Source organism: Dermacentor andersoni, chromosome 6 (assembly GCF_023375885.2).
Source record: "Dermacentor andersoni chromosome 6, qqDerAnde1_hic_scaffold, whole genome shotgun sequence".
Taxonomy (NCBI): Eukaryota; Metazoa; Arthropoda; class Arachnida; order Ixodida; family Ixodidae; genus Dermacentor; species Dermacentor andersoni.
In genome coordinates this window covers 98,082,616-98,154,704 of record NC_092819.1, presented here as the reverse complement: position 1 = coordinate 98,154,704, position 72,089 = coordinate 98,082,616, and the positions used below count along the sequence as shown (strand labels likewise).

General features: G+C 44.9%; 2 long non-coding RNA genes across 2 annotated transcripts; both read left to right on the top strand.

Annotated features, from left to right (window-relative positions):
• Positions 1-36,862: 36,862 nt before the first annotated feature.
• Positions 36,863-44,429, top strand: LOC126522622 (uncharacterized). The gene is made up of 4 exons (XR_007597478.3): positions 36,863-37,049; positions 37,592-37,668; positions 41,753-41,807; positions 44,338-44,429. It is a non-coding gene; the product is annotated as an uncharacterized lncRNA (long non-coding RNA).
• Positions 44,430-62,176: 17,747 nt separating this feature from the next.
• On the top strand, positions 62,177-69,602 carry LOC129382484 (uncharacterized). The gene is made up of 4 exons (XR_008610561.2): positions 62,177-62,474; positions 63,024-63,100; positions 67,188-67,242; positions 69,514-69,602. It is a non-coding gene; the product is annotated as an uncharacterized lncRNA (long non-coding RNA).
• Positions 69,603-72,089: the final 2,487 nt, after the last annotated feature.

Genomic DNA, 72,089 nt, shown 5'->3' with positions numbered 1-72,089 from the left:
CAAGGATTGTATCCAGCAAAACAATTATTCTTCACCGATGTCCACGTTTCATTTAAGGGGGCCCTGAACCACCCCTCGGGCTTGGTGAAATAATAGTCAGTGGGAGGCATACGCTGCCGTGAGCATCTGAGCCAAGCTTTCCTGTCCTACACGGTGCTTGGCGCTCGGAAGCGAATCGCGAAATCACGTTTCTCTGAAAAACTCTTTTCAACAGAAGGCCCCGTCCTTACTCTCTTCCAAAAAGCCGAAATAAAAGCCACCGGAAGCTTTATTTCGTCATTCCCTTAGACTGCTGTTATTGGTCGATAACTGACATCAAGTTGTAGTCGCCTACATGGCGTAGATACCACGGCCGCCGCGGGGTGCCGTCACTAGTCCACACTGGCTAAGCGCACAGCTGCTCACTCTGGACAACCGCGCATGGCTTATGTTCAGCGCGTCGTAGGAATCAAGGGCGGAAGTCATGGCGTATACGTTAAAGTTCAAGACAAACTCGAACTGCGCGCCACGGTGACATTTAGAAGGCGGAGCCTTTTGGACATGCCCCGTTGCGCCGCAGCCTTCACAGTGCAAGGTATTAAAGAAGGAATGGAGCACAGAGGACGCCATGTTTGATTGCCAATGCCTAAGTTCCTGCTTAACGTATTGAAGTGCTCTTTGCGGCAAGGTATTTCTGAAACAGCCTATTTTCGCCTCAATTGGCTTTCTCCATTTCGATAAAAAGTGTTTCAGGGCCCCGTAAACGACTTCACCGCTGTTCAATTCCCTGTTCAAAAAAATCGTTCTCGTGAGCTTGACAGAAGTGGAGCGAACATTTTCAAAACGGACTGCAATGGCGGTGCACGAGCAGTGACTGTGCGATTTTTGTAGAGCGACTGTCGACTGTTGACTGCCCAGCCGAGCGCTTCCCTCATTTCCCCCACACCGCACATGCAAACACAGCGCCCGAAGCCGGAGGCTTGAAACGCCCTGGCAATTCAAGGCATACTTTAGCAACCCAGTCGATGATCGCCGTGCAATTCCCAGCCCACTAAAGACGTGGCACGGCATGCGCTTCGGTTTGGAGCGTGTATTTGACATAGTAATGTAGTTCGTGTCGATTCCCGCATGTCTCTAGCGCCAGAGCATCTATTCTCGCATGCTGCTTATAGGACCATTAAAAGAGGGCATTGGTTTCACCCAAACATCTGAGCCAATTGGCCTTCCTGGGCGCTGTAGAAAAGAGCATCATCATCATCATCAGCAGTAGCAGCATCGTTATCGTCAGCTTACTTATATTTCACCATCCTTATTTATATCAGCATCATCAACACAGGAATACGAAGTGATTCTTTGATAGAACGCTTGTACTTTTATCTCCGCTTTTTCGCTTTGTTTCCCTGCATTTCTGGGAGCTGCCGCTCCCTCCTTGCGCCAATGGATGAAGATATCTCCGAGGACTTTCCTGATGTGCAGCCGTCAGGTCGGCTAGCGTCCAAGAAACGTGGAAGTGCGTCAAGCGATACAGACAGCGAGGCCACTGAGATATGTTCGGACAGCTACGACTCGTCGGACGATGACTTCCAGGTCGTGATGAGTAGATCAGCGAAAAGAAGACTACTGCAGGCATCTTCGTCGCCAAGTGCTTCTACCGTGAAGAACGCACCGCTGCGCTGGCCGCACACTGTGCTCTTTATGCCCGTGAACCCGGCGACCAATTTACGGCTTCTCAACAGGCAGGTCCTCTCTTCCTTACTCGAGAGAATCGCACCAAATGAGATTAAAGACGTGCGAATAAACTCGCGGAAAAATGTGCTGGCATTTGATGACTTACATCGCAGCGCACTACAACACCTACGTAATATAACTGATATCATCAATGTAAAGGTGCGATCAATGATCCCTACAGGCGGCGATGGTACTGCGGGCGTCATTTATGACGTCGACATTGCCATTCCTAATGATGACTTGCCAACGCTGATAAAGCCAACGACAGAAGGCAATTTCATTAAAGGATTTCCAGATAGGGAAACACGCTGTGTGAAGATTTTGTTTGAAGGACACAGCCTTCCTTCCCATGTCAAAGTAGGACGTGTCCGCCATCCAGTACGACCATTCTACCAAAGCCCCTCCAGTGTTTCAAGTGTTGCAAGATTGGCCACGTGAAGGGTGTTTGTGTGAACAAGGTTGTGTGCCCGCGGTGCTCTGAGTCCCATTCAGAAGACGCCTGCAGCGCACATGTTCTAAAGTGCCCTAACTGCAGTAGACCTCACAAGGCCTCATCAAAGGATTGCCCGCGGATGCGGAAGGAATTTACGATTCTAAAACGAATGGCGCGAGACAATTCAACGCATCGAGAGGCTGCTACCGCTGTTCGGCGACGTCGGAATCGACACCGAAAACGTTCACGAAATTCCGCAACTGCAGATAGGTATGCGCCAGCTACCGTCAGAAGGACTGCCGCATCACCACACTGTGCCACCAAGACAGATACAAGGAAAGCAAACAAAGCGGAGAGGCTCGCCCGTCCTGAAGAATGGCCTGAGCTACCGAGGGCACAACTCCCTGCTGCTAAGTAACCTCAAAACGCACCGACTTCGACGGCTTCTGCAACTGTTGAAGCGACGCTGGCTGATGATCTCCAGGTCATCGACATTCTGCGGTCGCTCATGAATGCCATTCGCGTTATACTTACCAACATGAAGTCTTCGTCTGCGCAAAGCGCACTACAGGTGCTGGACACTTTGAGTCCAGTACTTGCAGCTCTTGCTTAAAATCATGGCTCTCCAGAAGCCGTCGTTTCGTGACGAAGTCCGAAACGCATCGATATTTCAGTGGAACGCCAGAGGACTGAAGTCACGCATGTCGGACTTTCGACAGTTTGTGTTCACGAATAAGTTCCCAGTCATCGTTATCTGCGAGCCCCTATCAGATAACATGAGACTGTCCGGGTATGAGTGTCTCATGTCCGCCACCCACGGCGAATGCAGCAAGATTATCGTATTCATGCGACGTGATCTTACGTATGTCCATCACCGAGTGTCTCCTGACCAAGAAAACCAATACGTATGTCTGACAGTGAAGAAAGGCAAGCTCACTTTCACATTAATTGGAGCCTACATATCGCCCTCAAGTCGGTTGGACTGCGAGACATTACGGAAAATCACGACAGCGACTCCGCAGCCATTGTTGATTACTGGAGATTTTAATGCCCACCACCATCTCTGGGGAAGTTCTAAGGTGAGCTCGAGGGGCAGAAGATTAGTGTCATTTGCCTCTGAACAAAAACTGTGCTTGTTGAATGACGGAAACCTCACCTTTCTGCGTGGAACTACCTACTGCAGCTGCCTGGACCTCACCGTTGTTTCATGCTGCTTCACTAGAAAGGTCAGGTGGTTTCCGGATATTGAAACGCGGGGAAGTGACCACCTACCCACTTATCTTATAGGGTTGAAGACCTGATGGACTCCAGGTTAGCCGGCGTCACACAATATATCGACTGGCCAATGTTCAAGTCAATTGTCGAAGACGGCTGTCGGGATGACTTGTCCTCTAGCCTAGAGGACATCATAAAAGGTGCCCTAGAGGCTGCGAAACATTCGCTTCTGAGAACGTATACAGGCACAGAATACGACATTGAGCTAGAGAAGCTTCGTGCAACTCGTCGTCGTGCAGAGCGAAGATACAGGCGCAGGAGGTCTGTGCATGACTTGAGGTTGGCCAGAAGAACTCAAAAGAAAATTCCGAGTGGCATGGACAAACTTGCATCGCAAAGATGGAAATAATTCTGCGAATCTTTGGATCCACGAAAACCTTTGTCTCACATATGGAGAACTGTTCGTGGTCTCCGTGGAACCCCTCAGCAGCGCCACCCTTTTAAGTCTTTGGCCCTTTACCAACAATGCAGCGAAATTGACGTAGCGGAAGCTTTCTGCAGGAGGATTGCTGGCGAAACTAGTTCCGCTTGAACATCGACGCTCTACCTCTCACCGATTTCACGCGACCCCCGCATGGATAATCCTTTCTCCATGGACGAGCTCGAAGCTGCACTGGCCTTGTGCAAGTGTTCATCTTCACCAGGATCCTACGGTATAACCTACCGTGCCCTAAGTGATTTTGGCGAAGAGGCTCGAAAAGTGCTCCTGCTCTTGTTCAACAGCTCCTGGCAGACAGGTACGGTTCCCGAGGAATGGAAGACCAGTCGCCTAATTCCACTGCTCAAGCCTAACAAGTCGCCTGTAGACATTGCATCATAACGACCAATTGCGCTTGCCAGTTGCATCGGAAAACTAATGGAGAGGATGCTTCTAGCACGGCTAGAATGGTACCTCGAACATTACCAGGTATATCCAGATGCAGTGGCCGGTTTCAGGCGTGGCCGTTCTTCCATAGCCAACGTTATCGACTTGGTGACGTACGTCGAGCACCAGAAGTCCTGCAAAAGATTATCTGCTGCCCTGTTTCTGGATTTAACATCCAGAAACGAGCGTACGATAACGTTAGAGCGTACGACAACGAGCGTACGACAACGCGTTAGAGGCAGTAGGACTTGGCGGCGAAGTCAATTTATGTATAAGTAGCTATCTACATAAGAGATCATTTTTCGTACTTACCGAGGATGGCCCGACCTCCCAGTATTACAGTAACCGTGGGGTGCCTCAGGGCGGAGTACTCAGCCCAACGCTCTTCAGTCTAGTTCCAGTTCAAGTTCAAGTTTTATTCTTCTTCTAGTACAGACTAGAAACGTCCTCCCGGGCTCATTGGACTCACCGACATCCTGCCAGGCACTGTTAGGCTCTCCCTCTGTGCCGACGATATTTGCATTTGGACGTCGGCTGTGACTCGACTGCAGCTTCGCGCGCGGCTTCAAAAGTCAGCCACTTTAACATCATCCTACCTTCGAGAACAAGGACTTCGTATATCATACGAAAAGCACGCAGCGATGGCATTTACGAGGAAATCAATGTCTCCATACATGATATCCGTCAACAGCCACATGATCTCGTACAGCACGAGTCGCAGATTTCTGGAGGTGGTCCTTGACAAAAATTTCTCCTGGACTACTCATGTGAATTATGTGAAAAAACTCCTGACAGGAATTTGCCATATGTTTAAGTTCCTTGCAGGAAAGACCTGGGGAGTGCCAATATACCCTATGCTGCAACTGTACAGGGTCCTCTTTATTGGATTCCTGCGGTACAGCCTACCGGTCATGTCCAACACCTGCAGAACTAGCCTGAATATAATCCAAAGCATCGAAGCCCAAGCCCTCAAGATATGCCTCGGTCTACCGCGGAGTGCGTCAACGACTGAAGTTATTGCAGTCGCTCAAGGTTTCACTATTGGAACGCACATTAGCATTGAAACAATGCGTGTGCACATAAGACACTTCGCCCGGACCCCTACCCACCACCTAGCAAGTCTCCCAGTAGATAGGCCCCACACGACATTCAATGCAAATGTCTTCGCGCACCGTGCCTCTTCCAGGTCAGGTTACACACCTGCGGCAACGCCTTCCATTGCTCCATGGTGTATGCGCCGTATTCAAGTGAACCTTACAATCCCAGGACTTCAGAAAAAGTCGGACTTGCCATCGTCAGCGCTGAAGCAACTAACTTTACTTCTCTTGTACGAGAAATACAGTGACTGCACACACGTCTACACTGATGGATCAACTACATCAACCAGTTCCGGCGGCGCTGTAGTCATACCAGCAATGAGAATAACCAAGCGGTTCAAAAATTCCCATGTCACTACGTCTACAGCTGCAGAGCTCGCGGCTCTCCGCGACACGCTTCAAGTGATAAATGCTGAAAGTCCTAGAAAATGGGCAGTCTTCTGCGATTCAAGGCCGGCCTTGCAATGTGTGCAGTCGTTTTTCCGACATGGAACTCACGATCAGCTCACGTGCTAAATCGCGGAACTTGTCCATCACTTAAGAGAAAAAGGCCATGATATCTCTTTTCAGTGGATACCTGGTCATTGCGGTATCATTGGAAATGATGACGCCGATAAGGCAGCTCGGACGTGAAACCAAGAAGACCGCTGCGTGCCCATTCCTCTCTCAAGGACCGACGCCGCGAGACAACTTGGCATTCTAGCACGCACGATCTCCTTAGGAGAGTGGAATACTGTATATACAAGGCGCACCAGACTGCACAGACTAAGCCCGTCACTTCAACTCAGACCTCCAGCCGGTCTGCACCGGTGAGAAGTGTCTCTTCTACGTCGGTTATAACTTGGAGTTGCCTTCACGAATGCCTAATCAGCACTAATTGGAATGGCTGATAGTCCTGCATGTGATGTTTGCGGATGCGAGGAGAATATTGATCACTTATTGTGCCATTGTCCTCAATTTCAAGCACAAAAACAGTCTTTGTCTAACACATTGAGGAAACTAGATGATCGTCCTCTGAGTGAACAGACAATATTAGAGCACCGTCCCTACCGATCATCGGCTCAGAAGGCAGTGAAGACACTTTTGTGTTTTCTCAGAAATTCTGGTTTGCTCGAGCGACTTTAACTCAAGTGCTCTCCGTACACGTATCTACACCTTCTCTCACCCTTCTTTCTCTTCCCCTTCTCCCATCCCCCAGTGTAGGGTAGCCAAGCAGACTATTGACTGGGTAACATCCCTGCTTCGCGAAATGCGAAGGTTGTGGGTTCGGCTCCCACCTGCGGCAAGTTGTTTTTTCATCCACTTTAATTTCCACTAATTCATCGTTTCTTTATTTCATTTATTCAGCACAAGTAATTTCCCCTATGTTGTCCTTGGTGTCAGTGTTTGTTGGCTTCTCATGATATGACTAATAAAAATCGGACCCCTCGGTTAACGCCCTTTCTTCCCACCTTGACTAACTCGTTGATCTCGCTGACTAACTTTGAGGTTAGTCAGCGTAGGCGTAGTATATCTTTCTTTGTCCTCGTGTTACGCGCTCTTTTCCCTTTGAAATGGGTAACTGTTTCAGCCTGTTTTTAAATGTCCCTGGCAAAAATTTCGATTAAAGAATTAGTCGATGAAATACCCTGTATCGAAAGCGAATAACCGATGAAAGGATATGGTGGAGAGGAGACAAAGGAGAGGAAAGACAGGGAGGTTAGCCAGTGTAAGTACCGGCTGGCTACCCTGTGCTGGGGAAAGGGGTAAAGGGAATAAAAGGAGAAAGAAGAAGAAGAGGAAAAAAATGGAAAAAAAAAGAAAATTCACACAGTAACGCGAAACTACGCGCTACAACGTTCAGAGGCGGTCGCACAATTCGCATGTCCTTAAAAACTTCAACAAAGCCCTTAAGGCCTTGAGTGCCGACGCCCGTCTGGACCAGTGTCCTAGAGCTTTTTCCTCTGTAAAGGGGCGATTGTCCAGTTTTGCGAGAGCGGTCACGAGCACTTTTCTTCGCACTGCGTAACGGGGACAGTCACAAAGGAGGTGCTCAATCGTCTCCTCGCAGCCGCAGGTGTCACAAGTAGGGCTGTCGGCCATTCCAATGCGGAATGAATAGGAGTTTGTGAATGCCACGCCGAGCCACAGGCGGCACAGAAGTGTCGCTTCCGCTCGTGGCAACCCTGGTGGTAGGCGGAGTTGCAGACGTGGATCCAATTTGTGGAGACGTGCGTTCGTGAATTCACTGGTGTTCCACAGATTCTGTGTAAGCTCGCGGGCGAGGGAGCGAAGACTTGTGGCTGCATCTGTTCTTGACAGCGGTATGGGTGTAATCTGGGCACCATCATGAGCCGACCGGGCAGCGTCATCCGCACTGTCATTTCCTGAAATTCCACAGTGACCCGGTATCCACTGGTAGATGATGTTGTGTCCCTTGTTGATTGCGTGATGGTGGAGTAGTCGGATGTCTGCGACTAGTTGCTCATTTGGTCCATGGTTGAAAGGGGACATCAGACACTGAAGAGCCGCCTTTGAGTCACATAAGATGGACCACGAATGTGATGATTTGTGAACAATAAACTCCAGAGCAGCACGGATAGCTGCGAGTTCTGCAGCCGTCGATGATGTAATGTGAGATGTCTTGAACTTGAGGGTGACGCACTCTGCGGGAATCACCACTGCTCCAGCTGAACTATTAGAGGATACAGAACCGTCTGTGTAAACGTGGATGCGTCCTCTGTGCTGTTCATGTAGCACTGAAAGCACGGTTTGTTTGAGGGCGAAAGTTGACATCTCCGTTTTCCTTTTGATACCGGGAATAACAAGAAGAGCCTGGAGTGGATGGAGGCGCCACAGCGGTTGAGATGGTCGTGCTGCAGGCGTGGAGTTTGACGGTAAAGTTCCATGGTTGGCGGCAATAATCTTGCTAAACGCTGAACGAGGTCGAGCGGCAGGAAGGGAGGCGAGATGATGCGATGGAAGTCGGGCGAAGTGCCTGATATGCATCCTTAAGGTGTCGACTTGAAGATACGTGTTGATGGGGTGGTCATGCGCGATGGCTATTGTTGCTGCCATGGACGCACATCTGGGAAGACCAAGGCAAATTCGCAGAGCTTGAGCTAGTACAGATTGGAGGGCACGGAGGTTGGTCTTGCCGGTCCCACCCAGTACAGGTAAGCTATAGCGCAGGAGACCAAGGAACAGTGCGTTATAGAGTTGGAGCATCGCACTCACAGACGCACCCCATGACTTTCCCGCAAGAAATCTGAGCACGTGGGTTATCATGACTAATTTCCTTTTTAGGTAGGAGATATGAGTACTCCAGGAAAGGTCTCGATCGATTATCACTCCTAGAAAGCGGTGCGTCTTCTCGTAGGCAATTGGCTGTCCATTAATTCTGATAACGTACGGTTTCATTGCTTTACGCGTGAAAGCGACTATAGAGCACTTCTCGCAGGACAGCTCCAGACCTCGTGCTCGAAGATAACCTGATGTTAGTGTGGCCGCTTTTTGAAGTCTGGCGCGCACCTGAGGACGCGTCGCTCCTGATGACCAAATGCATATATCGTCTGCATAGATCGACACATGGACGGATTCCGGAAGGGTATGAACCAGGTCGATGAGCACCAGGTTAAATAGAGTGGGGCTGAAGACTCCGCCTTGTGGTACGCCTCGGTAGGTGTTGCGTTGTGATGACGCACCTTCCTCTGTTTGCACAAAGAATGACCTGTCCTTCAAGAAGCTGGATATCCACCGAAATACAAGGCCGCCGAGGCCGACTTCACCCAAGGTGTCCAGGATGGCTTGATGGGTTACGTTGTCATATGCGCCTTTAACATCCAGGAACATCGCCGCTGACAGTCTCCTGTGGCTTTTTTCGTGCTGAACAGACGAGACAAGATCTATGACGTTGTCTATAGAAGACATCCGCGTCGAAAGCCTGCCATAGCGTCAGGATATAACTTGTAATGTTCTAGATACCACTCTAGACGCGTCAGCACCATCCTCTCCATCACCTTTCCTAGACAACTGGCCAGAGCAATGGGACGATAAGACGCCACGTCTAGGGGTGATTTACCTGGCTTGAGCAAAGGCACAAGGCGGCTAGACTTCCATGCAGCTGGAACTTCTCCTTCACGTCATGAATTATTGTACACGTCTAGAAGTACATGCCGGGCTGTGTGACCGAGGTTTCCAAGAGCTGCGTATGTCACCCCGTCAGGCCCAGGCGATGAGGAACGTCTGCACGCTGCCAACGCCGCCTGCAACTCCTCGATGGAAAACAAATTGTCCATACGAGAATCTCACGAGATTGGAACATCACGGGGATCACGTGTAGCGAACGATGGCGGTAGACCAGCAACCTTGAAACATATGGTGATGAATGATTACTGGTTATTTGAATAAGAAACTAAACCTAGAATACTTCGTAAGCATTGTTAAAAATCGTGAAATGTTTGAAAACTATGTAAAGCATATTCCTACTTTCCAATAAGAACTTCTCATTTCGAAGAATGCATCGAGCCGTAGAATATTGGATTCGTTATTCGAATGCACAAACCTTGTTAACTGTTGGTGGAGAAAGGAATGCACACAAGAGGAGACTGATAGCGGGCCACAAGTACTGAGATATCAACTGCTGCTTTCTGTTAAGTAGCGAAAGAGACAAAGAGAGAAAAAGCAAAGAAGTCAACTAGACGCCATTAATTTTTCTACTCTGCGCATGGAAAGGGACGAACCGACGAAGACAAAGAGAGAGAATAGAGAAAGCAGCACTACTTTCGTTCACACGTTAATATGCACGAAAAGTATATGAATTGTTGCAGATACAAGTCAGCCTGAGATGGTGTGGGCATTTTCTAGTAGCTTTTTGAACAAATGACGCCATTGCTATGGTGTGATTTGCATATACAAAAAGCCATGCTGCCTGTTGAAGACTTAGAAGCACTCCATGCAGGTCGTCCAGCCCTGCAAATGCGCTTCGAGCTGAACGTGTCTACAGCTTAGTAAAAAGCATACGAAGCCCATCAACCAGCCAGTGCAGCATGACGATGACCTGCCGGTCCTGCTCTGGCAATTTCTCAGGGGCTGATTGGGAGTTTGGTGCTGTCGCTGTGCCTTTTAAAAATGTTAGAATAATAATCAAACTGACGTATATCAATAAGAGCTAGAGGATTTTACGATGACTCATCTCGACTACATTCATCGGCATTACGACCACAATGGCAATCTCTAGTAAACGTTCCAGGAGGCAGAAAATTGTTGTTGAAGGCTAAAGGTTAAGCTGGTGCGTCGTCTATCTTTCCAAGTTACTTCCGCCGCAAAGCTTTCATTTCACTTTACTTATTTATTTATTTATTTCTGTAAGTGCCCAAGAACAGCTATACGCGTTAGTATTGCCGCGCTTATGTTATACAAAAACAGAAACCGGAACGAAAAGTGCTACAAGAAGAAGCGAAAAATTGAATTACAAATCTTAAAACATTTTGTAATAATTTAACGAATGTAGGTAACGGTAAAGGTTTTCTTTTGTAATTCTTTTTTATATTGACATGGTCTCTTATTTATCTTCATCCGTTTACCGCTTTTCACCAGCTAACACATGGTAAAGGCTATTGCTGAGCGCAAGTCGCCGTCTTGTATGGGAAGTTTCTGGCATGTTATCCATTGTATTATCTGTTTTCACGAAACCCCATGTAACCAAGTTCTGTGTTCGAGGAGAATACTGCTGTAGATGCTATAACCTACGCGATCACCGGTGATTACTCTGGAAGGTTCATTGACCCACGTATACATACCAAACGCGTCTGATAGGCGCATCAGATTTTGACGTCCACCGACTGTGCTCGCCCCTATAGTTGTGATATGAGTGTAACGTGTATTAGAGCGCCAATCTGGGGTGCCCGTCCCTGCGGCGAGCGTCAGCACAACCGAGCGAACAAGGAAAGCGAAGGGTGAAAGATGGAACGCGAAGCATAGCTAAGGTTGAAAGACGCGAGCAGGAGAGCGGAGGAGGAGGGCGCAATCAAACAATGAAGCGTAGAAGGAAGGATGAGGGTATGGAGAAAGCGTGAGAAAAAAAGCGAAGCGTGGCGACGATGACCGCGAGATGGCACCAAAGTAGCGCGGGTCATCTAGGAGGCCTGTTTGCGGTGGCTGCAGTGGTTCGCGCCCAAGCGTCACCCACGCGCTGGCTTTCGCGATCTCCAAATTAGCGAGGCATGCAGTCTCGCCAGACCTCCCTCCGTTTGCATCGCGCCGCACAAGAGAGATTGTCGGCGCCAGTCGGTATATATCGCGAAATGAAAACGCGTGCACAGCTGCGCTCAAATTTCAGTTTAGGGTGTATAGGAATTATCAGCGAACTTTTTCGTCCAGCCACAGGTTCGCTCAATAAGGAGCTAGTTCCGTGATTCACACTTTTTGCTTCTATGTTCATCAGCGCCAATAGAGCGCACGTACATCTTCTACCAATGCCCAGTGCCCTGAGGTGATTTTCGCGGCATCTTTCTTGGCCAGGGCACACTGAATGCTTCTCCCCCTTCAGGCGAAGCGTGTTTTTGTTTTTAGTTCTCACTGAACGAGCGCAAATATCTTAAAGTAAGTGAAGTAGTATTAGCACTGATATACACAAAACGTGGTGTTGTATCTGTGGAATGAGTAGCATGCAGCGCATTGTTTCTTCGGTAGCAGAGGCAGATTTTCGGCTTTGGACAACGTTTTGCTTACGGAAGAGTGGCGTGCATCAGAGACGTTGCTCAACGATTCCAACGTGAGGGCCGAAGGTACTTCCCAAGGACTGCGGTATGTTGGACAAAGCTTTGTTATCCGCTGATCGTAAGGCAGCTTTAGACACTTACTGAATTGCTCAAAACACAAAGGGATATTGAAATGCAGTGATAACAAAGTGTATTTCGAAGTAAGAATATCGTAACGAAAATCGTAATGAGATGAAGGCAGCAAACCTGCCTCCTTTGTAAAGAAAGTTCCATTTTGATGAAACTATTGTAATGTAAAAAGGTCTTATAAAGCATAGCAACTATAGGATTGCCACAGTAACACCAGGCGAGTCTACGTGGAGTGGTAATGCTGATTTACTAATATCACGTCTACTGTACTACAATATTATTCTATCTATACTCTATTTCGGCACTCCTGTCAGAGAAAACAACATGAAAAATATTTATTCCTAAAATTTGCTAAAAACATTTAGCTGTGGCAACTGTTTAAAACGACTAATAGGGCAGGAAAACTGAGTAGAGAATAAATTGAAGACCCCAGTTAAGCTCGATCAAACCATGTGAGTAATGCATATAAAAGCAATCAATTCAAAATGGGTTGAGATTTAGGCACCACCTCACGTGAAATAAATATGTAGTGCACGCAGAAGTACATGGCTCAGCTAGTTTCTCTTCGAAGTGAGCTACAGAACAATAGAATGTAGCTTAGCACTAATTCAAGTACTATATTAGTAACTACTCAAGGGTGTATTCTCTTTGCTGATGTGGACTATACTGTTTATACTTTACAGCAGGCATACATTTAACTAGCATCACATCTAAATATTTAGAAAAAAATTGTGTCTCGTGTGTGTCACTAGAAACCCTCCTTTCGATAAAGTTATACCTACAAGTTAATTTCCTGATGCAATGTATTCTCTTCGCTCTTGATGTAAAATCGCGATATTTACTTCACCGTGCTTACTACCATCTCGATAAGCAATTCTTATTGCTATACAAAGTCCAGTGCTTATAATTATCAGCACTCTAAAGCCTGCAGCAATCACAAACAGCGGCTACAAGTGTTTCTTGTTTTTATCATGCTTACGCTATACACTACATACACTATTAAATTTGTTATTTTGTCCTATGAGTAATTTCACACCCCTTACCGTTTAAATTTTCGTTCTGCACGACATCGATCTTAGAACTTCAGCTTGGATGAGAAGCGATAGTTGGGAACTTTGATAACGCTGACCACCCGGTGCGCGCCAAAACATCTGACAGAAGAACTTGACATCGACAGCTGTTAAAGGGTATTTCAGGCAGCCTTGGTATTATGTGCCCCGACCACCACCACGAATAAATGCCATAAAAAGCTTTCTGGAAATGAAGTTCCACCTCCCACTTTAGGGGTGACGATGTTAGTCCTACGGCCTAAACATTGCGCCCTTAATGCACCTATATGAGGGCGGTAAACGAGAAGGCTTTAACAGCAAAACCACACGGCGCAGAATGCATGGCGACAAGGAGGAAATAATCATCGCAAAATAAATATTGAAGATTAGTGTTTGCCTCCATCTTCCGAATTTATAGATGCAACCTACAAGAATAATCAGAAAGAAAATAATTAATCTTCCAGCGATAGTTACGAGAGGGGCGAGACTCATCACTTGTTAATCGTCTGTTTAGACACTCAGGACTACGTCCGCGAGAAGTTCACCTATCTGGAGAAAGTAAGGGTAGTGGCCCAAGTACACTTCTGAAATATTAAAGAAAAAGAAGAAAACCTTATACCGAACTGCCAATGACTTTATAAAAAATTCTACTTGAATATGAGAGATCATGAGACTGTCTCATTAAAATACTTTTTTTTTTGTATGGAGGCAAACGTGCATTTCGGCATGAGAAGTATTTTGGAAGCGTAAGTTGTTGTCTGCAGCCAGAATGAACTTGAGCAGACGTACGAAATCTGTTAACAGCGGTCCTGAGAACCTCATAGGCAGCAGGAGGGCAATACTTCTTGACGCCTCAGCACGTGCCCGTTTCCGAAACACAGATATTACACTGTGAGTGAGCCCGCGCCTGTTTTTCTTATCTTACAGAAAGCTCAATCGGTAAAAAAAAAAGAATTTCTTTTGGTTTGAATCTCTGGAAAAGAGTTGTGAATTGTTTAAGGGCAATTACCAAGAGCAACAAAACAGCCGTTGAGAACTTCTGCTGCATTAGACAATCGGTTTGGATTATGAAGCAAGCAGAAGCATTAGGATTATTTCTGTTCGCAATTTTAAACACGGAAGCAGCGTCCTAATAGTATGGGCGACATTAGCACAATATAGGAAATACCAGCGGACAATAAGTGTCGGCGTGGTTCCAACGCAGAGTAAGCGTAGATATTTATGTAGAGTGATCGCATAGAAAGTAGCCGTGATTACGATGCAAAGCAGAGAGCTGCTGTTCTGATAAAATTAACAAGAAATACGCAGTTGCTTTATTCATTAATTTATTACTTCTTTCTCCAAATAATAATTATTTCATTATGAAAATTATTAATTAATATTTGTAACATCATTTCTTCTCCGAATCAACGTAATTTGATACGCTCATTGTATTCATACAAATAATGCTTTAATACGTTTAAATGAATCACTCATAAAACATAAACAATTTCATAAAGCTAAGCATACACACTTTTAATTTACATATTTTCTTATTTTTCCTACTTGTATTCCGAATTATTTTTCTTTTTCGATGCTATCATTTGATTCAATAATTTCCCGCTAGAATTCTAGCATTATTGTCGAAACCAGCCTCAGCACTCAAAACGTTGAACGCTATGCGCTTCTTGAGGACAAGCGGACTAATTTTTTTCCAAATTTTATTTGTTTCATTATGAAAATCATTATTAAATGCTTGTAACACTATTTCTTCTCCCAATCAGCATAACATCATACACTCATTGCATTCACTTCATTGAATGCTTTCATAGGTTTTAATTATTCACTTATTAAATATAGGACACTTTTCAATACACCAAACAATATAAAGCTTTCAGTAACAAATTTTCTTACTTTCTCAACTTTTGTTTGAAATTAATTTTCTTTTTCGATGCTTTCAATTCATTTATTACTTTACTTTGGTTGGAAGCCACACTTCTAGGATGATGGTCGAGACCAGCCTCAGTACTCAGATGCCTTGAACGCTAGGCGTTTCTTGAGGACAAGCGGACTGAGTGACACACTTCGAGAAGGGACGCCCGTACATCGCACACCTGTCCAGCTTTCCTCTTTTTCTGCCGTTTATATTTTATCTGGTCTCCTGTTATCATTGATACCCTGTGCCTCCTTACAAGAGTACAGGGTAGGTAGCTGGTTTATGCGGTGGCTAACTTTTCTATCTTTTATACACTCCTCCTCCTATTTATTTAACATGCAAGAAGATTCTCCGTTCCTCGCAAAAAAAAAAAAGAAAAAAAAGAAAGGAAAGGTGCTCTTTCAGGATAGCATATCACGAGACGTTTGAAATTGCTCTAAAAAAAAAGGGGCGGCCTCGTTGGTGCGATAATGCATGCAGTGTTCTAGGAGTAATACAAGAAAATGTGGTATTATGTACCTAAGTCACGAATCAGCAGTGTTCAGTGGCCCGGCATAACGCAGACCGAACGTGTTCAGGAAACACTAGGGAAAAGTGTAAACCAAATAGTGCTGCTGGTGGCGTGGCTGGGCCTTCACATAGCTTACTTATTCATCTCACAACAAAATGGCGGCCAACCCTACAAGCGCCAACTGTGGCAACTGCGCCAACTGGAGATTCTGCATCTCCTTTTTCAATGTCCTCGGTTCAGTGCACCTTGTAAATGACTCTCAGGCGCATTAGGTTGATTGAGCAACCGCCACTTTTTTCGCTAGCGAGAATTCTCGGACGCCGCGTGAGACCATTCTCAGCGCAAACGGTGTTCAACGCGTTTTAGTGCTTCTGGAGGGCCCGTGGACTGAGTGCCACGCCTTTCGCAGTATCGCGCGCCACGGCGCGCTCATGCAGAATTTTTTCCTTTAAGCGTCTTTTTTGCTCGTGTCTCTTTTTGTTTTCATGAATATCTTTTACTCCCACACCCCAGCACCTGGTAGCCAGCCGACCTATGCTCATGCTGGACTTCATGTCCTCGCTTCTCTTCCTCTTCCTTATCTTCCTCATAATTCTTTCACTTACAAGGAGAAGACTGTCCGCTTTTCGGTAAAAGGATGGTGCTGTTCGAGGAGAGTTATAAATTCATCGTAATCAAAACAGTCTCGTAGTAGAATACGACACGCGATACCTAGACCGAGACCTTTCGCAAATAAAGTTGCTTTTCCGGCAAAAGCTTCCAGCTGACGTTAAATCATGCGAATTTCAATAATTAAACGACAAGGACACCAGCACGCCACACCTTGGCACCGTGAAGGCATTCTCGAAGTTTAGAGTGGCAAGAAGGGGCTTATCCAGCGAATTGCATATATAGTTTGCGCCAGTTTTTTCTTTGTTCCATGATTTCTGCAACCGTTCCGCGCCATGTGTGGTATATTCGTTTTCTGTACATTGGAGCGTTTTCTTCCAGCGCTAGTTGACTTTCAACTTTATACTCTGTTGAAAATTATCGCAAATGTGTCAGTACTGTAACTGTACACTTCACATCGCTTTAACCACACCGATTATTAAAACTGATGCCTCTGTTCCTCCGCGTCTTATGTTTTACTAGTCATTTATTGTCACGTAAGGCCAGCAGACAATGACAACAAAGAGATCATACGGCCGATTACTTGTTTGAATAAGTGAAACGTGTAAATTAAAAATTAATAAATATGAATATGGACGCAAAAGTAGTTTGCCGCAGGCGGAATACGCACCCACGTGTTCTCATTACGCCTCATTCGCATTCGGCGTGCGATGCTCTTAGCGATTCAGCTACCGTGGCGCTGCTTTCACGTCCACTTTATTGCATGCTTATGTATGTGTACTAGGGTTAATGCTGGGAGTGTTAATCAGCAAAATCACTCGTGGCCTTCGCACCGGATATAGAATATCCTTTCAGAAACCGCTTAATGCCTTGCGGCAGAACGAGTGTGCCACGTCAGACACTAAGGTTGTCAGTTGTGGCACTGACTTTACACTCCCTCTGTCCACTTTAATCTTCTCGTAGCTATAATTTCAATAATTCTGTTAAATAAACAAGTTATCCCTACTACGCTCTGCTCCTTGTGAATGTGTGTTGGCTTTATGAGGATGCGACATAGGAAAACCTCGGTTCCCTTACTTCTAGTGCGATATAATCTCTTTCTTTCCTGCTCTGATATGGCGCTCAATTATTATGGAAAACTGGCGAGAAAGGTTTGGAACGTTTGGCATATGATTAAAGAAACCAGTAATGTAATACTTTCTTTTGAGGTAAGTCGGCACACAAGCGTTTATATCTAGCATGGTTAATTACACTCTGCTATGCCGACATTGAGCATGTTACTAAGTTGTGTTTGCAGTAAAATTAAAGGCTTTCTTCAATCTATGCAAGTACCTCTAAACTTAAATTCAAGTAAAAGCCCCAGCGAATGAACACCAACAAGATCAACCTGCTTGGCTGCTGAATAAAGTTGCTTACGCTCACCAACCACTGCCTCCGTGCTGATTTCAAATATCTTGGTGTTACTTTTATGAAATACATGCACCAGGAGTTTCAAGACCTCCAACAAATGAACTTCATAACACAGCGAAATAAAGAGAGCATGAGAGCTATTAGAAATGAGCTTTCCGAAGTAGCTTTTACGGGTGTGCCAAAGTTAATCCTTAAACCAAAGCAGATACGAATAATAGAGCCAAAGGGAAATGCAAGCTAGTCCAAATACTTGTTGAATATCTTTGGAATATCAAACAGCTGTTGTTACCGTTAGTACAAAAGAATGTTCACAGCCTACCATTATTGGCGTTGGAAAGTCTTGCCACCACATTACATGTTATCAGGCCTTACGTATTAAATATACAACTGCAGCAATATGAACAAATATGTGGTTTGTTCGCATACACCTGGATGTTAATAGTTTGTAAATGAATGTGCTCCACTTGCTGACGTCCAACTTTTTAAGCGAGTGGTTTTGGTTCATTGTTTAACTTGTCACACTTTATGTTTGTATGACCGCGAAGATTAAATTTACCGCACTTTTGCAGCAACATTCGGCTTTCTTACAGGTTGGTTATTATCGATAAATATTATCGATAATTCGATTAATTGTATCCCGCAAAGTGAATATAGTTCATCTATGTGCACCTTTCGTTTAATTGAGTTCATCGATTAGACCTGCTCGATTATCCGTTTTCGTGAGTTTGATAGGAGAGGCGCGAAAATTTTGAAATCGTGCTGGAATTGTGACGCACGAGCAGGGACTATGCGGTTTCGGTAGAGCGACTGTGAAGTGGCCAACCAAGCGCTTACCCTCTCTCATCCTCCTCGCCCCATATGCCACCACGCCGCTCGAAGCCGGAGACTTGAAATGCCCTCGAAATTCAAGGCATACTATGGCCACACTTGTCGTTGATCGCCGTGTCACTCCCAGTCCGCTAAAGACCTGCCGCAGCATACTCGCGGATATGGGGCATGTATTTGGCATTGCGATGGAGTTCATGTCAGGGGGTCAAGACCTCGTCAGGCTTTTTCGCCTTTAGTCTTTGCTTCCCGCAAGAAAATTGTGTATATCTCATGCAAAATAAAAGTTAATGAAATAAAACAAACAAACAAAAATAATGCCAGCAAATCTATAGCGTCTGAGCATCTATTCTAATATGGTGTTTGTGTCGCCATCCAAAGAAGGCATCGGTTTTATCCAAACATCCGAGATAATTGGCATTATTTCGCTCTGTAGAAAAGAGCGTGTAGCTTATGCTCCTAAACCAGTAATATCTTTTCCCATTTCCATATTACAATTTCTTGCATATTTCAGTGGACCTTCACCTTTTACTTTTGCCATTCTTGTTATTCCTTGTTTAGCTGTACTGCACAGGGACAGTGCCATGCATTTCATTTAATTTTGCGCTAAGTGCCAATTAATATTCAGTCTTTAACAAATTAAAGATTATCCTTTATGAAACGTTTATACATTTGTATTTCAAGCATTGGTGCCAACTATCAAACATTAAAATAGGGTCCTACCAAAGCAGATAGCTGCATAAGGGATCGACGTAGGGCCAGTTAAGGACTTGGGTGTTCCGTCTAAGGAGAGAAACACCGCGTAAGACGAGGACCAAGAAAGATTGACAACACATGCGCTGACTAACTTTTTGGGTGAATCAGCGCAGAAGTCGATATTCCTTTGTCCTCGTGTTACGCTCTGTTTCCCCTTTCAAACAGGTAAATGTTTTGACCTTTTTAGTAGTGCCCGGCAAAAATTTTTTAAAATCAGTTGATCGATGAAAAACCCTGTATCGAGAGGAGGAGCAAAGAAAGAGAGAAAGTAGGGATGTTAACCCGAAGTGCGTCTTGTTGGCTACCCTACTCGGGAGCATGAGCAAGAGGGAATATAAAGATGAGATAGAGCGACAGAGGAAGGGAAGAAAGATGCAGTGAGCTCGCGCAGGCACACGGAGGGCCCGAGCATGTCAAAGGCCTTCACATAGGCCTGTCGCCTTCAAAAAAGTCAAAAGTGCGTTCACGGCTTTGTGGGCCGATGAGCGATGGGGACGGTCTTCAAAAAACTTAAAGGACGCTTAAGCTTCGCTTTTAAAAGTGGAAAGTGATAGCATTCTAAGATCCATGAGTGCTTTTCACCCTTACCGGCAACTGCAGCTTTTGCAACCGCATAGTTTACCTGGAAACGGTGGCGGTCAACGCTATGCATGAAGGCGAGCTTTGTGTCTTTTCTCTTTTTTTTTTTTTTTTGTTGATGGCGTGTGAGGAACCGAGGTGGCAGCGCCGCTACTGCTAAGACAGGCCTCAAATGGCAGCTGGAAAACGTTATGGCGTTAAAAGGGGTTTGTGTTTGAGTTTCCGCGTAAAAGAAATATGTTTTCTGGTACATTTAAATTACAGTCCGACGCCATCATGCCTGTTGGGTGGGTGCAAGTCGTATTCTAGGTTTTTGCTAACGCCTTTTACTTCGAGAAAATCGATTAGTTGAGTAACTTCTTTGCGTAACACGGAGGGCCTGCGTGGTTGGGTATCCGCGGCTCGGAATGATTATTCCCGAAACGACGTTCGACCGTAGACGCGGGACGGCGGACGGTCGCGCACAATTTCGTGCGATACGTGGCCCCAAACGCTGTCGTCTTAGTAGCACTTACACGGACAGCTCACACTCTTCCAGTCGTCGGAAGCGATTATTCCGTTAAACGCTATTGTGATGAATGATTAATCTACAACAGAATAAAGAAATGAACGAACATCCCTATTATTTAAGTTCAATTGACAATTGTGAAATATTTGAAAAATATTTAAAACATATTTCTCCTTTCGAATAGTGTCTTGATTTCGAAGACAACTTCAAACCAGAGAATATTCTATTCGTTATTCGAATTCACAAGCCCTGTGAACTGTTGGCGCAAGATAACAATGCACAAATTAGAAGACGATTAGCTGGGCATAAGTACACAGATCCCAGCCACTGCTTTCTGTGAAGCAGAGCGAAAAAGAAAGAGAAAGAATAGGCAGGAAGGTCAACCAGACGCTGTGAGTTTTGCTACTCTGCGCACGGAGCGGCGATGTGGGGGGAAAGACAGAGAGAGTTAATATAGAAAGCAGCACGACTGCGCGCACACTTTAATATGCACGAAAAGTAGATAAATTGTTGCAGATACAAGTTGTCTTGACAACTAGTGGCCCTGTTCTGGTAGCTTTTTTTTTTGCGTCAGGAACGCCTGTGGCTATGGTTGAAGGATTTCCGTATACGAAAAGCCATGCTGCCTGTCGAAAACATAGAAGCACTTTATGCAGGCCGTCCAGCAATAGAAACGCGCTTCAAGCTGAGCCTGTCTATGGCTTAGCAAAAGGCACACGAAGCGCATCAACCAGTCAGTGCAGCATAGCCACAACCTGCTGGTCTCGCTCTCACAATTTGTCAGGAGCTGAGGGGGAGTTTGATGCTATCAGTTTGCCTTGTAACATGTTCGAATACTAATCAAGACGAAGTATATCCCTAAGACCTTGGGGACTCTACGATGCCGTTTATCTCGGCTTCGTTGATCGGCATTAAGACCTCGGCAATGTGTAGTAAACGTGCCAGAAGGCCGCAAAATTATTTTTGAAAGTTGTATGTTAAGATGCACGTTGCCTATTCTTCCGAGTTACTTCCACAGCAAAGCTTCAATTTCGTTTTATTTATCTATTTCTGGATGGGCCCTAGAACAGCTTTACGCGTTAGTATTGGTGCACCTGTGTTACACGAAAAAAAAAACCGGAAGAATAAGTGATACACGATGTGCGAAAAGATGCCTCAGTGTGCCTTCGGTATCGCTCCTCACGAAGAAACTTGCGTGTCTTCCATGTGGATGATGACCACCATTTAGCTGTGCAGTTTTTCCCATTATCCATCGTCGCTATCTTCCTGAAAATGTATTCCTAGGATGATATGAATCTCTTCTCTCTCATGATCATTGGAGCCCTTGTGTATACTATTGAGTTCGCAATAAAATATTGGTTGAAAGTCAGCGCTTCGTCTGTCTGTCACCTACCGCTGTCCAGCGCTTTTACTCATTTTCTTCAAACAGGTACCAACGAACCGAAGTTAGCACGTTATTGTATTTTATTCATGTGTGCCACTACTTGCAGGTGAAGGCATTTTCTACTTATTTGTAGGAGCGTGACTTGATATCGACATGAAAGAAACAACCTTTTCGCGAATGCTATACGTGCAAGTCACTTTTAATCAGTGAACTTCAATTCCAGTGATTATATTTGTTAATACTCCAAAGCCTGCAGCAATCTGAAACAGCGGCCTTCAAGTGCTTCTTGTTCTTATCATGCTTACACAGTTACATGGTATAATCTTTAAACTATTAATGTTGTTATTTTGTCCTTCGACTAACCTCCTTTCCTTTAGCGTGTAAATTTTAATTCTGCATGACATCGAGCTCAGAAATGCACCTTGGATGACAAGCGATAGTTGAGAACTTTGATAACGCTGACCACCCGGTGCGCGCCAAAATGTCTAACATGGTAGTTTGACATCAATAGCTCTTAAAGGTCATTTCAGGCAGTTTTGGTGTCATCTGTCCCGACTGCCGTCACGAATAGACGCCATAAGAAGTTTTCTGAAAAGAAGGCTTCATTTTTTCCCCGTCGATGGTCCCATCACCCACTTAAGGGGTGGGGATGGTATCCAAAAGGAATAAACATTGCGCGCTTCATGTATATATATAAGGACGATAAACGCGAAGGCTTTACCAGCAAGACCACACTGCACCGAATGCCTGCCAACAATGAGGAACACTCGCAATATATATTGATGGTCACTGTTTGCTGCCATTCTTCTTAAATTTTACATACAACATAAAAATACAGGAATAATCAGTTAGAAAATAATTAATCTTCCAATGATTACCGGGGAGCGGGTGAGGCACAGCAATTTTTAATCGCCTGACCAGACCATCAGGACCACGTTCGCGAAAAAGTCACGCACGAGGAAAAAGTAAGCGGTGTGGCCCAAGTACGCGGAATAGTATTTAAAACAAACTAATACCGTATTGCCACCGACATTATCAAAATGCGACGTTAATAGAAATGTTCATGAAACTGCCTCGTGAAATTCACTTTTTTATGTATATGGGGGCAGAACGTTCCATTTCGGAATTTCAAGTCCATTCGAAGCGTAAGTTGTTTCCTGCAGTCACAATGAACTTGAGCAGGCGCACTAAATCTTTTAAGAGTGGTCCCGAGAACCACAAAGGCAGTAGAAGGACTATACTCATTGACCCATTAGCATGTGTCAGTGAGCAAACACAGATATTCTACTGTGAGTTGAACTGCTTCTGTTTTTCTTCTGTAACAGGATGCTCGCTCGGTAAACGAGCATTTCTTTTGGTTTAAATATTTTGAAAAGCGTTGTGAATTGTTATATAGTAATTACTAAGAGAAATTGAATAGCCTTTGAAAACTTCTGCTGAGGAAGGTCGTCGGCGAGCGCTTAAGGTACTTCAAGGAATTATGGCACTAGCAGAAAGCACCCGGAGTATTTATGTTCGCGTTTTTAAATAAAGGAGCAGCGTCCTGATAGTGTTGGCAACATTAGTGCAATGCAAGACATACTGGCGGAGAATAAGCGTCGACGTGGTCCTGACACCTAGTAAATGTACATAGTTATGCAGCCCAATCGCATAGTGAGGTATCCGTGATTCCGAAACAAAGCACAAAGCTCCAATCTTGATTAAAATTCACAAAAGATGTGTGAAGTTTCAACGCACATTCTAGGATCAATTCGAAGCGTTCCTTTCAAGTCAAGCGGTGACTAGTAAACGCTACACAACTTGCGACGATGGGAACAATCGTGCTTACTTTCATTACACGCAACATGCAGTCTAATGCAACGTTTATACATCGCAAAGGTCACACGTAGACCTCTTGTAAGTTTTTTATGTTTATCCTCGGCGCCACTAACAAACTAAGTACAAATGCCACCACCTTGTAGCGCCTATCGATGGTCCTACGCGCCGACGCTAAAGGCCACTCTATAGTTCGACGTAGCGTTGACGCGCGTGCGCGCTGTGCACGGCGACGCCACGCCAGCGAAAGCGCAGCACTAAGTACCGTGCGCTACGTCGCACTCACGTACAGTTTTTCTCTCAGCTTCTTTTTTACTCGTATCTCGTTTTGTAATCGCGGATTGCCTTTACTTCCGTGCCCCAGCATACGGTAGCCAGCCGGTCTATGCTCTGGTTTAGCTACCTGTATTTCCTACTCTTCCTCTCCTCCTCTGCCTACCTCGTACTTCTTTCACTTACAAAGAGCAGAGTATCCGCTTTGCGTCAAAAATATGGTGCTGTTCGAGGAAAGCTATAAATTCATCGCAATCAGACCGTTTTAGTAGTAGAATACGACGCGCGATACCTAGACGGAAACCTTTCGCAAATAAACTTACCTTTATTGCAAAGGCTTCCAGATGACGTTAAGTCATGCGAATTTAAATAGTTAAACGGCAAGGACACCCACACGCCAATACCTTGCCACCATACAGATATGTCTTAAGTTTACATTCGTAGGAAGCGGCTCGTCAAGTTACTTCTATATATAAGTTGCTGAACTAAAGGTGGCTTTCTTGCAGCTCTGACAGGCATAATCTTACTTTTTGCCGTTCTGCACAGGGACTGAGAACTATAGATTACGAGAAGTTTTCGAGATAATAAATATTCAAACATGAGAAAGGTACAGACTTCATTCCCAGAAGCGAAACCAAAAGGGCTGCGAACGTCCGGAGGTCGGTCCTCTAGTGAAAAAACTAGATGTTGCGCGATGCGGAAAGAAAAAGAACAATATTACGTTTTCAGATTCCAACTAGGGCAGCACTGATTTCATGCGAAAAGGCTACGCGCAGGATTGCGCAACGTGGCGACGTAGTGCACATTACCCGCGTCTAGGGACGGTGGGCTTTATCAAGATACTAGAGGCAAAGGCGCGACTGCGCTGTAGAAAAATTTGCAATGAAGCGGTTTTTTTTTCTATGTGCTAGGTCATTATGATAGGATAAAATTAATCTATTAGTCCGTGCTACGGGACTCTCAGGGCGAAATAGAGGTTTCCATGTAGTTTTTTTTTTTTTTAATGGACGGTTTTGTCCTCAATATTATTCATAATGTCTGTAGCTATCAGAGGGCCCAATTGTTTAAACATTACGCAGCGTAAGAACAGAATTTCAAGCCTCAATGGTAACACTGCTGTAGTTTTCATGTGTGGTAGAACTCCTACAAAGTACATTCCTGCGGAATTTCTCAAATTTGGGATCAAAAATTTTTTTATTATTAAGAAATGAGCCCACTGCCCTGAAAACGGGGGAACTTTGAGCAGCAGCCGATAGGGGTGCAAATTATAGAGTGTCGCGCAGAAGTGCCTCAAAGAGAGAACAAGTAGTGGTAGAGAGACGATTACACGACCATAAAGCAGCGGGCAGAGGCAACGACAAAGTATTTCCTCTCAAAAACAGTGATGTATTCAGAAAGATAAAAATGATTAAGAATACTTGTACAAGAATGTTAGGATGAAAAGCATTTATATACCCGACCTGATTACCTCAAACAGGCAAGGTGACGATTTCTCACAGCTGCGTTTCAAAGAGGATGCCAATAAATTATCATAATCATCATCGCCAGAAATCTTGATATGACCCCTTTGAGTGCCAGAAACAGCGCTGCTGTAAATCGTTTGGGGCGTTTCTGGTTCCGTACCGACCGCATCTGATCAATAACATTCTCTGTTGATCACTTACCAAGCAGAAAGCCAGCCACAGCGTGGGTGTAAACCTCATATATCTAGAAATATTGATGGAAGGTCATGTGTATTTTCTCCATGACTCAACGAAGCTGGCTAGTGGAACTGCCCGATGAAATGTTGAGTCAAATGAACGCTTCGCAAGAGAGAGAGAGAATTTATTTCAAGCATGGCAGAGAGGCAGACCTGAGCTATCGTGCTCTACCCAGCTAGTCTGCACAGCGGGGGGGGGGGGGGGGGGGGGACGTAAAAGATTGGATGAGGGGTGATAATGACACAGAAGAAGGATGCACAACAATGAAGGCGAGTTCAGAGCATTCTCTTGGTTATCAACAAAGTCTAAAGAAGTCATTCAGAAATGTAATCCAATTTTCAGAGCGTGGAAGGAGTCACGAATCCAATTAAAACTCCAGGCGTCTAGTACGGTGAGAACATGCGCGGCTATTTTAGCAGCGGAACTCTTGAAACCACAGAGAATCAGGCGCTTTTATTCTAGCAGGTGCTTCAACAACTTTTTCTACGCTTGTCATTCTTTTTTCGGCTACGTCCTTGCCTGTAGTCGTCCGCTTTACTACCCTTAGAAATCCCTCCTTGACGCAGAGGAACACTACGGCATGGTGTCATGCCCGTCGGTATAAAGGGAAGCAAAGGCTACTAGGTACCCAGGGCAGGCGAATGTTCACCCTATGCTCTCAGGGCCACTGAATTTGCGAAACTTTAGAAGTGAGAAAATACGCAATTATTTTCATTCTTCAGTACCTTTCTTGCTTTGTCTTTTTGTAAAAATCGAAAAGACTACTTCTGGCCTTCACACCCAGAATACCAAGAACACAATACGTAGAGAGAGAGAAAAGAAAGGGGAAAGGCAGGGAGATTAACCAGATGGGTAGATCCGGTTCGCAACCATACGCTGGGCAGAGAGTGGAGGGGGAGGTAAAGTGATAGGAAAGTAGACATAAAGAAAGAAAGGAGCATAGACATACAATCACAGTCAAATACTGTCACCGTATGCCGTAACCACACAGCACACTAGCCCTTGCAGCACTATAAACATCTGTTCAGGCTACAGCCGCTTGTCCAATTCTGTTACCCTAAAAAGTGCAAACGAGCACTCGTTGCCATCCGCTGCGATGGTTTGTGATTTCAACATTCTAAAATAAGTTCCTCTGTTAGAGGTCTTTGGTCGAATCACGCTATCGCGATTTCGTGCGATGGTTTCTGTAAATTGCAGCTAGGACAGTCACAGAGGTGTTGAAAAGCCTCCTCGCTACCACTGTCATCACACGAGGCGCCGTCGGCCCATGCGATTCGGAATGCAAAGGACTTAGTGAAGGCAGCCCCTAGCCATATTCGACAAAGCAGGGTAGCTTCGCGACGGCAGACGCCAGCTGGAATGCAAAGACGTAGAGAGGAGTCTAGGTTGTGCAGCCGGTTGTTTTGAAAACTTCATGTATTCCACAAGGAGAACGTGACATCATAGGTGAGCATTGGAAGTTTTCTAGCGGCATCTGTCCTTGATAACGGTATCGGCTGCTCTTTGTCGCCCTGAGGAGCCAACCGAGCAGCGTTAGCGGCGTGTTCATTCCCTATGATACCGCAGTGACTTGGAAGCCACTGAAATGTCACGTGGTGTCCTTTCTCAGTCAAGGTATAGATTAGTTCTTTAATCTCGAATACCAGTTGTTCATGTGGTCCACGCCGCAGGGCTCATAGTAAAGACTCCTGTGCTGCTTTCGAGTCACTGAATACTGACCTACTTCGGAGTTGTTCTTGGCTGACAAGACAAAGTGCAGCGCGAAGAGCTGCAAGTTCAGCAGCCGCTGGTGTCGTTGGGTGACACTTCTTGAAACTGTGTGATGGCTTTCACTTGGAAAACCACGCCTCCACAGGAACACTGGGGAGTTGACGATCAATCAATATAAATATGTACGCGGTCGGTGTACCTCTCGTGCAAAAAGAGCAGAGTGAGCTGTTTAAGAGCAGCTGATGACAGCTCACATTTTTTTTCTGATTCCTGGCACGATGAGGTGCACTGCAGGTCGAGCCAAACACCATAGAGGAGTCGATGGCTTAGTTGCGGGCGTGAAGCCTGATGGAAGGCGGGTGTAATAATCCGAAATCGTAGCACAAAATGATGCCTGCTGCCTATCTGACGGTAGGGTTGCCAAATGATGGGAACCACTGCAATGTGTGTTTGTATGGGTTGCTCCCGGGTGATTGCAATAGTCGCCATTGTAGATGTGCATTTTGGCAAACCAAGACAAAACCTGAGAGCCCGAACTTGTACAGCCTGTATAGCACGAAGAAGTGTTGGTCAGTACGGGCAAACTATCTCAAGAAGCCCAGAAAAAGAGCTCCGTACAATTCCAACATTGCATGAACTGACATTCCCCACGTTTTTCCGCCGAGAAACTTGAAAAGCTGGGATATTGCTGCCAGACGCTGTCTCAAGTAGGTAACGTGCGGACTCCATGAGAGATCGCTCTCAATGATTATGCCAAGAACTCTGAGTCTTCTCATAAGAAATTATCTGGCCATTAATTGAGATGGTGCCGGGTGTCATTGGTTTTCGAGTGAATGCCATCAGTGCACAGTTGTCTGACGATCTTTCAAGACCTTGATTTCGGAGGTATATAGCTGTCAGAGTAGAAAGCATTTGACATCTTGCACGTATCTGAGGACTTGTCACACCTGAAGTCTATATACACATGTCGTCTGCGTACACTGATATCTTGATCGCTGCTGGCAATTGTTCAACGAGACCAATGAGTGTGAGGTTGAATAGGGTGGGGCTTAGTACACCGCCTTGAGGAACCCCTCTGTAGGTATAGTGTCGTGCGGTTTGACCATCGCCGGTAAACACAAAGAACGGTCTCATAAAAAGGTAATCAAAAATCTGCTGAAAAACTCCCCCACCTTGGCCAACCATCTCAAGAGCATCGAGGATAGCCTCGCGAGATACGTTAATGTATGCCCCTTTGGCATCCAAGAACAAAACTGCCGATAATCGTTTGCATGACTTTTGATGACGGACATACGTAGCGAGATCAACAACACTGTCTACAGATGAGCGATCTCGACAAAAATCAGCCATGCAATTTGGGAACATGTAGTGTTCCAGGTACTACTCTAAGCGGGCAAGGATCATCTTTTCCATTATCTTTCCCACACAGCTGGCCAGCACTATTGGGCGGTATGAGATGCGTTCAAGTGGAGACATACCTTGTTTCAGGAGAGCGACCAACCGCCTTGTCTTCTAGTCTTCGGAAACCATGCCATCTTGTCATGATACGTTGTATAGATCTAGCAGCTCTCTTCGTTCGCCTTCACTTAGGTTGTTCAAGGCGCTGTAAGATATTCCATCTAGTCGAGGGGATGAAGAATGCCTGCATAGATCAAGAGCCGCTTCAAGTTCCTCCATTGTGAACGGAAGATCCATGCGGCAGTCAGGCGAAACAGGGATATCACTGGGGGCTGGAGAGCCTGAACCGGTTGCTTGGCCAGCGGCCCTTGCACAAAAGTCTTCTGTAACATCATAATCCTGTCGCCTCTGGAAGAGCGCCAGCGCTTTGAATGGGAAGCGTTGTTCAAGGGTGGAACGCAGAGCACGCATGATTCTCCAGATGTGAGAAAGTGACTTCCGGGGGTCTAGTGACTGGCAAAACATTGTCCAACGTCGAGATTACAATCTATCCATGCGACGTTGAATTTTCTTTTGTAGTCGTCTGGCTACCAAAGAAAAACCATTTAACGCCTCTTGTGAAAGAGCTGGAGATGAAAGCTAGGTCAAGACAGCTGCCATAATTCACACCTCGTATAAACGTTCAGGAGTGAAAGGCCGTGGTTGCAGGCGAAGTTTGCTAGTCTTTGCCCTCTTGCATTTGTCCTTGTGCTTCCCCATGCCATATGGTTCGCATTAAAATCTTCGATGATTTATGGAGCACGACCTACCGACAAGATGTTCGTTAATCTTTTGGAATCAAAAGTACTTGAAGGCGATATATAAACGCCTACCAGTGTAAGCATGAATTTGCCCTTTTTAATTGTCGGTCAAACATATTGATTGTCATCGTGAGCCGGAATCGGCTGGTGAACATAGGTTAGTTCTTGAATAATAAAAACGATGACTTTGCAACATACACTAGTTTTTACGGACATAACAGCCTCGTATCCCGATAATCTGACTGGTTTTGACACGTTAGACTTACATATGACAATTATTGAGAACAAATTAGTATATATAGATTAACGAAAGTCAGAAAGGTGCGACTTTAGCCCTCTTGCGTTGCACTGGATAATTGACGCTGCCTTGACTTCTTCTATCAAGGATGCGCGATGGTTGGCCATGTCTCTATTCGAGAGACTCAAGCACTGGGCTTAAGGCGTCCAGTACTTTCAGTGCACTTCACTTTACTTTGGACTTTCACTATTATTTCCTTAAAGACCCCTCAATGGAGGTATTACATAAGGGGTGGGGTTTACAAATGTTATTTATTCTAATTAGTGGCCGCATGAGTTTAATGAAGGATATTACTATTAGGCTTATCAGCAAACGTCGATCAACAGGTGATTTCGGATAGGTGACGGGGACGGCCGTTCCAGTCGGTTGATGATCGGCAAAAGGATTCAGAAAAGGTTGTAGTATGGCTGCATGGACGGGTTACTTGCAAGGAATGCCCTGTATGCAGGAAACGGCGAGGGAGTGGGGCCAACACTTATAGTGCATGATGGAGCGAGCTGTAACAAAACTTATGAAAGAGGATCAACAAATTAATGCGACGCTGGGATAATAGCGTGTTTAAGGCGGACTGTGCTTTTAGTAGTGATATGCTAGTGTTGTAAGAATACGAACAATGAGTGAATCTTGCCGCACCATTCTGAATTCTTTCAAGTGCATTGATAAGGGAAGTTTGATGTGGTGACCAGACGGGGGATGCGTATTGAAGTTTCGGACGTACGAGCGTCTTGAATGCTAGTAGTCTGACGTGTTGCGGTGCATGACGAAGATGGCGTTAGTGGAGCCAGTAATGCGCGTTACATGAGCAGACAAGTCTGTCTTGTGAAAGGGTGATGCCGAGGTATTTAAATGTGTCCACTTTTTCTAAGGTAGTATTAGTAATATTATACGGTGAGTATAAGGGCTGATGGCGGCGAGTGAAGCACTTTACTTTACATTTATTGGGGTTAGCAGTCATCAACCAGTCGTTGCACCAGTCATGCACTTTGTTAAGGTCATTTTGTAGTATACTGTGGTCAGAGTCGTTAGTAATTATGCGGTAGATGACACAATCATCAGCGAACATATGTATTTGAGGGGAATCATTACGAGGAAAATTAAACATTAAGAGGAAGCAGACGTGCTTCCAAGGCTCCAGAAAATCACTTGAATGGCATCTATGTGGGGACGCTGCATCGACATACCTTGACAATCTTCTTTGAGCATGTCATCAGCGGACGGAGCCGGCTCCCGAGCGGGCTTGCCAATCTCTGGTTCTTTGGGGAGTTGCTGGCTTTGAAGCGCAAACCGTTCGTTTTAAGAAAGATTCCTTTCAGTTGACTGTCTTGTGCTGTTCAGCCCCTTTGTGGCCTGACTGGAGAATGTGGGGCGACAATACAACGGTCTCTCTCCTTTCGTATCCCTGCCTCTTTTAATGAGGTTCGGTGACGCCGACGCCGATGCTGCATTGTTTCAGCAGCCTCCCTGTGTGACGAATTTTCCCGAACCATTTGCTTGAAAACTACGACCTCTTTCTTGATGCGAGGGCAGTCCCTAGATGAGGCAGCATGGCAGCCATTACAGTTGCTGCACTTTAGGACAGTAGCCCGGCAAGTGTACTCCGCATTAGGTTCAGCACACCGAGGACACGGTAGCGAGTTTGGACAGACCACCTTGGCACCTCCAAGCCTAAAGCACTGGTTGCATTGAAGAGGCTTTTGTACTTATGGTCTAACAAGGTGTTGGAAGCGACCAACTTTGAAGTGAGATGGTATGCAATCCCCTTTCAAAATCAGTTCAGCGCAGTGCGCCGTCCCAAGGCGGCTCACACGCGTGATGACAACACCCTCACTTGCTGGTTTGACGAGGACAGGCAAGTCCACGTTTGGAATGGCAACATCAATGTCACAAATTACATCAGCTGAGGATGCATCATCATCAGGATATGGGAACGCACTTCGATGCGTCCTAGATGCGTCCTAGCTACGAGATTTGCTTCAGTTTTCCGGGCGCTCTCCCGTTAGAAACATTAATTGCGAAGTTATTTTTGCGCGTATTTATCCGAATGCCCGTAATTTAATTCGGCACAACCCTTTCAAAGAAAACAGCTAGTTCTTGCCTGTTCAGCAATCGGAGGTTGCTTGAAGGTTCCTCGGGCACGAACACGATGGCGTGAGGCCAGCGTTCAGGCCTTGACTTCAGAGTCGACGTGCTTGCTTGCGTTGATGTATTCGCTTTGACAATCCTCCTTTTGGCCCTCGTTCTGCGGACAGAGATGAAGCTATCATCCGACGAGTCTTCCCCCGACATGGAGTATAGCTCCGTGTCCTCGGTGTCACTGAGCCCGCTTCCTTTCTTCCTCGTGAGGGATGGCCGTGATTACCACTGGCCAGGAGAGCCTCTGGAAGGCTCCACGTCCATGGCCACAAGACCGGGAGCCGAGGCACCAGGAAATTCCGAAGATTTCGCCAGAAACCAGAGAACACAGATAGAAGCGTTCTACCAATACGTAACTTCATTAGCTACTGGATACACGAGCGCATACATTGAGGACTTCAAGTGTTCCACCCAAAAATAAAACATCCGTTTGCGCATATCGTACAAATGGTGCAGCGATGAAAATATGTTTAGCCGAGTAGGAGCCGAGCTCAGAGGCAACTGCGTTCTGGTGGTGAGTTCCAGGCCGCGGGTTTGGGTTCGATCGCATTTCAGTGAAGAAGGCGGAATTCGAAACCACACTTGTACCTTGCGTTGCACTGCAGTGCAATGTGGAGTGTCCCACCACGGTGTGCTTCGTAGTAACATGGTGTTTTTTGCGACAGAAAACTGCCCAATGTTTGGACCAGGAGCTTCTTTCTTGGGATGGAATTGTAAACATCAGTGAACTTACTTGGCTGCTCGTTTCAGATCTGATCACTGCTCTGTATGCTTACTTCTGCGTTCATTTGATGCATTGTCCATAGGTGCCTAAAGCATTTTTTTTCGATGTACGAATGTTGCAAAGCTTCTACTCAATTTGAGTTTTAGTTATTTGTTGTGTTTTCCATCGCTTACTTCAACTAATTTTTGTTTTGACCTGAAAATTCTTGTGCACGTTACAGCAAATGTGTCAACACTTTTAAGAGACTTTGCATTGGTATAAAATTTATCTTCCTTCTGTTCGTGTGCACTTTACACTTTATTAGTTCTTTACGTTCTTTCTGTGCGCTCTCATATGGTGTTATGAAAAGCTGGGGAAAAAAGTTGCGAATATTTACCATATCATTACACGCTATTCAATAATCCATTCAATTCATTTATCAAAATGTTGCTTCCGCGGCCGCTATTTGATCCCGAGACCGCGTGCTTATAGCAGCGCAGCACCATAGCCGCAAAGCGACCACGGCGGCTGCGGTTATTGAGGTAAAAAGTCTGGGTCGCTGAACGACGCACCCTGCTCTATCCCGTAACAACTCACACTTTATGGGTAACTATAGCCACGGGGATGATATTACAGTACTTTAGCTTCAAGTTTATGTTTGATTGAAAGGAGTTTAAAATACTGATTTTTTGAAAGACCACATTAAAGAAATATTTGTACTTACAGGTAATGACCGTTCGATTGCAATAGTTTAATGCTGACTGAATTATAATTTTGATGTCTTAATCTCAGAGCTGCGCCGTAATAAAACACTTATGCGAGAGAAGATATTGCCAACGAGTGTTTCCTCCTCGAATCTTCCATAGAACCTTATCTGTTGCATCTCGGTATAAAAAATACGACACGAGGAAAACGGAATAATGAATCTGTTGAGCAATTTACGTAGGCTCGAATAAACATAACATACAAGCAGCTTTTCCTTTTCCCAACTCCTCTGTCATGTGATGCGGAAATGCTGTTCATTGTATTGTACTTTCAATGTTTGAAATAATAAAGAAAAAATAAAGAAACGGATGCATCTGAAAAGCGTCATTTAAAAATTTATTCCAGCTTCAATGTCGGTATAAATCAGCTACCACCTCACGTTAAAGGGAATGTGTAAGACAATCCGCAGCGTATGGCTCTAGTAGGTAGTCTTCGCTGTAAAGCAATCCTACGAAATAAAAAGTGCAATATGCGGTCAGTCCGGTGCTATTTTTCGGACCAATATTACTACACTATATGTACACTATATTGTACATATAGTTTGAATGGGGTATTTAAAAGACGTCTTATTTAAACATTGGCCAAAATATATTGTTGAACCTGTTTGTAGCTAATTGCACACGTAGACATATTCCATTTGTTGGCAGTAGTCTGACTTGACATCGGCAGCAAGGAAACAGCTATATGAATTATGAATGTTACTTTCCATGTGCAGCGCACCTACAAACGAAGCGCACCTAGAATACTGTAGACGACCTTATTTATTATTGAAAGAAATATTTCATTCATCAAAATTGGCAACTTTTCGCTTATTTTCATATGGTGTTCAGTGCTCATATTTATTCACACTGCAAAGCCTGTGGCGACCACGTAGAGCGGCCTTTAACTCCTACACTTTTTCTGACCCTTATAATAAATACTAAAAAAAATTGTTGTTTTGTTTATTGGCAAATCATCTTATGCAGTAAAGCAATAAAGAATTATTTCATGTGACAGCGAGCTCACAACCGAACCTTAGCTGAGAGACGCCAGAGTTGAAAACTGTACTCATTCTTACCACCTGATGAGCATCAAAATACCTGACACCTGCGCTCGACAATGATAGCAATTAAAGTTCATTTTTTGCTGTTTTCGTTTTGCCTTTCGCACCTATCATCATGATGTATCGTCAAAAAGAAGACGTCGAGAAAAGAAATTTCGTTTATCTCTAAAAAAGATGATTGTACCCTTAGAGGATGAGGTTGTTAGTTGTAAGCGAAAACAAAGCATTGTTCATGCACACACAAGGGGGTTAAAGCGTTTACTGTGTTCAAGAATACGTGACCAGCCATACCACACAGCGTCGCACGCACGGCGACGCGCCGAAACAAATTTTCGTATCAACAGATTTTCCAGGTAATTCACTGTAGTAGGAGGATAACATTTGAAGTGCGGAGGCATCGAAATCGGTGCTGGTGTTCGCGTGCGAGGCCGAAAAGCACGACTGTGCACCTGGAAGGTGCGCCGGTAGTGCGAGACCGGTGCGAGCGACAGGGCCGAAGGGCTGATCGGAGCGGGACAGGAGGAGGAGCTCTCGTTAGGCACTGTGGAACGAGTGGCGGGCCACGTCGCGACGTCACCGGTTCGTGCTCATGCAGAGCCGGTCCTGCATCCCGACTTTCAGCGCTGTACCCGGCGGCTGTGCTACCTGGAAGATGCTGCCATGGTCGGGTTTCGTCGCATGCTGCCCAGACAGGCTGTGCCGATATGCAGCAGTGTTCATCGCCGTTCCTAACCTGCAGACGCGGGGTAGCGGCCCGGCTTCCGTCCATGTCACAGTGACTAGCGGTTGAGCTACACCCCGGCGGCCGCAACCACGCCGCTACCACTCCTAATAAACTGCGACGGTTGGAACTGTGAGTGCTGCAGAACCTCGACTGAGGTTAACTACTCGAGTGGCAAACCTGTTAAATGTACTGTGTAGTTATATTTATGTGTCTGTGTCTATTATCATGTCTACTGCCGGTGCATAAATTCATTCTTCTCTCTCTTGGGTGATTCCTGAGTACGTCTGGCTGACCTCCGACCACACATTTGCCCCCACTAACCGACGCCATTATACCGAATTATTCAAGGACACTTTATAGCTGGGTAATCATTTCATATAAAACTAATCAATATAGCTTCCATTTGACTAGAGGACAAACCTAATACATCACGAAGTACAGCCGCAGTAAGAAGCGCAAGGCCGTATGAGGCTTACGTTCTGTTATCCGAAGCATCCAGAAAAAAAAAATCGCTGTTCGCATTGCAGATATCGCGCTCATTACCATTTCGCTTGCATTCTCCCTGTTAGACAAAGGTACATGCACCGACTATCTAACTTTCGCATTCAAGGTTACTCGAAAGCCTTCATCCAAAGATGCTACCGATCATATAGTCTGGAGGGCGCCCGGTTCGATGCAAGAACGTTTTCACTCTCGAACACCGTCCCTATATAAACAATGGCCGCCGAAAGAAAAACATATCCTGATCCATTACAGATTTCCGCACTTGTGCCGCTTAGGCTCTGATCGCCGCTCACCTGCAAGCACCAAGAACGCCACGATGAAGACAACGGTGCTCATAGTGGCCGTCCTACTTCTCTCAGCAGGTATGATGCAAAGCTGCGAAGTTCTTGAATGGCAAAGTTTTTTGAACTGCTAAACCCCTTATATCTAAGGCAATGAAAAATATTTTACACGATAGCAGGCAAAACACTTCATCTAAGCCGACAGAAGTCATAAACACTGTACGAATTCATTTTTTCCGATGACCACAAATTTATCTGAGGCGAGAGTTGGACAGTGATAACAATAATCGTTTATTTCATTCAATTATTGCGTTATGTACGATACGTATCATCACTGCAACTCATCACGACTTGAATGAAAACGCTTCATTTCTTTCCGTGAGTGATCCTAAATAAGCATTTGAAGGTGAGCGTTATGGTGGTGAGGTACGATCAAACCACCTCTTATGCTCCCATAAGGGTGTTAAAATCTTTAGTGCTTACCACAAAACTGTACCATGCCTACAACTTTGTGTCTAATGCTCGGCGACAAGGTTAACAAATTTTTGTATAAGGAAATCTTGAAAATAATTGTCTGAAGCCACTTGACCCAGATGTTCGATCAAACATAATAATAACGTATTAATCAGACATAAAATTATTATTGTAGTTTTGCTTTCTCTTCACGGCAATCTTATGTCCTCACTAAGTACGGCCGCAGCAAGCAGCACAAGGTCACGCGATGTTTGTGTAGCCTCATAGGAAACGTGCCAAACAAACGGCTGCTTGCATCGCAAATAACTGGCTCAACGCCAGTCCGCGCTTATTCTTACTTTCTCACCCTCAGCGGCCCGAGCCGTACAGAACAGACGGTTAAGCACAGCTACGTACTCAGTTTACCCAGCATTCATAAACAAGGCTCAAGGAAAACACCTCTCGAAAAGTGGTACTTATGTATTCTGGAAGTAGCCTGGAGGGCACCGAGAACGCTTTCTTTCTCTAAGAAGGTCCCTATAAAAGCAGGAGAGGACGCAACGCAAACATCTTTGTCTCGAGTATAGACCCCCCCACTTGTGTCGATTAGTCTTGTATCGCCGTTCCCCTACAAGGTCCAAGAACACCACGATGAAGACAACGGTGCTGATACTGGCCGTCCTTCTTATCTCAGCAGGTACGTTCAGAGCCGGCAAAGCTTCTTGAAGCTCTCCTATATGATGGGAGGATACGTACCTCGCAGGTTATGTTTGTCAATCTAAAATACAGCAATATCGTAGCTTAATTATGCTTCTATCTAGACATTGACCTGGAGGTTCCGAAGTCAGCGACTATATGTGTATCAATATACACATATACATGTGTGTATGACATGTGTATGAATATTCCCTTAGAAACACGAAGAGCACAGAACTTAAATACCAGTAAACTATGCCACCTTACAAAAATTAAAGCTTATTTGAATTTAAACTGCAAATACCGGACGATATCTGCTGACTGCTAGAGGAGTGCGCTGCGGAGGCTTAAGTACAATCGTCATGGCAATAAAATACGGCAGCCGACATGCATATAAGAGTGATAGAACGGTCAGTAGGTCAAGATACGAACTATATTATTTATAAATCCGTTCTCACTTTTTCGTTGTCATATGATGTAAGATTCTGCTGGCATTCGTGAGCAGGGCACTACGGGAAACTTAATTCTCAAGTATTCTCGCAGTGACGCTGACGGAGGGGTCTCCGGCTAAACCATCAAGATCCGGTTCACGGGGGGCTTCGCGAGGCAAGAAATGTGGGGTAAGTACAATTTTGTGTTAACAAAAATTTAGTACCAAACATATCATTGATTGTACGGGCGACTTACACAAAATGATGATATTTTTCTGTTTTTATTGTATGTTAACGCAAAACTTTTTGTTTTGGTAGGAAAAGTGTTGTCGAAACAACAGGTTGTTGTCTGAGGCCAAAACGGAAGTTTTGCAGGCGCCCGAAATCACGGTGCAGTAAAACTGCGAACACCAGACGCCCTAGAAGGATAATACTGTTCGGCCCATTAGCACGGGCTACAAACCAAAGCACATGAGGTGGGCTTCGGTGAGCGAAAGCAGTCATGTTCCTCAGAGTACAACGCTGCTCACAGCGGAAAAAAGCAGCACAAACATCATTCTGTTGGCATCTTATAATAAATGTGAGTACCGTTACAGCAAGAACATAGTCGTCGAGAAGTTGTGATGCCGAAGGCTTTTGGTATGCATTTACTCATCTTGAAGGAGCTGATAAGCTGACAGAAGCCTTAGGAATAACTGTGTTCATGGGCGCTGTAACGTAAAACTATTCCAAACATTTCTATTCCAATTCTGCTATCAGCCCTCCGCGATTGGTCAAAAACTTTTTTCGACCACCCCCCACTTCACCTGTCTGTCACGCGACGTCACGACAACCGCAATACCTCCCCATCTGATATGATGTGTACACATTGATTATGCATTATTTGACAGAAAAAAAACTTATTTCTGATTCGAGCCCTTTTCGCCATTAGCCCTCGGCTATTGGTAAAGTTTTCGGGCTGCACCCACTTCACCTGCCTGTCAGGCGACGTCACAAAACCGCAAGTATTCAGCGCGTCAAAGTGAGGTGTACGCGATCAAGATGCATTAATATGCCGAACAAAACTGAATTTTCTTCGGAATAGCCGCAGGCTGCCCCGTTCCGAAAGGAATAAAAGATGGCTGCCACCGATCGCTCAGACGCTGGCTACCCGCACCTGCCGGAGAGCATGGGTGTATTTGCGTATAATAAAACTCTTGAGTGACCGTGCAACGTTCTCAAGCACTTTCGGCACGTTCACTACCTCATACTGCCAACTCTTCTTTGCTGAGGGTCAGTTTTAGCGTCATTCTTAAGCTTTCGTTGCATGCCGCCACGATTTTCGACCAGCCACCACAAGCTAAGTAATGGAAAGCCGACCAATCGCAGACGCCGGCACCACCCTCTTCATCCGATTATCGATTTCCAGTTCATTGGCTCTGCGCCAGTGAATCCCTCTCCACTTGAGCGTTCTCCTCGCCTCTTGTCAGTCAATTAGATACGACAAGCCGCTCAGTGTAGGCAATGTTATTCGTTTTTCAAGCAAACAAAAGTGACTTCCTATGAACGAGGATAGCGTTTGATTTTTCTGTTCAGACAACCCTGCGGGTGACCGCCCGGTGCTTGCGTCGATGGTTACGCAAATTTGACGTGAGGAAATTGGAATGCAAACATATTGGAATAGTTTTACGTTATAGGGCCCCTTGATTCTAAAAGCGGATGCAGCGTCCTGTCGTTGAGGGTGCTTTAAAAGCGCATTTTATCAGACACCAATGAATACCTGATATGGATGTGTTGCCAACGCATAGCAATCGTATAAATTAATTTAACTGCAGGGAAAACTAATGTAGCCGCGGTTCCGAACCAAAGGACAAATATCGCACTAATGAAAAAAAGAAATACTGAAGAATTATTAAGATGCAACGCACATGCTGGAGTTGCACATGGGAAGCCCAGCTTCACCAAAGTCAAACGGTGTGAATAAATCCGACACAGCTAGCGATGGTGCATACTATAATGTTTATTATCATCCAGTGCACCATGCAACCGAATGCATTGTTTACCCACCTCAAAGGTTACACCTTCAATCGCTGCATTTTTTATGTTTAAACCCTACAACGCTTACAAGCCCAAATGGAAACACTCATTTACGAGGATGTACAATAAACCGTCTACACAGTTAAGGCGACAGAACGAAGGTCATGTAAGATGTTCGTCGAGGCAAAAATGACAGTGTCAGTAGTAGCAATAAGTGAATATTTTCTACCTTTATTCGTAACAGTTGGACATATGTCCCCTGCAAAGCACAGAACGGTTTGATTAAACAAATAAAAAATATGAACGAACCCGTTGACTCAAATGCTGTATTTAAATACGAAGTTAGTGTGCTCGCCAGAGACTTATAATTTGGCAATATTGACACATGTGCTTGTTTTTCGGGTGATTGTGTTTCATTGTCCAACATATGTTATCGCTATCGCTATGTTATCGCCTGTTGTCACTGAAGCTTGCGTAATCTGGTTGCATGTATGCGCGACGCGAATGGTGTACGACTTTCTGGAAGAGTTTCTGATCAGATTTTCGACGATCGCCGATCGTGTTCGCCGCTATTGTTGTGATTTGAGTGTTACTTGCTTTTGTGGGCACAAGCTCCCCCAATGAAAATTTAGTTCCGTCATTCACATCTTTACCGCTGTATTACGCACCGTCAATACTACGTGGCAATTTATGTTGAGGTGTTATGTTGTAACCTATTATTGTGCATATTTGAGGTACACTTACTGGCACTACCTTGATCGTCAGCATACATGGTGCATCCAAAGTCGTTTGCTGATACCAGCATATCGAACGCATATAACCATGATACATCTCCACAGATATAACCGACCCGGCGGCACATAGCAGAAGCACGCCGAACCCCAAACGTGAAGCGAAGATAGGCTGGTCCCCATTGATTCTATGGCAGTCGATCAAGCTAGCATGACGTCACGGAACGAAGTGCACCGGCGTAGTGCTGTCTAGTATGCGTTGACGAAGTCTCTCAGCATACTCGCTTGCGCGCGGAGTTCATAACTCCAAGGAATGTTCAGCGGCAATGAATTGGGCACTAATGCCGATCACTATTATTGATTATTAATGATGATATGCATTCAGATCTCATAAGAAGTGGTTAGGTGTCCTTGCATTTTTGTTTTAAGGACTTGGGTACAGTGCAGTTCCATTAGTTTCAAACAGCACTGTAGACAAGAGGTAACACTATAGGCGGAGTAATTCTGGGTAATGCTGCGGCCACATCATTATATGGTGTGGTCGCGTCGAGTGCATTACTGAACCGGGCTTGTCAAGCGATGACACGGTGAAAAAATTTCTTTGTCTACTCACAGCGAACGGAAGCATATCATGAGATATTTGATGCTGCTCAAACAATAATGAAGTGGTCGAATCACTGCGTTATTGCAAGCAGTGCTCTAGCGGCGTTAATCAAAATGTGGCATCAGATAGTAGAAATGTGATGTTGTCTGGCATGGTGGAGACCAACCGTTATCATAAAACACTTAAAAAAGGAAATCAGTAACTGTGTGCAAGAACCTGTTAGGTCATAGATTTGGGTGGCATTTTCGAATTGTCTCACTTGAAAATTATCCGCTTTTAGTAAAAAAAAGGGACAAGTTGTTTGAGGAGAGCCTAATAACTACTCATCACAATTGTACCTTAGAGGTACTAGAAAGCTGACTAAACTGACGTCGAAGCACAGTCTTCTAAATTTCAAGGCGTGCCGCTGACCACTCATCAATAGGTTTCTGAACCTTCTGTAAATGTGGAAGCTCTGCTATGGTAATGGTCAATATTAGTGGGTGATTAAACAGACAGTTACATAGTTATATGCTTCAGTCATAGAATGTCTCACAGTATTACCCAGTGAGGAAACTGACTCTGCATTATTAACGGGAATGATAGCATGTGGTGGTTTCGTATCGGTATCGTTGTCGAAGAACCAGAACATCTTGAAAGCACCTCTTGTTGGCCGCATTCCGTCTGACACAGCGGTTATTTGTCCACTCAATTGTATCTAATGCGCTGCGTTTTGACTATTACGTGAAACATGCTTTATTGAACCACAGGTCTGTTCGTGGGTTGAACAATTTTATCAACATAATGAATGTGCGTCTCTTGTGTTCTTGCTTGCTTGTTTATCGCACTCTAGGCCTTAAACTTTATTAAAGTACGAGATATGGTGAAGGAAAAGAAAACACAGCTAAATAACTAACTAATTGAATTTGTGTTTTGCTCGCAGAACTACTACTGCGAACCAAATGAGACCTGCGAGCCATCATTTGTGGGGCCTGCATGTGAGTACTTTACTTCGTCCAGTCGCCTTGCTTCTCTATCTTGGCAGCGTGACTGTCACGTTATCTGCGTATGCGACGTTTAGCATGGCGATATGACATGGCACACATTCGTTTAAAAACATGCTCGTGTGGGGAAATTGCCGACCAGCCACCGAAGAGCAAGATATCTGTGTGCTTAGACATCCTACTGATCCTCCATGCAAAGTGAAGATCATTGACCGATTAGTTCTTGAGCGCTACCGAACTTGATGTGTTGGGAGATTTTTCCGTGTTTATAGGTAGCTACAAATTGACACACATGAACAGTTTGCAGTCAAATAACACAACTCATTGTATCGCGATGTACCGGTGCTAGCACTTGTGAGAAGCTCAGTCTCCTATGATCATTCTCATTATAGTTTACTGGGAAGCCAAAGGAAAGAGTGTGTTAGCACGATACATGTTGTTGAAAAGAGTAATAATGTAATTGTCCTATACGATGAAAGAAAAAAAAATTTTGATTTCTAAGCTTTTCTTAATGGTAATTACTGCTTCAGAAAAATCACACTGTGTTGGGATGCATGTACAGCTCATGGCGGAGACTTTTCGTGTGACAATAGACTGTTATTAACCTAATAAGTAACAATTTGCCTATAACTACAACCTGTAGTGCGAGTATATAAAGCACCCATAATTAGCTCTGGTAAAAGAACAAATACCGATATCTTTTTGTATCAACGTTAGGTACGTTCAGAGGCCATAAGTATTTCACAGTTGAAATGAAATCATTTTTAATGAGCTTCACTTATTAAGACTACGAGAGTTTCGGTGGTTATAATACGGAAATGAACCAAAACAATCATCATCCCAGGATATCAGGAGTTGAGGAATGGAATCAGTTTTAGCTTTGTGTTCCATAAATCCCGCCGTGGTTGCTGAGTGGCTATGGTGTTAGGCTGCTGAGCACGAGGTCGCGGGATCGAATCCCGGCCACGGCGGCCGCATTTCGATGGGGGTGAAATGCGAAAACACCCGTGTACTTAGATTTAGGTGCACGTTAAAGAACCCCAGGTGGTCGAAATTTCCGGAGTCCAACACTACGGCGTGCCTCATAATCAGAAAGTGGTTTTGGCACGTAAAACCCCATAATTTAATTTAATTTTTTTTGTGTTCCATAAAAAAAAGATTACAACGAGAAGTGTGACAGGTAACTGGCAACTTTTCGCAAGAGCAGCGCTACAACTGCCGCCTGCCAAGTCATAAAATGCTCGCCTTGAAACTCCAATTGTAGGCTAATGTTTAGAGCATAATTAGAATGTACATGAGCAGGTACTGTAAGAAGCCATGGTTGAAATTTCATCAGCCCGCAAAAAGCACGCGTGTACCGTCTGAGCACCGTCAGATAGTACTCATGTTTTGTTATGCCAATATTATTGTGATGATTCATAGCGTTAATTGTTTGACCACTGGATAGCTTTAATTTTATTTTCATTTACATGCTGCGTGCCTATTTCATAAATTGCACCTTATGCCTCCAGTTCTTTTCTTCATTCTATGATTTCTACAACGGTTCCGCACCATGTGTGGTGTACTCCTTTGCTGTATACTGGAGCGTTTTCTTCCAGCGCATGTTGGCTTTCAACTGTATACGCCGTTGCACATTCTAGCAACTGTCTATGTTACAACTACACTTCGCATCAATTTAAACACACCGATTCTTAAAATTTGATGCCTGTGTTTGTCTGCGGCTTACATGTTCATAGTACGTTATTGGCACAAAAAGCCAGCTGGCAATGACAACAAATAAAGTATGCCGCCATTTAGTTGTTTGAATAAGTGAAACGTGTAAATTATAAATAGATAATAATGAAAGCGGGCGAAAAAGCATGGTGCCGTAGGGGGAATACGAAACAACATATTGGCATGACGCGTGCGAGGCTCTTACAATTGGGATACCGTGGCACTGTCTTCCCGTCCACTTTCTTGCGTTCTTATGCCTGTGTACTAGAGTTACCGCTGAGAGTGTTAACAAGCAAATTCACACACTGCATTGGCCACGGGTATAGAATACCATTTTGCAAACCACGCGATGCTTTTCGACCGAAAGGATGTTCAAGGTCAGCCACTAAGGTCTTCAGTGGCGGCACTGGCTCGCACTTTAAGCGCCAACTTTAATCTTCCCATATCCATCATTTCAATAATCCTCTTAAACAAGCAAGCTATTCCTGCCATGCTTTCCATCTTGGTATGGCGTATTGTCTTTATGTGGTTGTGTCCTTAGCGTAACCCCGGCTCTCGTACTTCTAGCGCATTATCATTTATTTCTTGCCTACTCTCATATGGCGCTCAACTATTACGAAAAACTAGCGACAGAAATTTATAACCTTTGCGATTTCATTAAAGGAATCAATAATTCCTTACTTCCTGGTTAGGAAGTCGGCACAGAAGCATTTCCTTCTAGCATGGTTGATTACACAGGGGTATGTCGACAGCGAGTATGATGCTAAGTTGTGTTTGCAGTAAAATAAAAGCCTTTCATCAATCTATGCAGGCACGTCTAAACTTCAATACAAGTAGAAGACCCATGGATGGACACCAACGAGATCGACCTGGTTGGCTGCGGAATAAAGTTACTTGCGTTCACCGAGTGTTGTATGCGAGCTGATTCAAAATATCTTTGTTTTAAATTTATGAGATGCATACTACAAGAGTTTCACGATATCCAACAAATCAACGTCATACCACTGAAAAAGGAAAGAGCACAAAGGCATGTAGAAAAGACCACTCTGAAATAATTATTAAGGATGCGTCAAAAGAAATCGTTAAACCAAAGCAGTAACAAGTAAGTACTGCCAAAGGCGAATTGCAAGCTATTCCCGATCCTCGTTCAATAGCCTGCGAATATCAAACAGCTGTTTTCACCGTTATTACAGAAGAGCCTTCACACCCTTGTATTAATAAGTGTGTGAAGATTTTTCATCACATTACACGCTATAAAGCCTTGCCTATCCAAAGTACAACTGGAGCATTAGGAACAAATATATAGTTTGTGCATATATCCTTGAAACTCCAGAGGCTCTGAATGACTGTGGTTGATTTGTTAATGTCTGGCATCTTAAGTGACGTATTGGACTTCACTATTTGACTTGTCATGCTTTATGTTTGTATGGCCGCGAAGATTATGTTTATCCTACTTTCACCCAGATTTAACTTTCTGCGAGCACAGTTGAAAATTGTGAAACATTTGAAGACCATTCCTACTTTCAAATAGCGTGTTTTTAATTCGAAGACCGCATCAAACCAGAGAATATTCGTGGTTATTTCAACTCGCAAACGCTGTTAACTGTTGGTGGAAAAAAAGAATGCACAAATGAGAAGCTGGGCATAAGTATACAGACCTAAGCCGCTGCTTTCTCGTAGCTAGAGAGAGAGAGAGAAAGAAAATGCAAGGGAGTCAAGCATACGCTATGAGTTTTGCTACACTACGCAAGGAAAGGGTAGGATCAAAGACAGAGAGAGATAATAGAGAAAGCTGCACTGCTGACGTCCACATGTTAAGAAGCACGAAAAGTACATAAATTCTTGTAGGTAGAAGTACTCTTGAGATCTTGTGGGCACGTTCTAGTAGTTTTTTGCACCAGGAACGCCCATGGGTATGGTTTAAGGATTTCCGTATAAGAAAAGCCATGCGGCCTATTAAAAACATAAAGCACCCTATGCAGGCCGTCCAGCAATGGAAGCGCTCTTCGAACTGACCATGTCTGTAGCTCAGTAAAAAACATAGGAAGTGCCTCAACCAGTCAGTGCAGCTTGGCGACGGCCTGCAGGTCCTGACGTCACAATTTGTCAGGAGTTGATGGTGAGTTTGATGCTGTCGCTGTGCCTTGTAACAATGTTGGAATAATAATCAGAATGACGTATATAACTGTGAGCTTGGAGACTTTACGATGTCGTTTATCTCTCCTTCCTTCATCGGCATTATGACTATAATGACAATCTGTAGAAAACGTGGGAAGACGACGAAGTGTCTTCTTGACAGAACGCTTGTTTCTGTGCTCTCTGCATTTTTGGTGAACTCTTTGCCTTTCGGGGTGCCTCACCTCCCCGTCTTGCGACCATGGACGCGGAGCATGCCACAGGCCCGCCTGGCCAGAAGTCATCACGGCTGTCAACCGCAAGGAAGCGAGTTGGCTCCCCCAGCGACACCGAGGACACCGAGCTGTACTCTATGTCGGAAGACGACTCATCCGACGACGGCTTCATACCCGTCCGGAGTAAGAGGGCGAAGAGAAAGATCGCCAACACAGCGCCGTCACCTCCTGCGAGCACTACGACTATGAAGTCAAGGCCTGCGCGCTGGCCACACGTCATCATCTTTATGCCGGAAGAACCGTCAAGCAACCTACGGTTGCTGAACAGGCAAGCCCTATCCATTTTTCTGGAACGTGCGGTGCCGGATCAAATTAAAGACATCAGAATAAACCCACGCAAGAATATACTCGCCATAGACGTGTACAACGCGAGTGCGCTTGGAACACTTCAAGAAATCACGGATCTTGGCGGAATCGAAATGCGCCCCTTCATCCCGATCGACGACACATCGATAGCTGGTGTAATTTACGACATTGACATTGCCATTCCCAATGAAGATTTACCTAGCCTCATCAAGCCGGCAAACGAGGGCACGATCATTACGCAAGTGCGCCGTCTTGGGAATACGCGCTGCGTAAAAGTAATCTTCAAGGGGGATTGCATACCCTCCCACGTTAAAGTCGGACATTTTCGACATCCAGTTCGACCATTCATCCAGAAGTCGCTTCAATGCCATCAGTGCTTCAGGCTAGGACACGTAAAGGGCGTGTGTCCCAACTCGCTTCTGTGTCGCCGTTGCGCTGAACCTCATGCAGAAGTGACCTGCGGTGCCACATTTCTGAAGTGCGCCAACTGTAGCGGCCCTCACGCAGCCTCGTCGAAAGACTGTCCCCGCATCAAGAGGGAGCGCGCGGTTCTGAAGCAAATGGCCAGAGACAATTCGGCCCACAGGGAGGCAGCCGAAGTAGTCCGGCGTCGGCGTCGACGTCGGCACCGTCGTACGTCTTCAAAGAAGGCGCATGAGCGAAGCGATAGTACCCGCTCCACTACGGTACCACCTAGTCGCGACGCGAAAGGGCCCACTACTTCCACGAGGGCATCAGATAAGACTCTTTCTTTAGAGGAATGGCCTACGCTACCGAGCCGCTCCCTTGCTAAGGAACCTCAGAAGGTCACGGCGCCACCGGAGCCTTCTCCGGCCATTGATGATTCACCTAAAACAGATCAAGTCATCTCGGTGCTACGTTCCCTCATGGAGGCCATCCGAACGATTTTAGTTGAGATGGGGACACCGTCTGCTCGAAGCGCACTTAAAGTGCTGGACGCCTTAAGCCCAGTGCTTGAATCCCTCAACTAGAAAGATGGCTACCCATACCCCATCCTTCCGAAAAGAAGTCAAGGCAGCGTCCGTTATGCAGTGGAACGCCAGAGGGCTAAAATCACGAATTTCAGATTTCCGTCAGTATGTGTACACCAATGTGTTTCCACTCATCGTCATTTGTGAGCCCAACTTGTCGAAACCAATCAGACTGTCAGGGTACGAATGTTTCATGTCATCAACAAATAGTGCATGCAGCAAAATCATCATTTTTGTTCGTCGGGAACTCACCTATGTTTTGCAACCGATTGCGCCCCACGACGACAATCAGTATATATGCGTCACAGTTAAAAAGAACAAACTCTTGTTTACTCTCATAGGCGTGTATATATCGCCTTCCAACAATTTCGACACTAAAAGATTAGCGGATATCTTGAGTGTTTGCCCCGCCCCATGGGTCATCATAGGAGATTTCAATGCACACCATCCAGCATGGGGAAGTACAAAGACAAATGCAAGAGGACGAAGATTATCAAGCATCGCCTACAACTATGGCCTTACTCTCTTGAACGATGGTAGCCCCACCTTTCTTCGAGGCGTGACTTACGGCAGCTGCCTCGACCTTGCTTTTGTCTCCAACTCTCTCGCCAGATATGTGAAGTGATTTCCAGATATTGAGACACATGGGAGTGATCACATTCCCACCTATCTGAACATCAAAGGCTTGTCGTCTAGATCTGGCCCACGGAATACCATTCGGACGATTCAATGGGCCAACTTCAAATCTGATATGGAAGATGCCTGCAGCGAGGGCCTACCCTCTGGGTTAGAACAAACAATTAAAAATACGATGCGGAACGCCACTCGCATACTGACGATCTCTCACACGCGAAACGACTTCGACATAGAATTAGAGCGACTTCGCGCACTTCGTCGCCGGGCGGAACGTCGATATCGGCGTACAAGATCAAATCATGACCTTAGGGCAGCCAGGAGGATACAAAAGAAGATTCAGCGTCGAATGGATAGATTAGCGTCGGAACGTTGGGCAACGTTTTGCCAAACACTCGACCCCCGCAAGCCGCTGTCTCACATTTGGAAAACGGTGCAAGGTCTGCGTTGCCTTCCGGAACAGCGTTTTCCATTCAAGGCACTCGCGCTTTTCCAAGGGCGGCAAGACATCGATGTCGCAGAAGACTTTTGTGCGCGAATGGCAGACCAAGCGACACGTCCAAATCCTCCAGCCCGAGATGATGTCCCCCATTCCCGAGATTGCCGCATGGACCTTCCTTTTACAATGGAGGAGCTCGAGGCGGCACCAGCTCTCTGCAGGCGCTCATCATCTCCGGGTCCAGATGGTATATCATACCGAGCCTTGTGCTATCTCGGAGAATCCGCACGGATAGCACTATTGAGTCTCTACAACACCTCATGGCAGGAGGGAAATGTTCCTGACGAATGGAAAGTGAGCCGCCTGGTGCCAATCTTGAAGCAGGGCAAATCCCCGCTAGAGCTCACCTCTTACCGCCCGATAGCGTTGGCCAGCTGTGTAGGAAAGATAATGGAACGGATGATCCTTGGCCGCCTGGAATGGTACCTTGAACACTACAATATTTATCCGAGTTCCATGGCTGGTTTCCGACGTGACCGCTCTTCCATCGACAATGTAGTTGATCTCGTTTCATATGTCCAGCACGAAAGGTCCCGTAAACGTTTATCTGCAGCTTTATTCTTAGATGTGAAAGGGGCGTACGATAACGTATTACATGAGGCTATTCTCGACGCTCTTGTGACGGTTGGCCTAGGTGGCAGAGTATTTTCATGGATTGCAAGTTACCTATCTGCAAGATCATTCTATGTATTAACTGACGATGGCCCAACTCCGCGACGCTATACCAGCAAGGGCGTCCCTCAAGGCGGTGCTCTCAGCCCGACACTATTCAACCTCGCTCTTATTGGGCTTGCTGAACACTTTCCAACTACCACCAAAATTTCAGTATACGCAGACGACATCTGTCTCTGGACTTCGGCAGTCACACGTCCTCAGATACGTGCACGGATTTAGAGAGCGGCTACTTTGACAGCGAGCTACTTGTGTGAACAAGGTCTCAGCATATCGCCAGAAAAATGCGCCCTAGTGGCGTTTACTCGCAAACCAATGACGCCTTATGTCATCTCAATCAATGGGCGGACCATTTCCTATGTCAGAACCTACAGATTTCTTGGCGTAATTATCGACCGAGACCTTTGTTGGAGCCCGCACGTGGCTTACATGAAACGACGCCTAACAGCAACCTCCCAGTTGTTTAAATACCTGACAGGAAAGACGTGGGGGATGTCAGTAGACGCAATGCTGAGACTCTACAGAGCTCTCTTTCTCGGTTTTTTAAGATACAGTCTACCTGTACTGAACAACACCTGCAAGACAAATATTCGTGTTCTGCAAGCAGCGCAAGCTCAAGCACTCAGAGTTTGTCTTGGTTTGCCGAGATGCACGTCAACTGAGGCAACTATTGCGATTGCTCGGGACCATCCAATGCAGACTTACATCACGGTGGAAACCCTGAGAACGCATATCAGACATTTGGCACGGGCCCCCTATCACCACCTTGCAACACTACCTTCAGACAGGCACCAAGCATCATTCTCAAAAACTATTGTCAAGTACAACGACAAACTTCCGTCGGGCTTCACCGCTGCATCTAAACCATCGATGCCCTCTTGGTGCCTTGTCAGCCCCACAGTCCATCTCGACGTGCCAGGAATCGGGAAAAAGTCTGAGCTGTCGTCGCCTGTGCTGAAACAACTGTCTCTGCTTCTTCTGCACGAGAGGTACGCAGACAGTGCACATATTTATACTGACGGTTCCACAAACATCCAGTGTTCGTCCGGTGCTGTAGTCGTCCCAGAAAGAGGTATTACCATCAGCTTTAGGACTGACCACCCAACGACATCTACATCTGCGGAACTAGCTGCTCTTCGAGCTGCACTTTGTTTTGTCAATCGGGAACCACCTCGACAATGGTCAATTTTCAGCGACTCAAAGGCAGCCCTACAATCTGTACTATCAGCTCTGCGTCGCGGGCCATTCGAACAGCTCGTATTCGATATTAGATGCCTATTCCATACATCACATGAGAAAGGACATCACGTGACGTTTCAGTGGCTGCCTAGTCACTGCGGCGTCATCGGAAATGAAGACGCCGATAAAGCCGCTCGGACAGCTCTTGAAGACACACAGGAAGAGGCCATACCACTTTCACGGTCCGACGCAGCCAGCAGACTTCAAGTGCTTGCACGGGAGATCACGCTCTCTCTATGGTGCACACCAAGCAGCCAGACCAACCGCAGCAATCATCAACACGACCTGCCCTCCATGATGCATCTCTGTATGCCAACCGGACTCCGCCGAAGTGAGGCCACCCTGCTTTATCGCTTATGGCTAGGGGTGGCCTTCACGAAATCTTACTCGTTTCGCATTGGAATGGCCGACAACGCTCTCTGCAATGCCTGTCTTTGCGAGGAGACGCTGTAACACATTCTGTGCGACTGTCCTGAATATAATGTTCAGAGACAGTCCATGGCGTCCGTTCTAGCGCACCTTGACAATAGACCATTGTCAGTTGCAACCATTTTCACATATCGACGACTGAAGACATCGCAGCTGAAGGCGACGAAGGGACTACTTCGGTTTATGAAGGATACGGGCTTGGACAAGCGGCTGTGACAGTGATGTCACGTACCGCACAAGAGTGACAGACTGTAACCAACGATGTGTGTGCCGTGTTATGTGCCCTCTACCTCTTTTCCCCATCTTTCATCCCCCCCATCCCGCTCCCATGTGTAGGGTAGCAAACCGGTTAGGCAAAACTGGTTAACCTCCCTGCCTTCCTTCTCCACTTTTTCCTTCCTTCCTTTCCTTTGTAGAAAACGTGCCAGAAGGCAGAATATTCTTTTGAGGGTTAAGCGTTAAGCTGCCACGTCGTCTATGTTTCCTTGTCACTTCTGTAGCAAAGCTTTCACTTCATTTTGTTTATTTATGGAAGTACCCAAGGGCAGCTCTACGCATTTGTATTGGTGCACATATGTTATACAACGATAGAAAAGAGAAAACAAAACACAAGACCGGAAACAAAAGTGATACAAGACGAAACAAAAAGTTGAATTACAACTGAAAGTTTTTCCCGTCATAAAAGTTTACCAAATGCAGGTAACAGTAAGTTTTCTTTTCTTTTTGCCATATATCGACACGCTCACTTATTTACCTTCATCCAATGACTGCTTTTCACCGGCTAACAAATGGTAAAGAAATATCGCTGGGCGCAAGTAGGCTTTCTGTATCGGAAGTTTCTCGAATACTATCGATTGTATTAAAAATTGTCACCAAGCCACGTGTTCGGTTCACGACGGCAATACTGGCGTACATTCTAGAACTTACGCGGGCGCCAGTCATTACGTTGGATGGTTCATTGACCCATGTAAAATAGGCGACGCGACTGATCCGCAGATGAGATTTCGACGACCATCGACTGTGCTCGCCGCTATCGTTGTGTTTTGAGTGTAACCTTTATTAGAGCGTGGCTGTCAGGCAGCGGTTGCGGAGGCAAGCGTCGGCATCGGCGTAACCGAGAGAACGACCACAGGTGAAGGATTAAAGAGCTAACGTGCAGCACAGCGTGGGATGGAAGACACGAGGAGGAAAGCGAAGGAGAAGGGTATGGCGAAAGCATGAGAAGAAATGCGTAGTGCCTCGACTATTGCTACGTGATGGCGCCAGAGTAGCACAGGTTCTCTGTGGGGCCTGTCTTCGGCGGCTGCTGTGAATCGCGCCCACGCGTCTCTCAGGGGCTGCCTCTCGCGATCTCGAAATTAGCAAGGCAGTCGCGCTACACTTTTGTCCCTTTGGAACATGCCGCACTGACAGAGTGTCAGCGCCAGCCAATATGTAGCGAAATGAAAACACCTATAGAGCTGGGCTCAAATTTCGCTTTAGGGAGTATCGTAGTCGTCGGTGAATTTTTTTTCTGGCTGCAGGTTCGCACCAATAAGGAGCTAGTTCCTTGATTCACAGTTTTTGCTAGTGTTGTTATCCGCCACTAAAACGTGACAACATCTTCTATCAAGGTGCAGTGCCCTGAAGCGATTTTTGTTGCGTGTTGATCATCCAAGGTACATCGATTTGCTTCTCCACTTAAACACAATACAATTGTTTTTTTTTAGTTCTGACTAGGAGCGTGCCCAGAACTTTTAAAAGAAACAAAGTAGTATTATTACTGATATGAAGAAAACGGGGTGTTGCCTCGGCGGGATGAGCAGCATGTAGCGCATTGTTTCTTCTGAAGCAGAGGCAAATTTCCGCTGTGGACAACATTCTGCTTACGGAAGAGTGGCGTGCATCAGAGTCCCTTGTTCAACGATTCGTCAATGTTAGGACAGAAGGTACATCCCAAGCACTGCGGTATGTCAGACAAAGCTTTGTCATCCGCCTGATCGTAAGACAGCGTTAGGTATTTATTGAATCACTAAAAATGGCAAGTGATATTTAAATGTAGCAAAAATAACGAGTGTCTATCGAGGCAAAAATATAACAAACGATTCTATAATGAGAAGAAGGCAGCAAACATCTCTTCATTGCAAAGAGAATGATGGAATTATTGGAATGTGAAAGGTTCTTATGAAGCTGAGCAACTATAAGAATTCCGGCAGGATTAACAGACGAATTTGCCGGGACTGGTAGTACTGATTTACTAATATCACATCTACTGCACTACAATAATATTCTTTCTATTCTACAGTTAGCCACTCGCGTCAGAAAATATTTATTGCTAAAAGCTGTTGAGGATTTAGATATGGCGGCTGTTTAGAAAGACTGAGATATGGCAGGAAAACTGAGTTGCGGAATAAATTGAGCACCGTATAGTTAAATTCAATCGAGCCGTGTGAGTTCTACATATATGTACGATGGCTTCCAAATAATTTGAAATGCAGGCTCCACCTCGCGTCAAATAAATCTTTATTACACCCGGAAGTGGATGGTTCAGCTAGTTCGTCTTCGGAGTATGCTACGAAAAAATAAAATATAGTATACGCGATAATTCAGGTACTATATTCGTAACTATTAATTTGCGTAGTGTAACTGTATTCATAAGTCATGACGATGATTATTCAATTTTATTGGCAGAAGGGCCAGATATGGGCAAAGAGCACCAGATAAAATATAATAAAGAATGTGAATGATAATGTGAGTTGTATACATATGTAAATTGGCTGTAGAGATGCCTAAAAATTAGTCCCTGTAGAGTGCGTAAAAATGCACGGGTATTAAAATAATGGGAATGACTAGTAGTGTCTGCTATGGCCCTAAAGCTTCTGTTACCCAAGGGTGACGTACTAAACTTCTAACAGTAGCACTCGTAGCTCACGGGAGAGCCCTTGAGTGTGAGGTTGAATAGGATGGGGCTTAGTACACCGCCTTGAGGAACCTCTCGGTAGGTATAGTGTCGTGCGGTTTGACCATCGCCGGTATACAAAGAACAGTCTCATAAAAAGGTAATCAAAAATTCGTTGAAAAACTCCACCACCTTGGCCAACCATATCAAGAGCATCGAGGAAAGCCTCGCGAGATAAGTTATTGTATGCCGCTTTGGCATCCAAGAACAAAACTGCAGATAATCGTTTGCATGACTTTTGATGCCGGACATACGTAGCGAGATCAACAACACTGTCTACAGATGAGCGATCTCGACAAAAATCAGCCATACAATTTGGGAACATTTAGTGTTCCAGGTACTACTCTAAGCGGGCAAGGATCATCTTTTCCATTATCTTTCCCACACAGCTGGCCAGCACTATTGGGCGGTATGAGATGAGTTCAAGTGGAGACTTACCTTGTTTCAGGAGAGCGACCAACCGGCTTGTCTTCCAGTCTTCGAGAACCATGCCATCTTGTCATGATACGTTGTAGAGATCTAGCAGCTCTCTTCGTTCGCCTTCACTTAGGTTGTTCAAGGCGCTGTAAGATATTCCATCTAGTCCAGGGGATGAAGAATGCCTGCATAGAGCAAGAGCCGCTTCAAGTTCCTCCACTGTGAACGGAAGATCCATGCGGCAGTCAGGCGAAACAGGGATGTCACTGGGGGCTGGAGAGCCTGAACCGGTTGCTTGGCCAGCGGCCCTTGCACAAAAGTCTTCTGTAACATCACAATCCTGTCGCCTCCGAAAGAGCGCCAGCGCTTTGAATGGGAAGCGTTGTTCAAGGGGGGAACGCGGACCACGCATGATTCTCCTGATGTGAGAAAGTGACTTCCGGGGTTCTAGTGACTGACAAAACATTGTCCAACGTCGAGATTACAATCTATCCATGCGACGTTGAATTTTCTTTTGTAGTCGTCTGGCTATCAAAGAAAAACCATTTAACGCCTCTTGCGAAAGAGCTGGAGACGAAAGCTAGGTCAAGACAACTGCCATAATTCACACCTCGTATAAACGTTGGGCTGCCGTCATTCAGAAGTGAAAGGCCGTAGTTGCAGGCGAAGTTTGCTAGTCTTTGTCCTCTTGCACTTTTCCTTGTGCTTCCCCATGCCATATGGTTCGCATTAAAATCTCCGATGATTTATGGAGCACGACCTACCGACAAGATGTTCGTTAATCTTTTGGAATCAAAAGTACTTGAAGGCGGTATATAAACGCCTACCAGCGTAAACATGAATTTGCCCTTTTTAATTGTCGGTCAAACATATTGATTGTCATCGTGAGCCGGAATCGGCTGGTGAAGATATGTTAGTTCTTGAATAATAAAAACGATGACTTTGCTACATACACTAGTTTTTACGGACATAACAGCCTCGTATCCCGATAATCTGACTGGTTTTGACACGTTAGGCTTACATTTGACAATTATTGAGAACAATTTAGTATATATATAGATTAACGAAAGTCAGAAAGGCGCGACTTTAGTCCTCTTGCGTTCCACTGGATGATTGACGCTACCTTGACTTCTTCTCTCAAGGATGGGCGATGGTTGGCCATGTCTCTATTCGAGAGACTCAAGCACTGGGCTTAAGGCGTCCAGTACTTTCAGTCCACTTCACTTCACTTTGGATTTTCACTATTATTTCCTTAAAGACCCCTCAAGGTGGGTATTACATAAGGGGTGGGGTTTACAAATGTTATTTATTCTAATTAGTGGCCCCATGAGTTCAATGAAGAATATTACTATTAAGCTTATCAGCAAACGACGATGAACAGGTGATTTCGGATAGGTGACGGGGCAGGCCGTTCCAGTCGGTTGATGATCGGCAAAAGAAGGATACAGAAAAGGTTGTAGTATGGCTGCATGGACGGGTTACTTGCAACGAATGCCCTGTATGCGGGAAATGGCGAGGGAGTAGGGCCAACACTTATGGTGCATAATGGAGCGAGCTGTAATAAAACTTATGAAAGAGGATCAACGAATTAATGCGACGCTGGGATAATAGCGTGTTTAAGGCGGACTGCGCTTTTAGTAGTGATATGCTAGTGTTGTAAGAATACGAACAATGAATGAATCTTGCCGCACTATTCTGAATTCTTTCAAGTGCATTGATAAGGGAAGTTTGATGTGGTGACCAGACGGCGGATGCGTATTGAAGTTTCGGACGTACGAGCGTCTTGAATGCTAGTAGTCTGACGTGTTGCGGTGCATGACGCAGATGGCGTTTTAGGAATCCCAATGTTTGGTTAGTGGAGCCAGTAATGCGCGTTACATGAGCAGACAAGTCTAAGTCTTATGAAAGGGTGATGCCGAGGTATTTAAATGTGTCCACATTTTCTAAGGTAGTATTAGTAATATTATACGGTGAGTATAAGGGCTGATGGCGGCGAGTGAAGCACATTACTTTACATTTATTAGGGTTAGCAGTCATTAACCAGTCGTTGCACCAGTCATGCACTTTGTTAAGGTCATTTTGTAAAATACTGCGGTCAGAGTCGTTAGTAATTATGCGGTAGATGACACAATCATCAGCGAACATATGTATTTGAGGGGAGCCATTACGAGGAAAATTAAACATTAAGAGGAAGCAGACGTGCTTCCAAGGCTCGAGAAAATCACTTGAATGGCATCTATCTGGGGACGCTGCATCGAAATACCTTCACAATCTTCTTTAAGCTTGTCATCAGCGGAAGGAGCCGGCTCCCTAGCGGGCTTGCCAATCTCTGGCTCTTTGGGGAGTTGCTGGCTTTGAAGCGCAAACCGTTCTTTTTGAGAAAGATTCCTTTCAGTTGACTGTCTTGTGCTGTTGAGCTCCTTTGTGGCCTGACTGGAGAAGGTGGGGCGACAATTCAACGTTCTCTCTCCTTTCGTATCCCAGCCTTTTTTAATGAGGTTCGGTGACGCCGACGCCGACGCTGGATTGTTTCAGCAGCCTCCCTGTGTGACGAATTGTCCCGAACCATTTGCTTGAAAACTACGACCTCTTTTTTGATGCGAGGGCAGTCCCTAGATGAGGCAGCATGGCAGCCATTACACTTCCTGCACTTTAGGACAGTAGCCCGGCAAGTGTACTCCGCCTTAGGTTTAGCACACCAAGGACACGGTAGCGAGTTTGGACAGACCACCTTGGCACCTCCAAGCCTAAAGCACTGATTGCATTGAAGAGGCTTTTGTACGAATGGTCTAGCAAGGTGTTGGAAGTGACCAACTTTGAAGTGAGATGGTATGCAATCCCTTTTCAAAATCAGTTCAACGCAGTGCGCCGTCCCAAGGCGGCTCACACGCGTGATGACAACACCCTCACTTGCTGGTTTGACGAGGACAGGCAAGTCCACGTTTGGAATGGCAACATCAATGTCATAAATTACATCAGCTGAGGATGCATCATCATCAGGATATGAGAACGCACTTCGATGCGTCCTAGATGCGTCCTAGCTCCGAGATTTGCTTCAGTTTTCCGGGCGCTCGCCCGTTCGAAACATTAATTGCGAAGTTATTTTTGCGCGTATTTATCCGAATGCCCGTAATTTAATTCGGCACAACCCCTTCAAAGAAAACAGCTAGTTCTTGCCTGTTCAGCAATCGGAGGTTGCTTGAAGGTTCCTCGGGCACGAACACGATGGCGTGAGGCCAGCGTTCAGGCCTTGACTTCAGAGTCGCCGTGCTCGCTTGCGTTGATGTATTCGCTTTGACAATCCTCCTTTTGGCCCACGTTCCGCGGACAGAGACGAAGCTATCATCCGACGAGTCTTCCCCCGACATGGAGTATAGCTCCGTGTCCTCGGTGTCACTGAGCCCGCTTCCTTTCTTCCTCGTGAGGGACGGCCGTGATTACCACTAGCCAGGAGAGTCTCTGGAAGGCTCCACGTCCATGGCCACAAGACCGGGAGCCGAGGCACCAGGAAATTCCGGAGATTTCGCCAGAAACCAGAGAACACAGATAGAAGCGTTCTACCAATACGTAACTTCATTAGCTACTGGATACACGAGCGCATACACTGAGGACTTCAAGTGTTCCACCCAAAAATAAAACATCCGTTTGCACATATCGTACAAATGGGGCAGCGATGAAAATATGTTTAGCCGAGTAGGATACTCGCGACTGCTGTAGCTCAGCGGCAACTGCGTTCCGGTGGTGAGTTCCAGGCCGCGGGTTTGGGTTCGATCGCATTTAAGTGAAGAAGACGGAATTCGAAACCACACTTGTACCTTGCATTGCACTGCAGTGCAATGTGGAGTGTCCCACCACGGTGTGCTTCGTAGTAACATGGTGTTTTTTGCGACGAAAAACTGCCGAATGTTTGGACCAGGAGCTTCTTTCTTGGGATGGAATTGTAAACATCAGTGAACTTACTTGGCTGCTCGTTTCAGATTTGATGACTGCTCTGTATGCTTACTTTTGCGTTCATTTGATGCATTGTCCATACGTGCCTAAAGCATTTTTTTCGATGTACGAATGTTGCAAAGCTTCTACTCAATTTGAGTTTTAGTTATTTGTTGTGTTTTCCATCGCTTACTTCAACTAATTTTTGTTTTGACCTGAAAATTCTTGTGCACGTTACAGCAAATGTGTCAACACTTTTAAGAGACTTTGCATTGGTATAAAATTTATCTTCCTTCTGTTCGTGTGCACTTTACACTTTATTAGTTCTTTACGTTCTTTCTGTGCGCTCTCATATGGTGTTATGAAAAGCTGGGGAAAAAAGTTGCGAATATTTACCATATCATTACACGCTATTCAATAATCCATTAAATTTATTTATCAAAATGTTGCCGCCGAGGCCGCTATTTGATCCCGCGACCACGTGCTTATAGCAGCGCAGCACCATAGCCGCAAAGCGACCACGGCGGCTGCGGTTATTGAAGTAAAAAGTCTCGGTCGCTGAACGACGCACCCTGCTCTAGCCCGTAACAACTCACACTTTATGGGTAACTATAGCCACGGGGATGATATTACAGTACTTTAGCTTCAAGTTTATGCTTGATTGAAAGGAGTTTGAAATACTGATATTTTTGAAAGACTACATTAAATAAATATCTGTACTTACGAGTAATGACTGTTCGATTGCAATAGTTTAATGCTGACTGAATTATAATTTTGATTTCCTAATCTCACAGCTGCGCCGTAATAAATCACTTAAGCGAGAGAAAATATTGCCAACGAGTTTTTCCTCCTCGAATCTTCCATAGAAGCTCATCTGTTGCATCTCGGTATAAAAAATACGACACGAGGAAAATGGAATAATGAATGTGTTGAGCAACTTACGTAGGCACGAATAAACATAAGATACAAGCAGCTTTTCTTCTTTCCAACTGCTCTGTCTAGTGACGCCGAAATGCTATTCATTGTATTGTACCTTGAATGTTTGAAATAATAAAGAAAAAAATAAAGACACGAATGCACTTGAAAAGCGTCATTTAAAAATTGATGACAGCTTCAATGTCGGTATAAATCAGTTACCACCTCACGTTAAAGGGAATGTGTAAGACAATCCGCAGCGTATGGCTCTAGTAGGTAGTCTTCGGTGTAAATCAATCCTACGAAATAAAATGTGGAATATGCGGTCATTGCGGTGCTAATCTTCGGACCAATATTACGTGTCTTTTAAACTGTTTGCTGATGTACACTAGATAGTACATATAGTTTGAATAGGGTAATTAAAAGACGTCTTATTTAAGCTATGGCCAAAATATATTGTTGAACCTGTTTGTAGCTAATTGCACAAGTAGACATATTCCATTTGTTGGCAGTAGTCTGACTTGACATCGGCAGCAAGGAAACAGCTATATGAATTATGAATCTTAATTTCCGTGTGCAGTAAAATCAAGCGTACCTACAATACTGTAGACGACCTTATTTATTATTGGAAGAAATATTTCATTCATCAAAATTGGCAACTTTTCGCTTATTTTCATATAGTGTTCACTGCTCATATTTATTCACACTGCAAAGCCTGTGCCGACTACGTAGAGCGGCCTTCAACTCCTACACTTTTTTCTGACCCTTATATTAAATACTAAAAAAAATTGTTGGTTTGTTTATTGGCTAATCATCTTATGCAGTAAAGCAATAAAGAATTATTTCATGCGACAGCGAGCTCACAACCGAACCTTAGCTGAGAGACGCCAGAGTTGAAAACTGTACTCATTCTTACCACCTGATGAGCATCAAAATACCTGACACCTGCGCTCGACAATGATAGCAATTAATGTTCATTTTTTGCTGTTTTCGTTTTGCCTTTCGCACCTATCATCATGATGTATCGTCAAAAAGAAGACGCCAAGAAAAGAAATTTCGTTTATCTCTAAAAATGATGATTGTACCCTTGGAGGATGAGGTTGTTAGTTGTAAGCGACAAACAAAGCACCGTTCATGCACACACAAGGGGGTTAAAGCGTTTACTTTGTTCAAGAATACGTGACCGGCCATACCAGACAGCGTCGTACTCACGGCGACACGCCGAAACAAAATTTCGTATCAACAGATTTTCCAGGTAATTCACTGCAGTAGGAGCATAACATTTGAAGTGCGGAGGCATCGAAATCGGTGCTGGTGTTCGCGTGCGGGGCCGAAAAGCACGACTCTGCACCTGGAAGGTGCGCCGGTAGTGCGAGATCGGCGCGAGCGCCAGGGCCGAAGGCCTGATCGGCGCGGGACAGGAGGAGGAGCTCTGGCTGGGCACTGTGGAACGAGAGGCGGGCCACGTCGTGTCGTCACCGGTTCGTGCTCATGCAGAGCCAGTCCTGCATCCCGACTTTCAGCGCTGTACCCGGTGGCTGTGCTACCTGGAAGATGCTGCCGTGGTCGGGCTTCGTCGCATGCTGCCCAGACAGGCTGTGCCGATATGCAGCAGTGTTCATCGCCGTTCCTAACCTGCAGAGGCGGGGTAACGGCCCGGCTTCCGTCGATGTCACAGTGACTCGCGGTTGAGCTACACCCCGGCGGCCGCAACCACGCCGCCACCATTCCTAATAAACTGCGACGGTTGGAACTGTGAGTGCTGCAGAACCTCGACTGAGGTTAACTACTCGAGTGGCAAACCTGTTAAATGTACTGTGTAGTTATATTTATGTGTCTGTGTCTATTCTCATGTCTACTGCCGGTGCATAAATTCATTCTTCTCTCTCTTGGGTGATTCCTGAGTACGTCTGGCTGACCTCCACCCACACATTTGCCCCCACTAACCGACGCCATCATACCGAATTATTCAAGGACACTTTATAGCTGGGTAATAATTTCATATAAAACTAATCAATATAGCTTCCATTTGACTATAGGACAAGCCTAATACATCACGAAGTACAGCCGCATTAAGAAGCGCAAGGCCGTATGAGACTTACGTTCCGTTATCCGAAGCATCCAGAAAAAAAAATCGCTGTTCGCATTGCAGATATCGCGCTCATTACCATTTCGCTTGCATTCTCCCTGTTAGACAAAGATACATGCACCGACTATCTAACTTTCGCATTCAAGGTTACTCGAAAGCCTTCATCCAAAGATGCTACTGATCATATAGTCTGGAGGGGGCCCGGTTCGATGCAAGAACGTTTTCACTCTCGAACACCGTCCCTATATAAACAATGGCCGCCGAAAGAAAAACATATCCTGATCCATTACAGATTTCCGCATTTGTGCAGCTTAGCTTATGATCGCCACTCACCTGCAAGCACCATGAACGCCACGATGAAGACAACGGTGCTCATAGTGGCCGTCCTACTTCTCTCCGCAGGTATCATGCAAAAGCTGTAAAGCTCTTGAATAGCAAAGTTTTTTGAACTGCTAAACCCCTTATACCTAAGGCAATGAAAAATATTTTACACGATAGCAGGCAAAACACTTCATCTAAGCTGACAGAAGTCATAAACACTGTACGAATTCTTTTTTTCCGATGACCACAAATTTATCTGAGGCGAAAGTTGGACAGTGATAACAATAAACGTTTATTTCATTCAGTTATCGCGTTATGTACGATACGTATCATCACTGCAACTCATCACGACTTGAATGAAAACGCTTCATTTCTTTCCGTGAGTAATTCTAAATAAGCATTTGAAGGTGAGCGTAATGGTGGTGAAGAACGATGAAACCACCTCTTATGCTCCCATAAGGGTGTTAAAATCTTTAGTGCTTACCACAAAACCGTACCATGCCTACAGCTTTGTGTCTAATGCTCGGCAACAAGGATAAACAAATTTTCGTATAAAGGAATCTTGAAAATAATTGTCTGAAGCCACTTGAGCCAGATGTTCGATCAAACATAATAATAACGTATTAATCAGACATAAAATTATTATTATAGTTTAGTTTTGCTTTCACTTCACGGCAATCTTATGTCCTCACTAAGTACGGCCGCAGCAAGCAGTACAAGGTCACGCGATGTTTGTGTAGCCTCATAGGAAACGTGCCAAACAAATGGCTGCTTGCATCGCAATTAACTGGCTCAACGCCAGTCCGCGCTTATTCTTACTTCCTCATCCACAGCGACCCGAGCCGTACAGAACAGCCGGTTAAGCACAGCTACGTGCTCAGTTTACCCAGCATTCATAAAGAAGGTTAAGGGAAAAGACCTCTCGAAAAGTGCTAGTTATGTATTCTGGAAGTAGCCTGCAGGGCTTCGAGAATCTTTTCTTTCATTGAGCAGGTCCCTATAAAAGCACGAGAGGACGCAACGCAAACATAGTTGTCTCGAGTATAGACCACGCCACTCGTGTCGATTAGTCTTGTATCACCGTTCACCTACAAGGTCCAAGAACACCACGATGAAGACAACGGTGCTGATACTGGCCGTCCTTCTTATCTCAGCAGGTACGTTCAGAGCCGGCAAAGCTTCTTGAAGCTCTCCTATATGATGGGAGGATACGTGCCTCGCAGGTTATATTTGTCAATCTAAAATACAGTAATTTCGTAGCTGAATTATGCTTCTATCTAGACATTGACCTGGAGGTTTCGAAGTCAGCGACTATATGTGTATAGATATACACATATACATGTGTGTATGACATGTGTATGAATATTCCCCTAGAAACACGAAGAGCACAGAACTTAAATAACAGTAAACTATGCTACCGAACGCTTTCCAAAAATTAAAGCTTATTTGAATTTAAACTGCAAATAACGGACGATATCTGCTGACTGCTAGAAGAGTGCGCTGCGGAGGGTAAAGTACAATCGTCGGGGCAATAAAATACGGCAACCGACATGCATCTAAGAGTGAAAGAACGGTCAGTAGGTCAAGATATGAACTATATTATTTATAAATCCGTTCTCACTTTTTCATTGTCACATGATGTAAGATTCTGCTGGCATTCGTGAGCAGGGCACTATGGGAAACCTAATTCTCAAGTATTCTCGCAGTGATGCTGACGGAGGGGTCTCCGGCTAAACCTTCAACATCCGGTTCCCGGAAGGCTTCGCGAGGCGAGAAATGTGGGGTAAGTACAATTTTGAGTTAACAAAAATTTAGTACCAAAAATATCATTGACTGTACGTACGGGTGACTTACACAAAATGCTGATATTTATCTGTTTTTATTGTATGTTAACGCAAAACGTTTTGTTTTGGTAGGAAAAGTGTTATCGAAACAGCAGGTTGTTGTCTGCAGCGAAAACGGAAGTTTTGCAGGCGCCCGAAATCACCGGGTCGTAAAACTGTGAACCCCAGACGCCCTAGAAGGATAATGCTCTTCGACCCATTAGCACGGGCTACAAAACAAAGCACATGAGGTGTGCTTTGGTGAGCGAAAGCAGTCATGTTCCTCAGAGTACAACGCTGCTCACAGCGGAAAAATCCAGTACAAACAACACTTTGTTGGCATCTTATAATAAATGTGAGTACCGTTACAGCAAGAACATAGTCGTCGAGAAGTTCTGATGCCGAAGGCTTTTGGTATGCATTTACTCACCTTGAAGGAGCTGATAAGCTGACAGAAGCCTTAGGAATAACTGTGTTCATGGGCGCTATAACGTAAAACTATTCCAAACTTTTCTATTGCAATTCTGCTATCAGCCCTCCGCGATTGGTTAAAAACTTTTTTCGACCACCCCGCCCTTCACCTGTCTGTCACGCGACGTCACGAAAACCGCAATACCTCCCCATCTGATATGATGTGTACACATTGATTATGCATGATTTGACAGAAAAAAAACTTATTTTTGATTCGAGCCCTTTTCGCCATTAGCCCTCGGCTATTGGTAAAAAGTTTTCGGGCTGCACCCACTTCACCTGCCTGTCTCGCGACGTCACAAAACCGCACAAACTCACCGCGTCAAAGTGACGTGTACGCGATAAAGATGCAGTATTATGCCGAGCAAAACTGAATTTTTTTCGGAATAGCCGCAGGCTGCCCCGTTCCGAAAGGAATAAAAGATGACTGCCGCCGATCGCTGAGACGCTGGCTACTCGCACCTGCCGGAGAGCATGGGTGTATTTGCGTATAATAAAACTTCTTGCGTGACCCTGTAACGTTTTCAAGCGCTTTCGGTACGTTTACTACCTCATTCTGACAAGTCTTCTTTGCTGAGGGTCAGTTTTAGCGTCATTCTTAAGCTTCTGTTGCATGCCGCCGCGTTTTCGACCAGCCACCCCAAGCTAAGGGAAATCCGACCAATCGCAGACGCCAGCCCCACCCTCTTCATCCGGTTATCGATTTTCAGTGCATTGGCTCTGCCCCAGTGAATCCCTCTCCACTTGAGCGTTCTCCTCGCCTTTTGTCAGTCAATTAGATACGACAAGCCGCTCAGTGTAGGCAGTGTTAGTTTTTCAAGCAAACAAAATTGACCTCCTATGAACGAGGAGAGCATTTGATTGGTCTGTTCAGACAACCCTGCGGGTGACCACCCGGTGCTTGCGTCGGTGGTTACACAAATTTTGACACCAGGAAATTGGAATAGAAACATACTGGAATAGTTTTACGTTATAGGGCCCCATGGTTCTAAAAGCGGGTGTAGCGTCCTGTCGTTGAGGGTGCTTTAAAAGCGCACTTTATCAGACACCAATGAATACCCGATATGGATGTGTTGCCAACGCATAGCAATCGTATAAATTAAGGTAACTGCAGGGAAAACTAATGTAGCCGCGGTTGCGAAGCAAAGGACAAATATCGCACTAATGAAAAGAAAAATACTGAAGAATTATCAAGCTGCAACGCACATGCTGGAGTTGCACATAGGAAGCACAGCTTCACCAAAGTCAAACGGTGTGAATAAATCCGACACAGCTAGCCATGGTGCATACTATAATGTTTATTATCATCCAGTGCACCGCGTAACCGAATGCATTGTTTACCCATCTCAAAGGTTACACCTTCAATCGCTGCATTCTTTATGTTTAAACCCTACAACGCTTACTAGCCCAAATGGAAACACTCATTTAGGAGGTTGTACAATAAACCGTCTACACAGTTAAGGCAACAGAACGAAGGTCATGTAAGATGTTCGTCGAGGCAAAAATGATAGTGTCAGTAAGCAATAAGTGAATATTTTCTACCTTTATTTGTAACAGTGGGACATATGTCCCCTGCAAAGCACAGAACGGTTTGATTAAACAAATAAAAAATATGAACGAACCCGTTGACTCAAATGCTGTATTTAAATGAGAAGTTAGTGTGCTCGCCAGGGACTTATAATTTGGCAATATTGACACGCGTGCTTGTTTTTCGGGTTATTGTGTTTCATTGTCCAGCATATGTTATCGCTATCGCTATGTTATCGCCTGTTGTGACTGAAGCTTGCGTAATCTGGTTGCATGTATGCGCGACGCGAATGGTGTACGACTTTCTGGAAGACTTTCTGATCAGATTTTCGACGATCGCCGATCGTGTTCGCCGCTATTGTTGTGATTTGAGTGTTACTTGCTTTTGTGGGCACAAGCTCCCCCAATGAAAATTTAGTTCCGTCATTCACATCTTTACGGCTGTATTACGCACCGTCAATACTACGTGACAATTTATGTTGAGGTGTTATGTTGTAACCTATTATTGTGCATACTTGAGGTACACTTACTGGCACTACCTTCATCGTCAGCATACATGGCGCATCCAAAGTCGTTTGCTGATACCAGCATATCGAACGCATATAACCATGATACATCTCCACAGGTATAACCACCACGATACCGACCGACCCGGCGGCACATAGCAGAACCACGCCGAACCCCAAACGCTAAGCGAGGATAGGCTGGTCCCCATTGATTCTATGGCAGTAGAGCAAGCTAGCATGACGTCACGGATCGAAGTGCACCGGCGTAGTGCTATCTAGTATGCGTTGACGAAGTCTCTCATCATACTCGCTTGCGCGCGGAGTTCATAACTCCAAGGAATGTTCAGCGGCAATGAATTGGACACTAATGCTGATCACTATTATAGATTATAAAGGATGATATGCATTCAGAATTCATAAGAAGTGGTTAGGTGTCCTTGCATTTTTGTTTTAAGGACTTGGCTACAGTTCAGCTCCATTAGTTTCATACAGCACTGTAGACAATATAGGCGGAGTAATTCTGAGTAATGCTGCGGCCACATTATTATATGGTGTGGTCGTGTCGAGTGCATTACTGAACCGGGCTTGTCAAGCGATGACACGGTGAAAAAACTTCTTTGTCTACTCCCAGCGAACGGAAGCATATCATGAGATATTTGATGCTGCGCAAACAAAAATGAAGTGGTCGAATCGCTGCGTTATTGCACGCAGTGCTCTAGCGGCATTAATCAAAATGTGGCATGAGATAGTAGAAATGTCATGTTGTCTGGCATGGTGGAGACCAAGCGTTATCATAAAACACTTAAAAAGAGAAATCAGAAACTGTGTGCAAGAACCTGTTAGGTCATAGATTTGGGTGGCATTTTCTAATTGTCTCACTTGAATATTATCCGCTCTTAGTAAAAAAAAGGGACAAGCTGTTTGAGGAGAGCATAATAACTATTGATCACAATGATATCTTAGAGGTACTAGAAAGCTGACAAAACTGACGTCGAAGCACAGTCTTCTAAATTTGAAGGCGTGCCGCGGACCACTCAACAGTACGTTTCTGAACCTTGTGTAAATGTGGAAGCTCTGCTAAGGTAATGGTCAATATTAGTGGGTGATTAAACAGACAGTTACATAGTTATATGCTTCAGTCATAGAATGTTTCACAGTATTACCCAGTGAGGAAACTGACCCTGCATTATTAACGGGAATGATAGCATGTGGTGGTTTCGTATCGGTATCGTTGTCGAAGAACCAGAACATCTTGGAAGCACCTCTTGTTAGCCGCATTCCGTCTGACACAGCGGTTATTTGTTCACTAAATTGTATTCAATGCGCCTGCGTTCTGACTATTACGTGAAACATGCTTTATTGAACCACAGGTCTGTTCGTGGGTTGAACACTTTTATCAAGATAATGAATATGCGTCTCTTGTGTTCTTGCTTGCTTGTTTAACGCACTCCAGGCCTTAAACTTTATTAAAGAGCGAGATATGGTGAAGGAAAAGAAAATACAGCTCAATAAATAACTAATTGAATTTGTGTTTTTCTCGCAGAACCAGTACTGCCAGCCAAATGAGAAATGTGAGGCAACCTATTTGGGGCTTTATTGTGAGTACTTTACTTCGTCCAGTCGCCTTGCTTCTCTATCTTGGCAGCGTGACTGTCACGTGACGTGCTTACGCCACATTTAGCATGGCGATATGATACGGCGCACATTCGTTTAAAAACATGCTCGTGTGGGTAAATTGCCGACCAGCCACCGAAGAGCAAGATATCTGTGTGTTTAGGCATCCTACTGATCCTCCATGGAAAGTGTAGCCCATTGACCGGTTAGTTCTTGAGCGCTACCACACTTGATGAGTTGGGAGATTTTTCCGTGTTTATAGGTAGCTACAAATTGACACACATCAACAGTTTGCAGTCAAATAACACAACTCTTTGTATCGTGGTGTACCGGCACTATCACTTGTGAGAAGCTCAGTCTCCTATGATCTTTCTCATTATAATTTACTGGGAAACCAAAGGAAAGAGTGTGTTAGCACGATACATGTTGTTGAAACGAGTAGCAATGTAATTGTCCTATACGATGAAAAGAAAATTTCGATTTCTAAGCTTTTCATTATAGGAATTACTGCTTCAGAAAAATCACACTGTGTTGGGATGCATGTACAGCTCATGGCGGAGACTTTTCGCGTGATAATAGACTGTTATTAAACTAATAAGTAACAATTTGCCTATAACTACAACCTGTAGTGCGAGTAAATAAAGCACCCATAATTAGTTCTGGTAAAAGAACAAATACCAATATCTTTTTGTATCAACGTTAGGTACGTTCAGAGGCCATTAGTATCTCACAGTTGAAATGAAATCATTTTTCATAAGCTTCACTTATTAAGACTACGAGAGTTTCGGTGGTTATAATACGGAAATGAACCAAAACAATCATCATCACAGGATATCAGGAGTTGAGGAATGGAATCAGTTTTAGCTTTGTGTGACAGGTGACAAAAAAGATTACAACGAGAAGTGTGACAGGTAACTGGCAACTTTTTGCAGGAGCAGCGCTACAACTGCCGCCTGCCAAGTCACATGATGCTCGCCTTGAAACTCCAATTGTAGGCCAATGTTTAGAGCATAATTAGAATGCACATGAGCAGGTACTGTAAGAAGCCATGGTTGAAATTTCATCAGCCCTCTAAGAGCACGCGTGTACCGTCTGAGCATCGTCAGATGGTACTCATGTTGGGTTATGCCATTATTATTGTGATGATTCATAGCGTTAATTGTTTGACCACTGGATAGCTTTAATTTTATTTTCATTTACATGATGTGTGCCTATTTGATAAATTGCACCTTAGGCTTCCACTTCTTTTCTTCATTGTATGATTTCTACAATGGTTCCGCCCCATGTGTGGTGTACTCCTCTGCTGTATACTGGAGCGTTTTCTTCCAGCGCTAGTTGGCTTTCAACTGTATACGCCGTTGCACATTATAGCAACTGTCTATGTTACAACTACAGTGCGGATCAATTTAAAAATACGAATTGTTAAAATTTCATGCCTGTGTTTGTCTGCGTCTTACATGTTAATAGTACGTTATTGTCACAAAAAGCCAGTTGACAATGACAACAAATAAAGTATGCCGCCATTAAATTGTTTGAATAAGTGAAACGTATAAATTATAAATAGATAATAATGAAAGCGGGCGAAAAAGCATGGAGCCGTAGGGGGAATACGAAACAACATATTGGCATGACGCGTGCGAGGCTCTTACAATTGGGATACCGTGGCACTGTCTTCCCGTCCACTTTCTTGCGTTCTTATGCCTGTGTGCTAGAGTTACCGCTGGGAGTGTTAACAAGCAAATTCACACACTGCATTGGCCACGGGTATAGAATACCATTTTGCAAACCACGTGATGCTTTTCGACCGAAAGGATGTTCAAGGTCAGCCACTAAGGTCTTCAGTGGCGGCACTGGCTCGCACTATAAGCGTCAACTTTAATCTTCCTATATCTATATTTTCAATAATCCTCTTAAACAAGCCAGCTATTCCTATCATGCTTTCCATTTTGGCTTGGCGTATTGGCTTTATGTGGTTGTGACCTTAGCGAAACCCCGGCTCCCGTACTTCTAGCGCATTATTATTTATTTCTTGCCTACTCTCATATGGCTCTCAACTATTACGAAAAACTAGCGACAGAACTTTAGAACGTTTGCGATTTCATTAAAGGAACCAATAATTCCACACTTCCTGGTTGGAAAGTTGGCACAGAAGCATTTCCTTCTAGCATGGTTGATTACACAGTGCTATGTCGACAGCGAGTATGATGCTAAGTTGTGTTTGCAGTAAAATAAAAGCCTTTCATCAATCTATGCAGGCACGATTAAATAATACAAGTAGAAGACCCATGGATGGACACCAACGAGATCGACCTGCTTGGCTGCGGAATAAAGTTACTTGCGTTCACCGAGTGTTGTATGCGAGCTGATTCAAAATATCTTTGTTTTAAATTTATGAAATGCATACTACAAGAGTTTCACGATATCCAACAAATCAACGTCATACCACTGAAAAAGGAAAGAGCACGAAGGCATGTAGAAAAGACCACTCTGAAATAATTATTAAGGATGCGCCAAAGGAAATCGTTAAACCAGAGCATATACAAGTAAGTACTGCCAAAGGCGAAGTGCAAGCTATTCCCAAACCTTGTTCAATAGCTTGCGAATATCGAACAGCTGTTTTCCCCGCTATTACAAAAGAGCCTTCACACCCTTGTATTAATAAGTGTGTGAAGATTTGTCATCACATTACACGCTATAAAGCCTTGCCTATTCAAAGTACAACTGGAGCATTAGGAACAAATATATAGTTTGTGCGTATATCCTTGAAACTCCAGAGGCTCTGAATGACTGTGGTTGATTTGTTAATGTCTGGCATCTTAAGTGACGTATTGGACTTCACTATTTGACTTGTCATGCTTTATGTTTGTATGGCCGCGAAGATTATGTTTATCCTACTTTCACCCAGATTTAACTTTCTGCGAGCACAGTTGAAAATTGTGAAACATTTGAAGACCATTTAAAATATATTCCTACTTTCAAATAGCGTGTTTTTAATTTGAAGACCGCATCAATCCAGAGAATATTCGTGGTTATTTCAACTCGCAAACGCTGTTAACTGTTGGTGGAAAAAAAGAATGCACAAATGTGAAACTGGGCATAAGTAGACAGATCTAAGCCGCTGCTTACTCGTAACTAGAGAGAGCGAGAGAAAGAAAATGCAAGGGAGTCAAGCATACGCTGAGTTTTGCTACTCTACGCATGGAAAGGGTAGGATCAAAGACAGAGACAGATAATAGAGAAAGCTGCACTGCTGACGTCCACATGTTAAGAAGCACAAAAAGTACATAAATTGTTGTAGGTAGAAGTCATCATGAGATCTTGTGGGCACGTTCTAGTAGTTTTTTGCACCAGGGACGCACATGGGTATGGTTTAAGGATTTCTGTATAAGAAAAGCCATGCGGCCTTTTAAAAACATAAAGCACCCTATGCAGGCCGTCCAGCAATGAAAACGCTCTTCGAGCTGACCATGTCTGTAGCTTAGTAAAAAACATACGAAGCGCATCAACCAGTCAGAGCAGCTTGGCGACGGCCTGCTGGTCCTGACGTCACAATTTGTCAGGAGCTGATGGGGAGTTTGATGCTGTCGCTGTGCCTTGTAACAATGTTGGAATAATAATCAGAATGGCGTATATAACTGAGAGCTTGGATACCTTACGATGTCGTTTATCTCTCCTTCCTTCATCGGCATTATGACTATAATGACAATCTGTAGAAAACGTGCCAGAAGACAGAATATTCTTTTGAGGGTTAAGCGTTAAGCTGCCACGTCGTCTATGTTTCCTTGTCACTTCTGTAGCAAAGCTTTCACTTCATTTTGTTTATTTATGGAAGTACCCAAGGGCAGCTCTACGCGTTTGTATTGGTGCACTTATGTTAAACAACAATAGAAAAGAGAAAACAAAACACAAGGCCGGAAAGAAATGTGATACAAGACTAAACGAAAAGTTGAATTACAGCTGAAAGTTTTTCACGGTATAAAAGTTTACCAAATGCAGGTAACAGTAAGTTTTCTTTTCTTTTTTCCATATATCGACACGCTCACTTATTTACCCTTATCCAATGACTGCTCTTCACCGGCTAACAAATGGTAAAGATTATCGCTGAGCGCAAGTCGGCTTTCTGTATCGGAAGTTTCTCGAATACTATCGATTGTATTAAAAATTGTCACCAAGCATCGTGTTCAGTGCATGACGGCAATACTGGCGTACATTCTAGAAATTACGCAAGCGCCAGTCATTACGTTGGATGGTTCATTGACCCATGTAAAATACGCGACACGACTTATCCGCAGATGAGATTTCGACGACCATCGACTGTGCTCGCCGCTATCGTTGTGCTTTGAGTGTAACCTTTATTAGAGCGTGGCTCTCAGGCAGCGGTTGCGGAGGCAAGCGTCGGCATCGGCGTAACCGAGAGAATGCACAGGTGAAGGATTAAAGAGCTAACGTGCAGCATAGTGTGGGATGGAAGACACGAGGAGGAAAGCGGTGGAGAAGGGTATGGCGAAAGCATGAGAAGTAATGCGTAGTGCGTCGACTATTGCTACGTGATGGCGCCAGAGTAGCACGGGTTCTCTGTGGGGCCTGTCTGCGGCGGCTGCTGTGACTCGCGCCCACGCGTTACTCAGGCGCTGCCTCTCGTGATCTCGAAATTAGCAAGGCCGTCGCGCTACACTTTGGTCCCTTTGGAACATGCCGCACTGACAGAGTGTCAGCGCCAGCCAATATGTAGCGAAATGAAAACACCTATAGAGCTGGGCTCAAATTTCGCTTTAGCGAGTACCGTAGTCGTCGGTGAATTTTTTTTCTGGCTGCAAGTTCACACCAATAA